Here is a 72,089-nt window from a genome sequence, read left to right as displayed (position 1 = left end):
GGCCTGGCCTGACCTAGTTACTCAACTCTGCTCAAAAGTTGGCAATATTTTGACTTGCTACCAAACTTTGACTTTGGTGTTACCAATGTGGGAATCTTATGATTTTCTTTCTCTGACAAAATTATGTTTGATCAAAAGTTATGAAGATCTTCAGTTTGTTGGCTTGCTTTCTCTGTAAGAGTATGCTGCCAGACTAGCTAGCCACTAGCCAGCCAAGTAGTTAGCTCTAACTATTGTTAGCAAAACATTGCTACTCTTTTCATCAACTACAATAGAAAATACAACATATCTCCCCCTGTGGTGAAGAACGCATGTTGCTTTGTATCCCCAGGTGTCACGTGCCGAACAAGCCAGCAGCAACATTTCTGCAGTAGCATTTCCACCGGCATCTCCACTGCGGCCCTTGTTCATTTTCTTTGCCTTGACGAACTTGTTGTAAACCCTACAAGTGGTTGCGTCGGACCCCAGCAACCTCAGTCCATGAATTGGCATTTACATGCTGGTTTTTATATAATGCATTGCAAGAATGGTAGTGGTGAAGGTACTTCTGTACATCCTCGGTCAATCGATGCTCGAAGTAGTCGTTTGCCATGTTGAATTCACACTGAGTGAAGAAACTTGTGTCACCCCTACAAATCAAATTTTATTTGTCACATACACATGGTTAGCAGATGTTAATGCGAGTGTAGCGAAATGCTTGTGCTTCTAGTTCCGACAATGCAGTAATAACCAACGAGTAATCTAACCTAACAATCCCACAACTACTACCTTATACACACAAGTGTAAAGGGATAAAGAATATGTACATAAAGATATATGAATGAGTGATGGTACAGAACGGCATAGGCAAGATGCAGTAGATGGTATCGAGTACAGTATATACATATGAGATGAGTAATGTAGGGTATGTAAACATAAAAGTGCATAGTTTAAAGTGGCTAGTGATACATGTATTACATAAAGATGGCAAGATGCAGTAGATGATATAGAGTACAGTATATACATATACATTATATTAAGTGGCATTGTTTAAAGTGGCTAGTGATACATTTATCAATTTCCATCGATTCCCATTATTAAAGTGAGCTGGAGTTGAGTCAGTATGTTGGCAGCAGCCACTCGATGTTAGTGATGGCTGTTTAACAGTCTGATGGCCTTGAGATAGAAGCTGTTTTTCAGTCTCTCGGTCCCTGCTTTGATGCACCTGTACTGACCTCGCCTTCTGGATGATAGCGGGGTGAACAGGCAGTGGCTCGGGTGGTTGTTGTCCTTGATGATCTTTATGGCCTTCCTGTGACATCGGGTGGTGTAGGTGTCCTGGAGGGCAGGTAGTTTGTCCCCGGTGATGCGCAGACCTCACTACCCTCTGGAGAGCCTTGCGGTTGTGGGCGGAGCAGTTGCCGTACCAGGCGGTGATACAGCCCGACAGGATGCTCTCGATTGTGCATCTGTAGAAGTTTGTGAGTGCTTTTGGTGACAAGCCAAATTTCTTAAGCCTCCTGAGGTTGAAGAGGCGCTGCTGCGCCTTCTTCACAACGCTGTGTGTGTGGGTGGACCAATTTAGTTTGTCCGTGATGTGTACGCCAAGGAACTTAAAACTTACTACCCTCTCCACTACTGTCCCGTCGATGTGGATAAGGGGGTGCTCCCTCTGCTGTTTCCTGAAGTCCACAATAATCTCCTTTGTTTTGTTGACGTTGAGTGTGAGGTTATTTTCCTGACACCACACTCCGAGGGCCCTCACCTCCCTGTAGGCCGTCTCGTCGTTGTTGGTAATCAAGCCTACCACTGTAGTGTCGTCTGCAAACTTGATGATTGAGTTGGAGGCGTGCATGGCCACGCAGTTGTGGGTGAACAGGGAGTACAGGAGAGGGCTCAGAACGCACCCTTGTGGGGCCCCAGTGTTGAGGATCAGCGGGGTGGAGATGTTGTTACCTACCCTCACCACCTGGGGGCGGCCCGTCAGGAAGTCCAGTACCCAGTTGCACAGGGCGGGGTCGAGACCCAGGGTCTCGAGCTTGATGACGAGTTTGGAGGGTACTATGGTGTTAAATGCTGAGCTGTAGTCGATGAACAGCATTCTCACATAGGTATTCCTCTTGTCCAGATGGGTTAGGGCAGTGTGCAGTGTGGTTGCGATTGCGCCGTCTGTGGACCTATTGGGGCGGTAAGCAAATTGGAGTGGGTCTAGGGTGTCAGGTAGGGTGGAGGTGATATGGTCCTTGACTAGTCCCTCAAAGCACTTCATGATGACGGAAGTGAGTGCTACGGGGCGGTAGTCATTTAGCTCAGTTACCTTAGCTTTCTTGGGAACAGGAACAATGGTGGCAATCTTGAAGCATGTGGGAACAGCAGACTGGGATAAGGATTGATTGAATATGTCCGTAAACACACCAGCCAGCTGGTCTGCGCATGCTCTGAAGACACGGCTGGGGATGCCGTCTGGGCCTGCAGCCCTGCGAGGGTTAACACGTTTAAATGTTTTACTCATGTCGGCTGCAGTGAAGGAGAGTCCGCAGGTTTTGGTAGCGGACCGTGTCAGTGGCAGTGTATTGTCCTCAAAGCGAGCAAAGAAGTTATTTAGTCTGTCTGGGAGCAAGACATCGTGGTCCGCGACGGGGCTGGTTTTCCTTTTGTAATCCGTGATTGACTGTAGACCCTGCCTCTTGTGTCTGAGCTGTTGAATTGCAACTCTACTTTACTCTATACTTACGCTTAGCTTGTTTGATTGCCTTGCGGAGGGAATAGCTACACTGTATTCGGTCATGTTTCCGGTCACCTTTCCCTGGTTAAAAGCAGTGGTTCGCTCTTTCAGTTTCGCGCGAATGCTGCCATCAATCCACGGTTTCTGGTTTGGGAATGTTTTAATAGTTGCTGTGGGTACGACATCGCCGATGCACTTTCTAATGAACTCGCTCACCGAATCAGCGTATTCGTCAATGTTGTTGTTGGACGCAATGCGGAACATATCACAATCTACGTGATCGAAGCAGTCTTGAAGCGTGGAATCAGATTGGTCGGACCAGCGTTGAACAGACCTGAGCGTGGGAGCTTCTTGTTTTAGTTTCTGTCTGTAGGCTGGAAGCAACAAAAATGGAGTCGTGGTCAGCTTTTCCGAAAGGAGGGTGGGGGAGGGCCTTATATGCGTGACCAATCACCGACGAAGGGGCAGACTTAGGCTCAGAACTTCACCTTGCCTCCAGAAAAAATGCTGTGTGCCCGAACAGCAGAAAAACCCCTAAATGAAATCCAAAACTAACAAAAACTTCACAAAATGTCATCATAATATATGCAAACTCCACCGAACTGTTTCGGTTGGGAAGCATGCGTACGCCTTAAACATCCCTTTTTTCCTGAGTTTATTCCCTACATAGCGGCTATGGGCCCTGGTCAAAAGTAGTGTGCTATACAGGGAATAGGGTGCCATTTGGGATGTAGACATTGTTTCACAAACTGGTTCCTCTTGTTACTGTGAGAAATTATGAACTGTTGGATACCTGATGGCGTATAGGCAAACTGTTTGAAATTATGAACAGAGAAGAATATGCAAGATATAGCCTGAAGAGAATAGATTCAAGTTTATCTACCTTTTTCAAAGACATTGTGCTAAACGTCCTCTCACTGTCAACTGCGTTTATTTTCAGCAAACTTAACATGTCTAAATATTTGTATGAACATATCAAGATTCAACAACTGAGAAAAACTGTACAAGTTCCACAGACATGTGACTAACAGAAATTGAATAATGTGTCCCTGAACAAAGGGGGGGATCAAAATCAAAAGTAACAGTCAGTATCTGGTGTGGCCACCAGCTGCATTAAGTACTGCAGTGCATTTCCTCCTCATGGACTGCACCAGATTTGCCTGTTCTTACTGTGAGATGTTACCCCACTCTTCCACCAAGGCACCTGCAAGTCCCTAGCCCTCACCCTCCGATCCAACAGGTCCCAGACGTGCTCAATGGGATTAAGATCCGAGCTCTTCGCTGACCATGGCAGAACAGGGACATTCCTGTCTTGCAGGAAATCAGGCACAGAACGAGCAGTATGGCTGGTGACATTGTCATGCTGGAGGGTCAAGATGAGCCTGCAGGAAGTGTACCACATGAGGGAGGAGGGTGTATTCCCTGTAGTGCACAGAGTTGAGATTTCCTGCAAGGACAACAAGCACAGTCCGATGATGCTGTGACACACCGCCCCAGACCATGATGGACCCTCCTCCTCCAAATCGATCCTGCTCCAGAGTGCAGGTCTCGGTGTAACACTCATTCCTTCATCGATAAACGTGAATCCGACCATCCCCCCTAGTGAGACAAAACCGCGACTCGTCAGTGAAGAGCACTTTTTGCCAGTCCTGTCTGGTCCAGCAACGGTGGGTTTGTGCCCATAGGCGACGTTGTTGCCGGTGATGTCTGGTGAGGAACTGCCTTACAACAGGCCTACAAGCCCTCAGTCCAGCCTCTCTAAGCCTATTGCGGACAGTCTGAGCACCGATGGAGGGATTGTGCGTTCCTGGTGTAACTCGGGCAGTTGTTGTTGCCATCCTGTACCTGTCCCACAGGTGTGATGTTCGGATGTACTGATCCTGTGCAGGTGTTGTTACACGTGGTCTGCCACTGTGGATGATCAGCTGTCTGTCCTGTCTCTTTGTAGCGCTGTCTTAGGCGTCTCACAGTACAGACATTGCAATGTATTGCCCTGGTCACAGCTGCAGTCCTCATGCCTTGGTGCAGTATGCCTAACGCACTGTTACGTACACCTCTAGGAAGAGTGAACGCAACACCCCGCTACAACTCAACTCCCCATGGAGTGAAAGATGTATGGGACTAAGTGCGCGTAAGGATGACTTAAGCAGAGAATTTACCGTTTACTGGGAATTTATTTATTCCTTCACACGGTAAATTTGGGGAAAAGGGCTGGACAGAACCAAAGCAAAGAAAGTAAATGTCAAAGCCCCCTCTCCTGCCTTACCTGCTTACCCACTACTTACCTAATTTAGCACCACCTGGTGCGCTAACCAAAATACAGGGGATGGTCGCCCAGGTCTTAACTAGTGTGCATAGACATAGTACATACTACGGGTATATGTATGCCCGCAGGCCTCTTGCCTAAGCACTCCCTAGGTGCCTTCCCCTTCCCACCTGGGAAAAAAATGAAACAGAATAATACAAACTACTTCCCAACAAAAACCTGAGAAAAAAACCTGAGGACATTAAAGAAGCTCTCTCTGAGCAACAAACTAACACAGAACATAACAATCAGCTCTCTCAGCAACAACTAACATAGTACATACCAAATCTCTTTCTGCGAAACAACCAACATATGATATAACCCTCAGCTCTCTTAACCACAACCAACACAGGACACACTAATCATCTCCCCTCTGAACAACAGAACACTGGCTTAAATAGCTGGAGAAGGAGTCTGTAATGGGATACAGCTGTATCCTGACGAGGGGGCGTGGTCAGCTCTCCAATTAGCAATGGGGCCAATCAGCTGCTTGGGGGAATTTCAGGTAGCCATCCTGAAACACACAAATACAAACAAAACAGAAACTGGGGTACGTAACAGGCACGTTCACACAGATGAGCAGGGACCCTGGGCATCTTTCTTTTGGTGTTTTTCAGAGTCAGTAGAAAGGCCTCTTTAGTGTCCTAAGTTGTCATAACTGTGACCTTAATTGCGTACCGTCTGTAAGCTGTAAGTGTCTTAATGACCGTTCCACAGGTACATGTTCATTAATTGTTTATGGTTCATTGAACAAGGATGGGAAACAGTGTTTAAACCCTTTACAATGAAGATCTGTGAAGTTATTTGGATTTTTACGAATGATCTTTGAAAGACAGGGTCCTGAAAAAGGGACGTATCTTTTTTTGCTAAGTTTATATAGAAAAGGAAAACCCGTACTCACTGAAACTCAACTTTCCGTTTGATTATGAAATATTGAGTTTAGCAAGCCAATTGTTGCTTTATAGAACTAAAAAGGGTTCAAAAGCTTGCTTTTTATGACCCTAAAAAGCACCCTTATTTTTAATAGTGTACTGTATTCGTAGGAGTGATTAGTGACTAGGAGTGATTAATTTCCCTGCCTGCCTGTACACAGCTACAGTAGACTCTGTTGATGGTCTATTAATTTTGCGTGAGAGAGTGTTAACATGAATCTAATCATATATTAAATCAAGTAACCAACTGGCCAGCACACGCAAGATTTGGTTCTGGGATCTGATATGATCACACACATGCACACACACATACACACCAGAGTGGAGCGTTGCAGTCATGGAGGTGTTCTCTGTCAGCACGCTGCATCTGATGCCAGTCTAGCAGTTCTGTAAAGACCTTGCCAGCTTGCCTTGAAAGCGAAAGGTGTGTATGTGGAGTGGATAGTGGGAGAAAAGAGAGATAGTGGTGGAAAGGGGGAAGAGAGAGAGGTGCTGGGGGACAGAGATGTCATGCCCATTGGGGGCACGTACCCCTTCAGATTTAATAATAATACTAGCCACCTAGCAATTTTATGAAGTTGGCTTTAGCTAGCCCAGATATGTTCCTTATCTGAAATCTGAAAACAAGCCTCCCTAAATTTTATCGAATGCGCGACCCCGGCTGGCAAAATCTGAATCATTGTTACTCTAACTTCCGCGACGCATACAAAGCTCTCCCTCGCCCTCCTTTTGGTTAATCTGACCATGACTCCATTTTGTTGCTCCCAGCCTATAGACAGAAACTAAAACGGGAAACGCCCGTGCTCAGGTCTGTTCAACGCTGGTCCGACCAATCTTATTCCACGCTTCAAGATTGCTTCGATCACGTGGACTGGGATATGTTCCGGATAGCGTCGAACAACAACATTGATGTATACTCTGATTCGGTGAGAGAGTTTATTAGCAAGTGCATCGGTGATGTTGTACCCATGGCGACAATTAAAACCTTCCCCAACCAGAAACAGTGGATTGATGGCAGCATTCGCGCAAAACTGAAAGCGCGAACCACTGCTTTTTAATCAGGTCAAGGCGACCAGAAACATGACAGAATACAAACAGTGTAGCTATTCCCTCCGCAAGGCAATCAAACAAGCTAAGCGTCAGTATAGAGACAAAGTAGAGTCGCAATTCAACAGCTGAGACACGAGAGGTATGTGGCAGGGTCTACAGTCAATCACGGACTACAAAAAGAAAACCAGCCCTGTCGCGAACCCCGATGTCTACCTCCCAGAGAAACTAAACCGCATCTTTGCTCACTTTGAGGACCATACAGTGCCACCGACACGGCCCGCTACCAAAACATGCGGGCTCTCCTTCACCGCAGCCAACGTGTGTAAAACATTTAAACGTGTTAACCCTCGCAAGGCTGCCGGCCCAGACGGCATCCCTAGCCGCGTCCTCAGAGCATGCGCAGACCAGCTGGCTGGTGTGTTTACGTGCATATTCAATCAATCCCTATCCCAGTCTGCTGTTCCCACATGCTTCAAGAGGGCCACCATTGTTCCTGTTCCCAAGACAGCTAAGGTAACTGAGCTAAACGACTATCGCCCCATAGCACTCACTTCCGTCATCATGAAGTGCTTTGAGAGACTAGTCAAGGATCATATCACCTCCACCCTACCTGACACCCTAGACCCACTCCAATTTGCTTACCGCCCCAATAGGTCCACAGACGACGCAATCGCAATCACACTGCCCGGACCCATCTGGACAAGAGGAATACCCATTGGGGGCGGTCAGCAAATTGTGTAAGAATGCTGTTCATCAACTACAGCTCAGCATTTAACACCATAGTACCCTCCAAACTCGTCATTAAGCTCGAGACCCTGGGTCTCGACCCCGCCTTGTGCAACTGGGTCCTGGACTTTGACGGGACACCCCCAGGTGGTGAGGGTAGGAAACAACATCTCCACCCCGCTGATCCTCAACACTGGGGCCCCACAAGCGTGTGTTCTCACCCCTCTCCTGTACTCCCTGATCACCCACGACTGCGTGGCCATGCACGCCTCCAACTCAATCATCAAGTTTGCAGACGACACTACAGTGGTAGGCTTGATTACCAACAACGATGAGACGGCCTACAGGGAGGAGGTAAGGGCCCTCGGAGTGTGGTGTCAAGAAAATAACCTCACACTCAACGTCAACAAAACAAAGGAGATGATCATGGACTTCAGGAAACAGCAGAGGGAGCACCCCCCGATCCACATCGACAGGACACTACTGGAGAAGGTGGAAAGTTTTAAGTTCCTCGGCGTACACATCACAGACAAACTGAAATGGTCCACCCACACAGACAGCGTGGTGAAGAAGGCGCAACAGCGCCTCTTCAACCTCAGGAGGCTTAAGAAATTTGGCTTGTCACCAAAAACACTCACAAACTTTTACAGATGCACAATCGAGAGCATCCTGTCGGGCTGTATCACTGCCTGGTACGGCAACTGCTCCGCCCACAACCGTAAGGCTCTCCAGAGGGTAGTGAGGTCTGCACAACGCATCACTGGGGGCAAACTACCTGCTCTCCATGACACCTACACCACCCGATGTCACAGGAAGGCCAAAAAAATCACCAAGGACAACAACCACTCGAGCCACTGCCTGTTCACCCCGCTATCATCCAGAAGGCGAGGTCAGTACAGGTGCATCAAAGCTGGGACCGAGAGACTGAAAAACAGCTTCTATCTCAAGGCCATCAGACCTTTAAACAGCCATCACTAACATTGAGTGGCTGCTGCCAACATACTGACTCAAATCTCTAGCCACTTAATAATACAAAAATGGATGTAATAAATGTATCACTAGTCACTTTAAAAAATGACACTTTATATAATGTTTACATACCCTACATTACTCATCTCATATGTGTATACTGTACTCTATACCATCTACTGCATCTTGCCTATGCCGTTCGGCCATCGCTCATCCATATATTTATATGTACATATTCATATCTTTACACTTGTGTGTATAAGGTAGTTGTTGTGAAATTGTTAGATTACTTGTTAGATATTACTGCATGGTCGGAACTAGAAGCATAAGCATTTTGCTACTCTCGCATTAACATCTGCTAATTATATGTATATGACCAATAACATTTGATTTGAATCTCCCAACCTCATAACTAGCTAACAGGAAGCCATTTCAGGCTATCAATCAAGTTACAGTAGCTAGCTTGTCTATCTTAGCTGGCATACCAGCTAGCAAGGTTGGTAGACTTTAGAAAAGCAAGCAACAACTAAATGAAACGAATAGGACTCACATTCCTTTCAATATTTTACACAGATTTTAGCAGAGATGCAGAAAAGCATAGCTGGTTTCTTTAAAAAAAAATAACCACCAGTCAGGAGGATAGAAACAGCTCAAGAGGTATGCAGAAAAATATACATAATATTTTTACATAGAATTAAGCGTAATGATTATTGCTCTAGATTGCAGGAAAAATCTGTTTTAGGTGTTAGAAAAATCCCTCCAAATGACCCCCAGCCATCCACATGTACTTAGTGCCCCCTCATATTTTTGGGGTGCATGACGCCCCTACTGGTGGACATGAGCTCACCATAATAATGTAGTTAGTAGGGTAGTGTACATAGCCTGCAGATGGAACATTAGAATGTGAACTCACCTGGTAAAATAGATACAGTATGTAATAGGCACATCAACTAGGTTGTTGGGGAACAGGTTGAGAGCTTCAAGTACCGGTGTGTCCGCATCACTAAGGAACTGTCATGGTTCAAACACATCAACACAGTCACGCAGAGGGCACGGCAATCCCTCTTCCCCCTCAGTTGGCTGAAAAGATTTGTCATGGTCCCTTAGATCCTCAAAAAGTTATACAGTTACACCATTGAGAGCATCTTGACTGGCTGCCATTGGTATGGCAACTGCTTGGCATCCAACAGCAAGGCACTACAGACAATATGCATACGGCTCAGTACATTACTGGGGCCGAGCTCCTTGCCATCCAGGACCTTTATACCAAGCGGTGTCGGAGGAAGGCCCTAAAAATTGTCAAAGATTCCAGCCATCCAAGTCAGACTGTTCCCTTTGACTCTGCATGGCAAACGGTAGCAATGCACCAAGTGTGGAACCAACAGGATCCTGAACAGCTTCTACCCCCAAGGTATAAAACTCCTAAATTGTTAATTACATAGTTAACCAATAGCTATCCAGAATATCTGCAATGACCCTTTTTGCACTAATCTCTTTTGTCAATCAATCAATCAATCAAATGTATTTACAGTTGAAGTCGGAAGTTTACATACACCTTAGCCAAATACATTTAAACTCAGTTTTTCACAATTCCTGACATTTAATCCTAGTAAAAATTCCCTGTCTTAGGTCAGTTAGGATCACCACTTTATTTGAATAATGTGAAATGCCAGAATAATAGTAGAGAGAATTATTTATTTCAGCTTTAATTTCTTTCATCACATTCCCAGTGGGTCAGAAGTTTACATACACTCAATTAGTGATTGGTAGCATTGCCTTTAAATTGTTTAACTTGGGTCAAACGTTTTGGGTAGCCTTCCACAAGCTTCCCACAATAAGTTGGGTGAAATTTGGCCCATTACTCCTGACAGAGCTGGTGTAACTGAGTCAGGTTTGTAGGCCTCCTTGCTCGCACATGCTTTTTCAGTTCTGCCCACAACTTTTCTATAGTATTGAGGTCAGGGCTTTGTGATGGCCACTCCAATACTTTGACTTTGTTGTCCTTAAGCCATTTTGCCACAACTTTGGAAGTATGCTTGGGGTCATTGTTCATTTGGAAGACCCATTTGCGACCAAGCTTTAACTTCCTGACTGATGTCTTGAGATGTTGCTTCAATATATCCACATAATTTTCCTACCTCATGATGCCATCTATTTTGTGAAGTGCACCAGTCCCTCCTGCAGCAAAGCACCCCCACAACATGATGCTGCCACCCCCGTGCTTCACGGTTGGGAGGGTGTTCTTCGGCTTGCAAGCGTTCCCCTTTATTCTCCAAACTTAACAATGGTCATTATGGCCAAACAGTTCTATTTTTGTTTCATCAGACCAGAGGACATTTCTCCAAAAAGTACGATCTTTGTCCCCATGTGCAGTTGCAAACCGTAGTCTGGCTTTTTAATGGAGGTTTTGGAGCAGTGGCTTCTTCCTTGCTGAGCAGCCTTTCAGGTTATGTCAATATAGGACTTGTTTTACTGTGGATATACTTTTGGTACTTTTGTACCTGATCCTCCAGCATCTTCACAAGGTCCTTTGCTGTTGTTCTGGGATTGATTTGCACTTTTCGCACCAAAGTACGTTAATCTCTAGGATACAGAACGCGTCTCCTTCTGACCCACTGGAATTGTGATACAGTGAATTATAAGTGAAATAATCTGTCTGTAAACAATTGTTGGAAAAATGACTTGTGTCATGCACAAAGTAGATGTTAACCGACTTGCCAAAACTATAGTTTGTTAACAAGAAATTTGTGGAGTGGTTGAAAAATGAGTTTTAATGACTCCATCCTAAGTGTATGTAAACTTCCGACTTCAACTGTGTAAAGCCTGTTTTACATCAGCAGATGTCACAACGTGCTTATACAGAAACCCAGCCTAAAACCTCAAACAGCAAGCGATGCAGATGTAGATGCTCGGTGGCTAGGAAAACTCCCTAGAAAGGCAGGAACCTAGTGAGGAACCAGGCTCTGAGGTGTGGTCAATCCTCTTCTGGCTGTGCCGTGTGGAGATTCTAAGACTACACTCTAAGAAAAAAAGGTGCTATCTATCTTCGGCTGTCCCCATTGGAGAACCCTTTGAAGAACACTTTTTGGTTCCAGGTAGAACTCCAGGTAGAACTTTGGACAGCCAAAGAACGCAGGCAGAAAAGTTGAAACTGGAGCAGCAGCATAACAAGTTTGACTGGGGACTGGGACAGTCAGGAGTCATCAGGCCAGGTAGTCCTGAGGCATGGTCCTAGGGCACAGGTCCTCTGGGAGGGGAGAGAGAGATATTGGAGAATTAGAGGGAGCATACTTAAGATCACACAGGACACCAGATAAGACAGGATCATTTCACCAGATAGGACAGACTGACCCTAGACCCCTGGCACATAGACTTTTGCAGCATAGATACTGGAGGCTGAGATAAGGTGGATCGGGGCCACTGTGGCCTTGTCTGACGATATCCTTCCTGGTTGGCCCTGTCCGGGGTATAACCCCACCCACTTTACCAAAGCACAGCTTCCACACCACCAGATGGATATCAACAGACCACCAACTTACTACCCTGAGACAAGGCTGAGTATAGCCATCGAAGATCTGCTCCAACGCACAAGTCTGAGGGGGCACAAGACCAGACAGGAAGATCACATCAGTGACTCAATCGACTCAAGTTAAGTATAGCAACAACAACAAAGAACTGTCACGACACACCCCTCCTAAGGACATCATGGAAGAGCACTAGTAAGCCAGTGACTCAGTTCACGTAATAGGGTCAGAGGCAGAGAATCCCAGTGGAGAGAGGGAAGCCAGGCAAGGCAAAGACAGCAAGGGTGGTTTTGTCTCATCACATACTCTGCTGTTACTGATATTATCTATCCCTACCGATATGTACCTATCTACCTCAATTACCTCATACCCCTGCACATCGACTCGGTACCTGTACCCCGTGTATATAGCCAAGTTATCGTTACTCATTGTGTACTTATTCCTTGTGTTATTATTTTTTACTATTTCTGTTTCGGTTTTCTGCATTGTTGGGAAGAGCCTGTAAGTAAGCATTTCACTGTTAGTCTACACCTGTTGTGACAAATTCAATTTTATTTGATCTATTTATTTTGAAAGAGAAAATATTCAGTCTAATAGGTTGTTAGCTTAGTAAAGAGAGGAAACATTACACAATACAGGATCTGGAAAGGAGCCTACTTGGCAACTGGCCTTTTATCCTTGTTCAAATGAAGGTTATAATATCAGACAGTTGGGGAGTGGAATGAGATTGTTTGGCGATTATGTGTGAAAGACACACACACACATACATGCAGCCTATAGGAAGAGGGATGTGACAGGCTACAGCCTACTAAAATAATAAAGTTGTCCCTGCCAATGTTAGTCATTCTCTTTGGGTAGGTTAACACTAACTAAAAAGTCAACCCCCCCCCCCATTTCAATTTCAGCAATAGCATCTAATTTTAGACAAAATGTGTGATTTCACTACGCCCTTGGCTTTCTCGTTGATCGTCTGTTATTTTCGACAACAATAGCTATAGCCAAAGAGGTGCTATAGACTAGCGCTCTACGCCCGAGTGTCTCTCTTTCAATGCGTTTCACCTGGGAAGAGATAAGAGAGGCACATTCTCTCCGCCGCCACATCATCCTCCTCTCAGCAGCAGCTCGACCCTTCTCCGTGAAAGTGAACTGAATAGACAGAGTAGGTTAGTATGGAAAGAGAGGCTATACAGGCACGCCTGGTGCTCACATGGATGACGTATGTCGCGCAGTGGAAAGTCGAGGGTGGATTCGGTTCAGTCAGTCAAGCTAGTTAATGCTGGCAACAGTAGCAGCATTGTGCAAGTTATAAAGGAAAGTGATGTTTATATCGATGGGGAAATAACTTGGGAGTATTGGTCACCATCTCTAATTTGTTCCATCCCACTTGATAGCAGCCTACACGATAAATTACTTGTAATAGGCTATTGATAGTAACCATCTGGATGTCACCGGGATAGTCTACTGGTCAATGCTAGGGAGAGTTTGTGCTGCAAGCCAACAGCACAGCAACATGGGTCACCGTGTCCTTAGCTCCCGCTTGCTGCAGTAAATAGAGGGAAGTACTGTAGCTATACTGAACAAAAACATTAATGCAACATGTAAAGTGTTGGTCCCATGTTTCATTGGTCGCAAAAAAATATCCCATAAATGTTCCATACGCACAAAAAGCTTATTTCTCTCAAATGTTGTGCACAAATGTGTTTACACCTCTGTTAGTGAGCCTGACAGGCGTGGCATATCAAGAAGCTGATTAAACGGCATGATCATTACATAGGTGCATCTTGTGCTAGGGACAATAAAAGGCCACTCTTAAAATATGAAGTTTTGTCACACAACAATGCCACAGATGTCTCAAATTTTGAGGGAGCCTGCAATTGTCATGCTGACTGCAGGAATGTCCACCAGAGCTGTTGCCAGAGAATTGAATGTTAATTTCTCTACCATAAACCACCTCCAATGTCGTTAATTTTTTTGGGGGGCCAGTATGTAAAACTGGCCTCACAACTCCCGACCATGTATAACCACGCCAGCCCAGGAACTTCACATCTGGCTTCTTCACCTGTGGGATCGTCTGAGACAGCCACCCGGACAGCTGATGAAACAGAAGTATTTCTGTCTGTAATAAAGCCCTTTTGTAGGGAAAATTTCATTGTGATTGTCTGGGCCTGGCTTCCAAGTGGGTGTGCCTATGCCCTCCCATGCCCAACCATGGCTGCACCCCTGCCCAGCCATGTGAAATCCATAGATGAGTGTTTAATGTGTTGCTGCCATGCTATGTTGTCATTTTAGGTCTCTCTTTATGTCGTGTTGTGTTGTCTCTCGTCATGATGTGTGTTTTGTCCTATATTTGTATTTATTTATTTTTATTTTTAATCCCAGCACCCATCCCCGCAGGAGGCCGTCATTGTAAATAATAATATGTTCTTAACTGACTTGTTTAGTTAAATAAAGGTTAAATAAAATTATAAATTCATTTCAATTTACTTATTTCCTTGTATGAACTGTAACTCAATAAAATCGTTAATTGTTGCATGGTGCGTCTATATTTTTGTTCAGTGTAGATAGTGTAGCCAATATCAATCAGGCCGGGGTGACAGCTAAAACATATTTATTCTAATGATTTTCACCGAAAATGTAGCCTACAAGTACCGCATTATTAACGTCTAACGTAGCTAGCTGGGAATGGCTCATCAGGAAGACAGATTGAACTGACTGAACCGAATCTGTTCGTCTCCACTCGACTCTCGCTGCAAGACAACGTCATCAATTTGGGCACCAGGCGTGTCCATATAGCTTTCCCAACAGACTGAGAGACGGAAAAAACGATTGTCATCATAAGCTTAGCTGTTGCTAAGGACAGCGCGTGTGAAAAGAAACTAGAAGACATTGTAACATTTGTGGCGTCTAGGCTATTCATTGTTTATGACAAGGATATCAACTTGTCGATTCAAGAACTCTTGGAAAATGCTACAATCTCTAACTAGTAATTCGTGTGTGCGATTGATCGAAAGTCACAAATCGACATGGTATTTTTTGTTTTTAGTCCTGGGCTATATTCTGTATCTTATATTCGGAGCTGTTGTCTTTTCCTCGGTGGAACTGCCTTATGAAGACCTTCTACGCCAGGAGCTCCGAACCATCAAAAAACAGTTCCTCCAAGATAACGAATGTCTGTCGGAAGAACGCCTCGAGGAGTTTTTGGAGAAAGCGCTCGAGGCCAGTAATTATGGAGTGTCCATTCTCAACAACGCATCGGCAAATTGGAATTGGGACTTCACCTCCTCGCTGTTTTTCGCCAGTACTGTATTGTCTACCACAGGTGAGTCAGTCAGTGTCCCATTTTAAGTGTAGACTACTGCTTTTCAGCCATCTATCGATGGAACGTTGAATGACATACGGGGCTTGAAGGAGGTGATGCAGCCTCCGCGTCAAAACGCGTTCTGCGTCGGCGCATCGCCCCCAGAAATGAATAGGTGCAATTCAGAAATGTTTATTTTAATAGCTCTATTTTCAGAAAAATAAGGGAGTTGCTTGCTTACGTAGTCATGTCTAGTGGTAATATAGTTGATTGTTGTCATACGCGTCTTGTAAGGTAGGTACACGACATTCCTGAAAGCAGGTTGCCTTTTTTTGTTGCCTGTGACACTGAAATGTACCCTTTCGTGACACAGTACACCCAAGTAACACCTGCCTACGTTACCCGAGCTCAGCATTCTGTCATGATAATATACAGTATGCCCTCAATGTCTGTCTGCCTGCTTGTCTGTGTTTATGCATTGAGCAAGGGCACGTTCTTTCTCACAAAGTGAACACATTTATCCTTTAAAAAAGCCTACAAGCCTGGGTCTGTAGTTTTGGACATTCCCACCAATGATTACCGACTTGAAAAGAAATCAACACTTTATGTCCTCAATTCCGTTTGAGCCTAACTTTTCAAGTTATAATATATGTAATTGTATGTAGGCCTAACATAAGTCATGTTTAGGGATGGGATACCAACATTACATGCTTCAGATCAGACAGCAAAGGCGTTTCTTTTAAATAGGTGTTACGTATAACAGCCTCCTTATCATATAGCCTATTGCGTAAAAGGCCTACATTAGTTTCATGTCTCTGTAGATCTTTGGTCCTAACCCAAGTGATATAAAGACGCTCAGAAGTTAAGCTATCTTTGACTGTGCTTCCAACATATAGGCCATTTTGAAATTGTTGTCTGAGTTGATGTTGCACCTTAAGTCCAAGGTGATACATAGGCTTAGTGTGTGGTCCCATGTAAATAGAACAGTGCCACAAGGATAGGCCTAACGCTGGGAAATATGGGTGTGCCGATTGCAGACAATCCGGTTTGACAAGATTAGGGACCCATTGTCATTTTGTACTTCCATGAAATGACTCAAGTCACCAACCACAGTTCCTTCTCAGTCACATTTTCCTCACACAGGAATCTGTAATTTTTTAATTGCAACAATGAAACACAAGAAAATATACAATAGTCACAATACAGCCAGAGAGATCCATGAAAAAGTAAAGTACAAGGGAAGCTATGGTGTCGAGGTATTCATTTCACAGGTGGTATAGAAGAACTCTCTCAGTTCTGGTCCTTACAATCCACCACATAGCTTCTTGACAAGAAGCTATGGTGGTAGTAGCCCATTACTGTAGTAAAGAGGTGGTTTAGACTAGCAATAACTTTCTTTTCTCAGAGGGGAACTTACTTTTTGGTGTCAGGTCAATCACACATGGTAATACTTTATATTCAATCTCTCAATTTTCCATCAGCTCTTCTTGTCCTAACCATTCATCACATTACTTGATAGAGATACTTTTACTGCAGGATAACATTCCTGACAACTTTTTTTTAATACGTTTTGACATAGTAAAGATATCAATGACAATGTATCATGGTAGGCCATCTCTGACAAAGTAGCTTAGTTGAGTTCCCAATCTGCATGGGTGTGTTGGAGGGCCATTGCATTTTAAACCACTCATGCTAGGAACACTTAACCAAAACATGCTACATTCTCTTTTCTTTTAATGTCACCTTCTCGTGTCCGTGCCATGAGCTACAGAACAGAGTGCTCATCCCCCTCTGCCGTCATGGCTATGCTGGTTTGCCTGTCTACATGAGATAATGTTGTGTTGCTCCTTCCTATTGTTGTGAACATCTCTAAAACCAGCAATAGACGATTGTCATGACTACTGCCTTGTAGATGTGGAAAAAGATGAGAATGTTGGAAGCATATAAGGCTTTACCAAAGACTTAAGCTACTGACAATAGATATCTTGTTTTGTGGTTCAGAAACCAATTAAACAAAAGGAAAGGGTGCAGCTCTTCCTTTTGTCTAATTAGTTTGCTGATAATCTGTGAAGTTCTCTCTTAAGGGGAGCACTTTCACTAATTGGGTGTGTGCAATGGGCATATTTTTGGCTTTGTTAAGAACCAAAAATCCTTTTAAATGTGAGTTTTCTATAGGCTACATTTCCATTGCTCATTATCTCAACTAACCTGTCCATGTCCCTTTGTTTCAACCAGGATATGGCCACACCGCTCCACTCTCCGATGGAGGCAAAGCCTTCTGTATCGTCTACTCTGTGATCGGCATCCCCTTCACCCTCCTCTTCCTCACCGCCGTGGTCCAACGCATCATGGTCTTCAGCACGCGCCGTCCAGTCATGTACGTGTCGACCCGCTGGGGCCTGTCCAAGCCTCTCGTAGCCGTGGTCCACGCCACACTCCTCGCCATCCTGGCTGCTTCCTGTTTCTTCCTCATCCCGGCGGCCATCTTCTCCTCCCTAGAGGAGAACTGGAACTTCCTGGAGAGCATCTACTTCTGTTTTATATCACTAAGTACCATCGGACTGGGAGATTACGTACCAGGGGAGTCCTTCAACCAGAGGTTCAGACAGCTCTATAAAGTCGGAATCACTGGTGAGTTTTTATTTAATTTATTTTTTTAAGAACAGAGGGGTGTACTACTAAGCATGATCAAGGAGTTAGCTAACTTTGATAAAGAACCAGAAATAACTGGATATTGTATGTTCAGCTGTTTGAAGCTGATGCGAAAGACGCAAAAACGAAACTTAATGTGAAGTATAGAAATAGCACAGATCTACCGCTTCTTAAACATGCTTTCAATGAGATAGATATGTGAATTTGGTCAGGTTGACCAAAAGGATACATATTTCAGCTTTAAGAAAGCTAAGCTTTAAAATGTGGTTTGAGTAAATTAGACCATGTCCATTTCAAGATCCTATTTTAAAAACATTTTACCATATTTAGGCAAGTTAGCTGGCTAACTTTTTGACCCTGCTTTGTAGTATACCCCTCTGTTTACTCCCTTGTTTGTAAACAATGTCTTGGTGCTGAAGCAATACATTGTTTGTTTACTATCATGTTGATCTCATGGACTGTTACACAGTCCTTACATCCATAGCTTAATCTACGAATTTGAGAGAGGTTACATTTCTCCAGCTGTGTCCCTCAGCTCTATAGTGAAAAAAGTGGTGGGGCTGCTGTTGAACAAATCTCAGATGGTGGCTTTAAAGTTTGATGAATGATACCATATTTGGTTGCCTCTGATTAAAGCAAACAAACATCCAGACAAATATAGAGAGCAACAACATCTTGAGGCTCTGAATTCTCTTGGACAGTTTCTCATTCTGTTTAGAAGCTTCAGGTTTGAAAGACATCTTGAGGCTAAGAATAGAGAAAAAGACTGATTTTAACTTAAAAGGGTGCCCTGTATATTTGATGTGAATTGCCTTCAGTACTTCTGGCATGTTTTTTAAGTTTGACTCTGAGAATCTTCACATATCTTTCCTTAAAATGATCTTTCTCGATCAGTATAGTTGGTCACATTGGAAACACAGGAAAGGCCTGGCAAAGCCTATTGTGTGTTCATGTAGTGCATCAACATTTCAGTTCAGTAATGATTATGATCAGTGAGGGGAAAACCAACCTTTACACTTCATGCTGCTAATTGTGATCAGCAGCTCTCTCTACCCCCTAGTGGTAAGATTAGGTCACAGCAATAGAAAAACAGATACTGTGAGGTTATGTTTTCCATGCTAGGAGCTACGAGTCATCACTGGCTCATTGAGAGTTAGAGAAGAGGAGGAACGGAGAACTGAAGATGGTCTATTCAGTAGTGGTTGTGTGGGGGATTGTGGGAGCAGGGGGCATTGCATTCCAGAATGTGTTTGTAGCAGACTGTTTTGCAGGAACTACTACTCCCTCCTGTCACTAGACAGACACCTCTCACTGACTAACTGTTTCTCTCTCTATATCATGCTGTATGACATACTGTTAATAATACTATACCCCTGGGCCCCACCCACTCACTTCTCTCCTACTCCCCTTAACATTTAATACATTTTTTAGGATCCCTATTAGCCGGCGCCAATGGCGACAGCTAGTCTTGCTGGGGTATGACGCAAAATGAAAAAGACATTAGACAGACTACAATTTACATGATTGTATTTAAGTGTGTGTGTGCATCCATTAGTTACACATACTGTACATGTCAGTACATACACACAACTAGGTCACAATGGGGAGAGGTGTCACTTTATTTGTTATTTGAAACCAGGTTTGCTGTTCACTTGCGCTACATAAGATGGAAGGGAGTTCCATGCACTCATGGCTCTGTATAATACTGTATGTTTCCTTGAATTTGTTCTGGACCTGGGGACTGTGAAAAGACCCCTCGTGGTATTTCTGATGTGGTAAGTGTGTGTGTCAGTGCTGTGTGTAAGCCGACTGCAAACAATTTGGAATTTCCAACACAGTCATTTTTCTTTCCTCAACTCTTAGCCAAGAGAGACTGGCATACATAGTATTAATATTAGCCATCTAATAACTATGATGATGCAAGACGTGCCCCTCTGTTCTGGGCCAGCTGCAGCTTAACTAGGTTTTTCTTTGCAGCACTTGAGCATATGACTGGACAATCATCTATATAAGATAAAACTAGAGCCTGCAGGACTTGCTTTGTGTGGTGTCAAAAAAGCAGAGCATCTCTTTATTACGGACAGACCTCTCCCCATCTTTACAATTGAATCTATATTTTTTGACCATGACAGTTTAAAATCCAAGGTAACGCCAAGTAATTTAGTCTCCTCAACTTGTTCAATACCCACACCATTCATTACCAGATTTAGCTGAGGTCTAGAACTTGTACCAAATACAATGCTCTTAGTTTGAGATGTTGACGACTAGTTTATTACTGGCTACCCATTTTAAAACAGACTGCAACTCTTAAGGGTTTCAGTGACTTCATTAGCTGTGGTTGCTAATGCATATATCGTTGAATCATCAGCATACATGGACACATGCTCTGTTTAATGCCCGTGGCAGGTCATTGGTAAAAATAGGAAATAGTAGAGGGCCTAGAGAGCTGCCCTGCAGTAGACCACACTTTACATGTTTGACATTAGAGAAGTTTCCATTTAACGAAAACCCTTCTGAGTTCTATTAGATAGCACTGAATCCACGATATGGCAGAGGTTGAAAAGCCATAACACATACAATACAAGTCAAAAGTTTGGACACATCTACTCCAGGGTTTTTCTTTACTTTGACTATTTTCTACATTGTAGAATAATAGTGAAGACATCAAAACTATTAAATAACATATGGAATCATGTAAACTGAGAAGAAAAAAATACAGCCCTTTTTCAGAACCATGTCTTTCAAAGATAACTCGTAAAAATCGAAATAACTTCACAGATCTTCATTGTAAAGGGTTTAACCTGTTTGGGAAAGCGTGCCGCTAGCGAGACACCTCGACAACATCCGGTGAAATTGCAGAGCGCGAAATTCAAATTACAGTATTATAAATATTTAACTTTCATAAAATCACAAGGGTAATACATCAAAATAAAGCTTAACTTCTTGTTAATCCAGCCAATGTGTCAGATTTCAAAAAGGCTTTACAGCGAAAGCAAACCATGTGATTATCTAAGGACAGCTCCCAGCACACACAACCATACAAACATTTTCCAGCCAAGTAGAGGAGTCAGAAATAGCGATTAAAATTAATCACTTACCTTTGATCTTCATATGGTTGCACGCACAAGACTCCATGTTACACAATACATGTTAGTTTTGTTCGATAAAGTCCCTCTGTCCAAAAACCTCCGTTTTGTTCAGTAATCCATTGGCTCAAAGGCGGTCACAACAGGCAGACGATAAATCCAAATAGTACCAGTAAAGTTTGTAGAAACATGTCAAATGATGTTTATAATCAATCCTCAGGTTGTTTTTTGTCAAAATAATCAATAATATTTCAACCGGACAATAGCGTTGTCAATATAAAGGTAAAACAACGAAAGGCGTGCTCTAGGTCGCGCGCACCAAAACAGCTCTGGGACTTTCCACTGACCACTCATTCAAAGTGGTCATTCTCCCTCATTTTTCAGAATAAAAGCCTGAAACAATGTCTAAAGACTGTTCACATCTAGTGGAAGCCATAGGGAATGCAATCTGGGTCATATCCCTTTATATGGTGGATAGGCTTTCAATGGGAAAACACCCATTTCAAAATAATGGCACTTCCTGGATGGATTTCTCAGGTTTTCATTTTTACATTTACATTTTAGTCATTTAGCAGACGCTCTTATCCAGAGCGACTTACAGTAGAGTGCATACATTTTTTTTTTTCGCCTGCCATATCAGTTCTGTTATACTCACAGACATTATTTTAACAGTTTTGGAAACTGTACAGTGTTTTCTATCCAAATCTACCAATTACATGCATATCCTAGCTTCTGGGCCTGAGTCACAGGCAGTTTACATTGGGAACCTCGTTTATCCAAACTACTCAATACTGCCCCTGGTCCCAGAAAGGTTAAACAATGATTCCCATGCTTGTTCAATGAACCATAAACAATTAATGAACATGCACCTGTGGAACGGTCATTAAGACACTTACAGCTTACAGACGTTAGGCAATTAAGGTCACAGTTATGACAACTTAGGACACTAAAGAGGCCTTTCTACTGACTCTGAAAAACACCAATAGAAAGATGCCCAGGGTCCCTGCTCATCTGTGTGAACGTGCCTTAGGCAAGCTGCAAGGAGGCATGAGGACTGCAGATGTGGCCAGGGCAATAAATTGCAATGTCCGTACTGTGAGACGCCTAAGACAGCGCTACAGGGAGACAGGACAGACAGCTGATCATCCTTGCAGTGGCAGACCACTTTTAACAACACCTGCACAGGATCAGTACATCCGAACATCACACCTGCGGGACAGGTACAGGATGGCAACAACAATTGCCTGAGTTACATCAGGAACGCACAATCATCAGTGCTCAGACTGTCTGCAATAGGCTGAGAGAGGCTGGACTGAGGGCTTGTAGGCCTGTTGTAAGGCAGGTCCTCACCAGACATCACCGGCAACAACGTCGCCTATGGGCACAAACCCACCATTGCTGGACCAGACAGGACTGGCAAAAAGTGTTCTTCACTGACGAGTTGCGGTTTTGTCTCACTAGGGGTGATGGTCGGATTTGCGTTTATCGTCGAAGGAATGAGTGTTACACCGAGGCCTGTACTCTGGAGCGGGATCAATTTTGAGGTGGAGGGTCCGTCATGATCTGGGGCGGTGTGTCACAGCATCATCGGACTGAGCTTGTTGTTCTTGCAGGAAATCTCAACTCTGTGCGTTACAGGGAATACACCCTCCTCCCTCATGTGGTACACTTCCTGCAGGCTCATCTTGACCCTCCAGCATGACAATGTCACCAGCCATACTGCTCGTTCTGTGCGTGATTTCCTGCAAGACAGGAATGTCAGTGTTCTGCCATGGCCAGCGACGAGCTCGGATCTCAATCCAATTTAGCACGTCTGGGACCTGTTGGATCGGAGGGTGAGGGCTAGGGACTTGCAGGTGCCTTGGTGGAAGAGTGGGGTAACATCTCACAGTAAGAACTGGCAAATCTGGAGCAGTCCATGAGGAGATACACTGCAGTACTTAATGCAGCTGGTGGCCACACCAGATACTGACTGTTGCTTTTGATTATGACCCCCCCCCCCCCCCCCCTTTGTTCAGGGACACATTATTAAATTTCTGTTAGTCACATGTCTGTGGAACTTGTTCATTTTCTCTCTGTTGTTGAATCTTATGTTCATACAAATATTTACACATGTTAAGTTTGTTGAAAATAAACGCAGTTGACAGTGAGAGGACGTTTCATTTTTTGCTGAGTTTAGTAATCAAAAAAGTGAAAAACAAATCAAAATATATTTGAGATCCTTCAATGTAACCACCCTTTGCCTTGATGACATCTTTGCACACTTGGCATTCTCTCAACCAGCTTCATGAGGTAGTCACCTGGAAAGCATTTCAATTAACTTCTTTGGGATAAGGGGCGATATTTTGATATCCGGATGAAAAGCGTGCCCAAAGTAAACTGCCTGCTACTCAGGCCCAGAAGCTAGGATATGCATATAATTGGTAGATTTGGATAGAGAACACTCAAGTTTCTAAAACTGTTAAAATAATGTCTGTGAGTATAACAGAACTGAAATGGCAGGCGAAACCCCGAGGACAAACCATCCCTAAAAAAAGAAAAATCCTCCTTCCACTGATTTCAATGGCTGGCACTTTTATATTAGGGTGGAATCGTGCCCGATTGTTGACATCTAGTGGAAGCCCTAGAAACTGCAGTCTTTAGAAAGAGTTTCAGGCTGGTTTTTGGAAAAATTAGCCAGAAATTGTAGTTTTTCTAGGTGGCTCCCATTTTGGCTGTAGTGTTTCCAAGCGCGTGAATGAGAGCGCGTTCTTTGGTATTTTTCTCCGGTAAATACTAACAATTCTCTGTCTTAAATTGTATTGTTTATTTGCTTATTAGGATACCTAAGGTTTGATTATAAACATTTATTGAGTTGTTTGGATAAGTTTATTGGTAATGTTTGGGATGCATTTTGAAGAAGGGAAACCGAGTGGATTATTGACTGAAGCGCGCCAGCTAAACTGAGTTTTTATGGATATAAAGAAGGACTTTATCAAACAAAAGGACCATTTGTAATGTAACTGGGACCTTTTGGAGTGCCAACAGAAGAAGATCTTCAAAGGTTAGGCATATATATTATATCGCTATTTCTGACTTTCGTGTCGCAACTCCCTGGTTGAAAATGATTTGTTATGCATTTGTGGGCTGGGCGCTGTCCTCAGATAATCACATGGTTTGCTTTCGCCAAAAAAGCCTTTTTGAAATCTGACACGGCATCTGGATTAACAAGTTAAGTTTTATTTTGATGTATTGCACTTGTGATTTCTTGAAAGTTTAATATTTATAGTAATTTGAATTTGGCGCTCTACAATTTCACCGGAAGTTGTGGAAATGGGACGCTAGCGTCCCACTGATCCGCAAGAAGTTTAACAGTTGTGCCTTGCTAAAAGTTCCGTTGTGGAATTTTCTTAACTTCTTAATGCATTTAATCCAATCAGTTGTGTTGTGACCAAGGTAGGGGTGGTATACAGAGTCCTATTTGGTAAAAGACCAAGTCCATATTATGGCAAGAAACGCTCAAAGAAGCAAAGAGAAACGACATTCCATCGTTACTTTAAGACATGGTCAGTCAATCCAGAACATTTCAAGAATTAAACATTTCTTCAAGTGCAGTCGCAAAAACCATCAAGCGCTATGATGAAACTGGTTCTCATGAGGACCGCAACAGGAAAGGAAGACCCAGAGTAACCTCTGCTGCAGAGGATAAGTTCATTAGAATTACCAGCCTCAGAAATCGGCAATTAACCTCACCTCAGTCTCTTGGGCACAGCTTTGATGCACCTGTACTGACTTCTGGATGATAGCAGGGTGAACAATCTGTGGCTCAGGTGGTTGATGTCCTTGATAATTGTTTTGGCCTTTCTGTGACATTGGGTGCTGTAGGTGTCCTGGAGGGCAGGTCGTGTGCCCCCTGTAATGCGTTGGGCAGACTGCACCACCCTCTGGAGAGCCCTGCGTTTGTGGGCGGTGCAGTTGCCGTACCCAGGCTGTGATACAGCCTGACAGGATGCTCTCAATTGTGCATCTGTACAAGTTTGTGATGGTCTTAGGGTCCAAGCCAAATTTCTTCAGCCTTCAAGCCAAATTTCTTCAGTCCACCCACACTGTCTGTGTGGGTAGCGATGGGTAACGATGCTTCGAGGGCGGCTGTTGTCGATGTGTTCCTGGTTCGAGCCCAGGTAGGGGCAAGGAGAGGGACGGAAGCTATACTGTTACACTGGCAATACTAAAGTTCCTATAAGAACATCCAATAGGCAAAGGTATATAAAATACAAATGGTATAATAGAGAGAAAAAGTCCTATAATTCCTATAATAACTACAACCTAAAACTTCTTACCTGGGAATATTGAAGACTCATGTTAAAAGAAACCACCAGCTTTCATATGTTCTGAGCAAGGAACTTAAACGTTAGCTTTTTTACATGGCACATATTGCACTTTTACTTTCTTCTCCAACACTTTGTTTTTGCATTATTTAAACCAAATTGAACATGTTTCATTATTTATTTGAGGCTAAATAGATTTTATTGATGTATTATATTAAGGTAAAAGAAAAGTGTTCATTCAGTATTGTTGTAATTGTCATTATTACAAATACATTTAAAAAAAAAAAATCAGATTTAATCGGCATCGGCTTTTTTAGGTCCTCCAATAATCGGTATCGGCGTTGAAAAAAATCATAGTCAGTCGATCTCTACTCTCAAAGAACTTCATGATGACAGAAGTGAGTGCTACGGACAATAGTCATTTAGTTCAGTCACCTTTGCTTTCTTGTGTACAGGAACAATGGTGGCCATCTTGAAGCATGTGGGGACAGCTGACTGGGATAGGGAGAGATTGAATATGTCCGTAAACACACCAGCCAGCTGGTCTGCGCATGCTCTGAAGACGCGGTTAGGGATGCCGTCTGGGCTGGTAGCCTTGCGAGGGTTAACACTCTTAAATGTCTTACTCACGTCGGCCACGGAGAACGAGAGCCCACAGTCAATGGGAGCGATGGCACTTCTCCTCAAAGTGGGCGACGGCGTTTAGCTTGTCCAGGAGCAAGAAGTCGGTGTCTGACTTGGCTGGTTTTACCTTTTGTAATCCGTGATTGTCTGTAGACCCTGCCACATACGTCTCGTGTCTGAGCCGTTGACTTGCGTCTCCACTTTGTCGCCGTACTGACGTTTTGCCTGTTTGATTGCTTTAGAGGGAATAACTACACTGTTTGTATTCGCCCATATTCCCTGTCACCTTGCCATAGTTAAATGCGGTGGTTTGCGCGAATGCTGCCATATATCCACGGTTTCTGGTTTGGGCAGGTGTACTTCCTGATTAACTCGGTCACCGTGTCCGTGTATACATCAATGTTATTCTCAGAGGCCACCCGGAACATATCCCAGCCTGCGTGATCAAAACAATCTTGAAGTATGGATTCCGATTGGTCAGACCAGCGTTGAATAGACCTTAGCACAGGTACTTTGTGTTTGAGTTTCTGCCTAATAGGAAAAGAGAAGCAAAATGGAGTCATAATCTGATTTGGCGAAGGGAGGGCAGACGAGGGGCCTTGTAGGCATCCCGGAAGAGAGAATAGCAGTGGTTGAGTTCTCAGCACAAGGACTACAGTCAATGTGTTGATAGAACATCGCTAGCGTTTTCCTCAAATTTGCTTTGTTAAAATCCCCAGCTACAATAGATGCGGCCTCAGAATATGTGGTTTCCAGTTTGCATAAAGTCCAGTGAATTTCTTTGAGGGCCGTCATGGTATTGGATTGAGGGGGAATATACACGGCTCTGGCGATAACCGAAGAGAATTCTCTTGGAAGGCAATACGGTTGGCATTTGATAGTGAGGTATTCTAGGTCGGGTGAACAGAAGGACTTGAGTTTCTGTATGTTATCACAATCGCACCATGAATGGTTAATCATGAAACATACACCCCCGCCTTTCTTCTTCAAGGAGAGTTCTTTATTCCTGTCTGCTCGATGTACTGAGAACCCAGATGGCTGTATGGACGGGGACAGTATATCCCGAGAGAGCCATGTTTCCGTGAAACAGAGTATGTTACAATCCCTGATGTTTCTCTGGAAGGAGATCCTCGCCTTGAGCTCATCTACTTTGTCCAGAGACTGAACATTAGCGAGTAATATACTGGGAAACAGTGGATGGTGTCCCCGCATCTTGAGTCGGACTAGAAGTCCACTCCGAATACCTCTTCTCCGCCGGCGGCTTCTTGGAGCAGCCTCTGGGATAAGATCAATTGCCCTGGGGGGTGCGAACAAAGGATCCAATTCGGGAAAGTTGTATTCCTAGTAGTAATGCTGGTGAGTTATCACCGCTCTGATATCCAGAAGTTATTTCCGGCTGCATGTAATAACACAAAAAAACGTTCGGGGCTAATAATGTAAGAAATAACACACAAAAAAAAAAAAACACTGCAAAGTTGCTTAGGAGCCAGAGCAGAGCTGCCATGTCTGTCGGGGACATCTTGCTAATTTGTACATGTAGATAGGGGTAAAGTGACAAGTAGCAACATTGTAAAAACAAAGGGTGGGGGTGTCAATGCAAATTGTCCGGGTGGCCATACTCCCGCCGTCTTTCATCTTTGTCATGGTAGCAGCATAGTTGTTACTCCTCGCAGTTCCAGACGGGGCCCAGGGAAGATTGACAACAAAAAAACATCAGGGATCTAGACAGCCACAATGTGCGGTCCCAGCTACAATGACTAACCGCATCGTGGGCTGCGTTCAAGCCCTCAAGAAAACCCTGCTAGCTTGATAGGCAGCTAGCTAGGCACCAAACAGCTCCTCAGACCCGGCCTTGGTTGGCTGGATCACTGGACAGTTAGTAGCACGTCGCAGGATCCAAACTCAAAAGGTAGCTTAGCTAGTAACTCAACTTTTTCAATCGACTTTCCAAAACCCCTAACCAAGCTCTCCCTCGTACCACCTTCAACAAGAAGTGACGTGCGCCAGAAAGGAAGTGACGAGGCTTCCTCTACTAATGTCACCTCCAGGATTGGTAACTACGAATGTATATTTCACCAGCCACATTGGCGGGTGGTCACACAGAGCATTTGGGGAACAGTTTATTTAAGTGTTTTAATCCATAGCCTACATGTAGAAGTTACAAGAAAGGCTACTAAAGTGTGACCTTGTCCTCATTTTTTTGGCCAGTTACATCGTGTTGTTTTTCAATATAAGTTTGCGTTTGCTGCACCTGTCTGCTGCTAGGAAGAAATCACTCAGATTTTTTCCGTCACAGGCAAGCAGTTACCACAGTAACGGACCATCCCTTCAAGAGCCAGCTGAAAATGTCTCACCTAATAATTGTGCTTGATTGAGCATGGATCACTCCCAAAATAATGTAGTTTTTTTGCTCACTTTTTTATTGAACACAATGGTGTATAGGTACTTTGTAGAAAATAAGTATGCAATTCTTATATAAACATATAAAAGAGCAGATAAATACAAAAAGACCCAGAGTACAAAATAGAATATACAGAACAAGGACAGGTAAACAGAAAGAAGAGGGCAGATGTCACACCCCCAAACACACACACACACACACTGCTCGGTGACGGGACTAGCACATGCTGCCCAAGGGTAGATTGCAAGATCACAAGTGAGAGTTAATTGATGTACAAATTCACAGCGCTGAATGGTTCAAATAAGAGATGTTCTGCCAGATTTGATCACATTTTGATCATTAACTCCGACTCAAAGGATATACTGCTCTCCGGAGACCAGGCCCAAATCCCTGTCCTTTGTGTGAAGAAAAGGCAGAGATAGAGAGGGAGAAGGTCGGGGTGCTGTGTTAGGATGTGAGTAAATTACCATCGGTTCTATTGGCCAACGTGCAATCACTGGAAAACACTCGCTATATGGTCGAGACTATCCTACCAACGGGACATTAAAAACGGTTAACCTTTCACGAGTATCAATCCCGGATCCGGGATCACCCCCCACCCCCCACACACTGATTAGCATAGCTAGCATAGCGTCACAATTAAATAGTAGCATCTAAATATCATTAAATCACAAGTCCAAGACACCAGATGAAAGATACAGATCTTGTGAATAACCCCATCATTTCTGTTTTTTAAAATGTTATACAGGGAAGACACAATATGTAAATCTATTAGCTAACCACGTTAGCAAAATACACCATTTTTCCTTTGTCCACCATTTTCTCTCTCCACCAGTAGCTATCACCAATTCGGCTAAACTAAGATATTGATAGCCACTAACCAAGAAAAAACCTCCTCAGATGACAGTCTGATAACATATTTATGGTATAGGATAGGTTTTGTTAGACAAATGTGCATATTTCAGGTAGAAATCACAGTTTACAATTGCACCCACAGTCACAACTGGACTAGAATTACTAGAGAGAGCAACGTGTATGACCAATTTACTCATCATAAAACATTTCATAAAAATAGACAAAGCATAGCAATGGAAAGACACAGATCTTGTGATTTCAGACAATATTTCAGATGTTCTAAGTGTTTTACAGCGAAAACACAATAAATCGATAAGTTAGCATACCACATATGCAAACAATACCAGAGCATCAATTCAAGCCAAATAGCGATAACGTAATCATCGCCAAAAGATATTAATTTTTTCACTAACCTTCTCAGAATTCTTCCGTTGACACTCCTGTAACATCATATTACAACATACATATATTGTTTGTTCGAAAATGTGCATATTTAGCCATAAAAAACCGTGGTTATACAATGAAGATGGTAGCAAAACCAGCATGGAAAAGTCGGTCGCCATCTTTCAGAGTGATCTAGTTTAATCAATAGCTAATCATATACTTGACTAAAAAATACAGGGTTGACAGGAATCGAAAGACAAATTAGTTCTTAATGCAATCGCTGATTTACATTTCTAAAATTATCCTTACTGTGCAATACAGGGTTCGCCAAGCGAAGGGATAGAAAACAAAATGGCGAAATATGCGTTTAAAATATTTCGACAGAACAACGATTTATCATATTAAATATTACTTACTATGAGGTGATTTTCCATCAGATTCTTGGGCAATGTATTCTTTCTTGGGTATAATCTTCTTTTGGTCGAAAGATGTCCTTTGTCCGTCTAAATGCCCGCTAACGTTCGACCGGGACCCCGAAATGTGCCCGGTGCTTCACATAGAAATGCATCAAAATCGCACTAAACGGATATAAATTGCTATAAAACGGTTTAAATTAACTACCTTATGATGTTTCTAAGTCCTATATCGAATTAAATTACAGACGGATACATTTCAAGTTGATAACCGAGCCTGTGAAAATGGCATCCGGAGGTCCCTTCCTGCGTAAGGGCGAGCGTCGAAAGGGGGGCTACTCTCACTCCTTGGTCTTTTATAACCTCTGAGAGCTACCTAGAAGGCCCATTCCACTTCTCATTGGTTACTGACATCCAGGGGAAGGCGGGTGCAGTTCGTGTCGTTCCATAGGATAGACAGAGACCTTAAAAACTGATCTGAAACCAGAGCTTCGCTCTCAGACCTTTCACTGTCTGTCATGGATTTCGCTGTAGAAAGAGTTCTGGGTCACCCACAGACATAATTTCAACGTTGTATGAAACTAGAAAGTGTTTTCTATCCAATAGAATTAATAATATGCATATTGTACGAGCAAGAATTGAGTACTAGGCAGTTTAATTTGGAGACGACAAAATGCTAATTCGGAACAGCACCCCCTGTAGTCGCAAGAAGTTAAGCCACCAAGCCGTGGGATAAAGACACAGATAATATAGAGCTGGCTGTGTTTTCCGTGCATCACCAGGACAGAGCAGCTACGTCTAAGACTAGAGGCGGGGGTGTGTGTCTTTGTCAATAACAGCTGGTGTGCATGAGTCTAATATTAAAGAAGTCTCAGTATTGCTCGTTTGAGGTAGTGTGGTCTACAGCTTATCATGAGGTACCCTATCTACCAGGAGTTCTCATCTATATTATTTGTAGCTGTCTATTTACCACCACAAACTGATGCTGGCATTAAGACTGTGCTCAACAAGCTGTATAAGGCCATAAGCACACAAGAAAATTCTCATCCAGAAGCAGCACTCCTAGTGGCCAGGTACTGACCATAATTCTATCCTCCTGATTCCTGCTTACAAGCAAAAACTAGAGCAGGAAGTACCAGTGACTTGCTCTATATGGAAGTGGTCAGATGACGCGGATACTACGCAACAGGACTGTTTTGCTAGCACAGACTGGAATATGTTCCATGATTCATCCAATAGAAGTATACCACCTAAGTCACCGGCTTCATCGATAAGTGCATTGACGAAGTCATCCCCACAGTGACAATGCGTACATCTCCCAAACAGAATCCATGGATTACAGGCAACATCTGCACCGAGCTAAAGGCTAGAGCTGCTGCTGTCAAGAAGCGAGACACCAATCCGGACGCTCATAAGAAGTCCCACTATGCCCTCAGACAAACCATCAAACAGGCAAAGAGGCAATACAGGACTAAGACTGAATCCTACTACACTAGCTCTGACGCTCGTCGGATGTGGCATGGCTTGCAAACTATTACGGACTACAAAGGGAAACCCAACCGCAAGCTGCCCAGTGACACGAGCCTACCAGATGAGATGAATGCCTTTTTTATGCTTGCTTCGAGGCAAGCAACACTGAAGCATGCATGAGAGCACCAGGTGTTCCGGTGACCACACTCTGTAGCCGATGTGAGGAAGACCTTTTTAAACAGGTCAACATTCACAAGGCCGTGGGGCCAGACGGATTACTAGGGTGTGTACTCAGAGCATGCGCGGACCTCTCCCTGACCGAGTCCGTAATACCTACATGTTTCAAGCAAACCACGATAGTCCCTGTGCCCAAGAATGTGAAGGTAACCTGCCTAAATGACTACCGCCCCGTAGCACTCATGACAGTAGCCATTAAGTGCTTTGAAAGGCTTGTCATGCCTCACATCAACCCCATCATCCCGGAAACCCTAGACCCACTCCAATTCGCATACCGCCCCAACAGACCCACAGATGACGCGATCTCAATCTCATGCCACACTGCCCTTCCCACCTGGACAAAAACAACACCTATATGAGAATGCTGTTCATTGACTACAGCTCAGCGTTCACCACCATAGTGCCCACGAAGGTCATCACTAAGCTAAGGACCCTGGGACTAAACCCCTCCATCTGCAACTGGATCCTGGACTTCCTGACAGGTCGACCGCAGGTGGTAAGGGTAGGCAACACACCTAACACGCTGATCCTCAACACCGGGGCCCTTCAGTGGTGCGTGCTTAGTCCCCTCCTGTTCGTCAATGACTGCGTGGCCAAGCACGACTCCAACACTGTCATTAAGTTTGCTGACGGCACAATGAAACGATGAGACGGTCTATAGGGACGAGGTCAGAGACCCGGCAGTGTGATGCCTCTCCCTCAATGTGAGCAAGACAAAGGAGCTGATCGTGGACTACAGGAAAAGGAGGGCCGAACAGGCCCCCATTAACATCGACAGGGCTGTAGTGGAGCAGGTTGAGAGTTTCAAGCTCCTTGGTGTCCACATCACCAACAAACTGCCATGGTCCAAACACACCAAGACAAGTCGTGAAGAGGGCACGACAACACCTTTTTCCAGAGTGCCAAGTCTAGGTCCAAGAGGCTCCTTAACAGCTTCTACACCCAAGCTATAAGACTGCTGAATAATGAATAAAATGGCCATCCAGACTATTTACTTTTTATTTTTTACTTTAGTTTATTTTCTTAACTCTATTCATTGAATTGCATTGTTGGTTAAGGGCTTCTAAGTAAGTGTGAAAAACATGTGAAAAACAATTTTATTTTTACTGGTTGGTTAATCTGTTCAGGGTTTCTGACACTCCCAGGTTGATCAGAAGCTGGTCTGGGTCAACTAGTCTCCAGAACTAAAGAGGATCCCAAAAATTCCGCACCAATAACCATGCAAGTTAGAACGTAGGGCAAAGCAGTGGAGTAGTGTTAACTCACATAGGGGAGGTATCAGGAAATATGCTATGCAGCTTAGTTTTGGAATAGTCTAATGTCTTGATTTGTATGAGACGATGTCTGTAGTTAATTGAGCAGGTGTAGATATGCTCCAAGCTCTCTTCCCAGTCTGCTACAGAAATGTCAGTGCCTAGCTCTTCCTCCCATTTTGCCTTAATGGCATCTGTAGAAGGTGTGCTAATAGATTGAAAAGCGTCATATAGATTATATCTGTTTGCCTGAGGTGGGACAACTTTTTATGCATCTGTCAAACATGGAAGGTTTAGCATTTCCAAATGTAGGAACATGTTTTCTAACAGTCTCATCTGTAGGTATCTGAAAAAGTTACTTCTGGGAAGATTGTATGTTTCCCTCAACAAATCAGAGGCAAAGCTCCCTTCTATATATAGATCCCCTATGTTATTGATCCCTAGCTCTCCCCATTGCTCAAATGTGTTATCAAGGTTAGAGGGGGCAAAGGAGGGATTCCTCGCAATAGGGAGCAGGAATGATTTTGGTTAAAATGGACCTTAATTTGCTTCCAGATACGAACTGTGTTATGTATAATAGGATTGTTACAATAACGTGACATCTCCAAATTGACGAGACAAAATCACGGCGCAAATAGAGCCCAAAACTTTTATTCATGAACTTTTAGTCATTGTTCTCCGATTTTTTTTATTTCTTTGTGTGCTTCTACATTTCTACTCCTTTCAAAATGTTTCAGAGTAGATCCCTGCCCTATTAAAAATAAGTTCAGCATTTTGTGGCAGGGCAGGCACTTTGTTGATGTTCAGTTGTAGAACTGTTTTTATTATTGGTTCTAAATGATCTATTTTAACATTGCTGCGGGGACTTGCTTCCATTTAGTGAGGTCGGGCACTGATGTTGGGCGATTAGGCTTGGCTCACAGTCGGCATTCCAATTAATACCGAAGGTGTTTGATGGGGTTGAGGTTAGGGCTCTGTGCAGGCCAGTCAAGTTCTTCCACACCGATGTTGACAAACCATTTCTCTCTGGACCTCGCTTAATGCTCGGGGGGGCATTGTCATGCTGAAACAGGAAAGGGCCTTCCCCAAACTGTTGCCACAAAGTTGGAAGCACCGAATCATCTAGAATGCCATTAGTATGCTGTTGCGTTAAGATTTCCCTTCACTAGAACTAAGGGGCCTAGCCCGAACCATGAAAAACGGCAATAAACCATGTATTGCTTCTCCATCAAACTTAACATTTGGCACTGCATTGGGGCAGATTCAGCCGTCAGACTGCCAGATGGCGAAGCGTGATTAATCACTCCATAGAATGCGTTTACACTGCTCCAGAGTCCAATGGCGGCGAGCTTTATACCACTCCAGCCGACGCTTGGCATTGCGCATGGGGATCTTAGGCTTGTGTGCGGCTGCTCAGCCATGGAAACCCATTTCATGAAGCTCCAGATGAACAGTTCTTGTGCTGATGTTGTTTCCAGGGGCAGTTTGGAACTCGGTAGTGAGTGTTGCAACCGAGGACAGACAATCTGTATGCGCTTCAGCACTCAGTGGTCCCGTTCTAGTGAGCTTGTGTGGCCTACCACTACGCGGCCGAGCCGTTGTTGCTCCTAGACATTTACGCCTCACAATAACAGCAGTTACAGTTGACCGGGGCAGCTCTAGCAGGGCATACATTTAACAAACTGACTTGTTAGAAAGGTGGTGTCCTATGACGGTGTCACGTTGAAAGTCACTGAGCTCTTCAGTATGTGCAAATATGCTGCCAGTGTTTAGCTATGGAGATTGCATGGCTGTGTGCTCGTTTTTTATTTATTTTTATTTATTTATACACCTGTCAGTGTGTAGCTGAAATAGAGGAATCCACTAATTTGAAGGGGTGTTCACATACTTTTGTCCATATAGTATACATTGGTTAAAAAACGCAGGTCACAAAAACTAAATGAAATTAAGCTAGATACCCCATTACTTAATAGAAATACACTTAGTTGTTTTTGAAACATTTAGAAAGCATACTCTTTTGTGTAATTATGGAGAAAATAATATTTTGTCTCTGAGAAAATCTGATCACCTCTCACCTAGTGTTGCTTCCTCTTCTAAGTTCAGCGGCTGCCGTGTCAGCAGAGGTCTCGTCGCCAAACTAAGACCGTCGCCAAACCGAAGACTGTTCAGCAGAGTTGTTCGAGGAAGGAAAGAGAGGAAGGCGCCACAACTCTCACTTGAGTGTTTTTACCTACTTATTTTCTGATTTAAAAAATATATATAATTTAGCTCTTTTGTAGCTTGTGTGTGTGTGTGTTCTATCCCAGTTCGCTATTCTCCCTGTAAACTTTACAGATGCTTCCCACCCGCTTGACACCTTGATAACCTCATTTTCTGATGATGGCTCACCACTCTTCGTACTTGGCGACTTCAACCTCCGGACGTCTGCTTTAGATTAAATTCTTTCCAACTCTCTTTCCCCTCCTTGCCTCTTTTGAACTCACCCTTTCCCAGTCCCCTCCCACTCACAAGGCAGGCAATATGCTCAACCTCATCTTTACTAGAGGCTGTTCGCCTACTAATCTCACTGCAGCACTCCTCCAGGTCTCTGATCACTACTTTGTTTCCTTTTCTGTCTCCCTTTCCTCCAACCCTAGCCACTCAACCCCTACCCAGATGGTCAAAAGCCGTCGCAATCTATGCTCTCCTCTCTCCATTCTGCTAAATCCTTCTCCCTCATGTCTCCTACAAGCATTTCGCTACACTCGCATTAACATCTGCTAACCATGTGTATGTGACAAATAAAATTTGATTTGATTCCTTCTGCCTTTTCAACCCTACTCTTCCCTTTCCGCATCCTATGACTCATACTATCCCCTTTCTGGCTGGCCTGTTCCGCCTCCCCCCTTGCTCTGTGGCTGAGTGATTCATTGCGAACTTACAGAACAGTTCTGCTGGCAGCTGAGCGAAAATGGTGGAAAACACAATTTCTGGAGGACCTATCATCCTTCCACTCCTCTCTACCTTCCTCTATCTCCTGCTAAAGTCTCACTTTCTATCACTTTACATTTCAAGCTTCTGCCTCTAACCCTAGTAAACACTTTTCCACCTTCTCCTCCCTCAATCCTCCACCCCTCCCTCTCTGCAGATGACTTTGTCAACCACTTTGAAAAGAACGACATCCGCTTCTAATTCACTCAGCCTATTGAGACCACTGGTCCCACTTGCACAGAACTACCCTACACCTTGACATCTTTCTTTCCTGTCTCCAGATGAAATCCTTAGACTAGTGAGGTCCGGCCGCCTGACAACATGCCCGCTCGACCCCATCCCCATCCCCTCCTCCCTTCTCCAGACTATATCTAGAGACCTTCTCACTTCCCTCATCAACTCATCCCTGACCACTGGCTGCGTCCCCTCAGACTTCAAAATGCCCCAAGTCGCTCCACTCCTCAGGAAACCAACACTTGACTCTGATGTCAAACTGCAGACCGGTATCCCTTCTTTTCTTTCAGAAACATTTGAGCGTGCTTTCTATGACTAACTCTCTCAGAACGATATTAGTGACGATAACCAGTCTGAATTCAAGACTGGTCACTCAACTGAGACTCCTCTTCTTCACGGAGGCTCTCCGCACTGCTTCTGTTCTCATCCTCTTAGATCTATCTGCTGCCTTCGACACAGAGAACCATCATTTCTTCCTCTCCACCCTCTCAGGGCTGGTCATCTCAGGCACCGCACACTCTGATTACAGGCTGCTCCTACCAGGTGAATTGGAGAGGATCTGTCTGCACCACGTACTCTCATGACTGGTGTCTCCCAGGGCTCGGTTCTAGGCCCTCTTGGCTCCGTCATATCCTCACATGGTTTCTCCTATCATTGCTATGCGGATGACACTTAACTACTTTTCTCCTTCCACCTTCTGACACCCACATGGCAACACGCATGCCTGGCAGATATCTCCGCTTGAATGTTGGCCCACCTCCTCAGCCTCGACAAGACTGAGCTGCTCTTCCTCCTGGGAAGGCCTGCCCGCTCAAAGACCTCTCCATCATGGTTGACAACTCCATGGTGGCCCCATCCCAGAGTGATAAGAACCTTGCCATGACCTTGGACAACACCCTGTCATTCTCTGCAGATATCAAAGCAGTTCATGCTCTACAACATCTGTAGAGTATGACCCTACCTCACATAGGAAGCGGGCGCAGGTCCTAATCCAGGCATTGTCATCTCCCATCTGGACTACTGCGACTTGCTGTTTCCTGGGCTCCCCGCTTGTGCCAACAAACCCTTGCAACTTATCCAGAGCGCTGCAGCCTGCCTGGTTTTCAACATTCCCAAGGAAGCTCACATCCACTACAAGACCATGGTACTTGCTTACCGAGCAGCAAGAGGAACTGCCACTCCCTACCTTCAGGCTATCAAATCAAATTTATTTATATAGCCCTTCTTACATCAGCTGATATCTCAAAGTGCTGTACAGAAACCCAGCCTAAAACCCCAAACGGCAAGCAATGCAGGTGTCGAAGCATGGTGGCTAAGAAAAACTCCCTAGAAAGGCCAAAACCTAGGAAGAAACCTAGAGAGGAACCAGGCTATGAGGGGTGGCCAGTCCTCTTCTGGCTGGGTCGGGTGGAGATTATAACAGAACATGGCCAAGATGTTCAGATGTTGATAAATGACCAGCATGGTCAAATAATAATAATCACAGTGGTTGTCTTGGGTGCAGCAAGTCAGCACCCCAGGAGTAAATGTCAGTTGGCTTTTCATAGCCGATCATTAAGAGTATCTATACCGCTCCTGCGGTCTCTAGAGAGTTGAAAACAGCAGGTCTGGGACAGGTAGCACGTCCGGTGAACAGGTCAGGGTTCCATAGCCATAGGCAGAACAGTTGAAACTGGAGCAGCAGCACGGCCAGGTGGACTGGGGACAGCAAGGAGTCATCATGCCAGGTAGTCCTGAGGCATGGTCCTAGGGCTCAGGTCCTCCGAAAGAGAGAATTAGAGAGAGCATATTTAAATTCACACAGGACACCGGATAAGACGGGAGAAGTACTCCAGATATAACAAACTGACCCTAGCCCCCCGACACACAAACTACTGCAGCATAAATACTGGAGGCTGAGACAGGAGGGGTCAGGAGACACTGTGGCCCCATCCGATGATACCCCCGGACAGGGCCAAACAGGAAGGATATAACCCCACCCACTTTGCCAAAGCACAGCCCCCACACCACTAGAGGGATATCTTCAACCACCAACTTACCATCCTGAGACAAGGCCGAGTATAGCACACAAAGATCTCCGCCACGGCACAACCCAAGGGGGGGCGCCAACCCAGACAGGAAGATCACATCAGTGACTCAACCCACTCAAGTGACGCACCCCTCCTAGGGACGGCATGAAAGGGCACCAGTAAGCCAGTGACTCAGCCCCTGTAATAGGGTTAGAGGCAGAGAATCCCAGTGGAGAGAGGGGAACCGGGCAGGCAGAGACAGCAAGGGAGGTTCATTGCTCCAGAGCCTTTCCGTTCACCTTCACACTCCTGGGCCAGACTACACTCAATCATATGACCCACTGAAGAGATGAGTCTTCAGTAAAGACTTAAAGGTTATGCTCAAAACATACAGCCCAACCTTAGCACTCCATTCTACCACCTCTGGTCTCTTGGCCCTCGCAACCCTACCTGGAGGGCAGCTCCCGCTCAGCACAGTCCAAGCTCTTCTCTGTCCTGGCACCCCAATGAGTCCCTGCCCATCTTCTGAAAACATTTGAAACGCTACCTCGTTAAAGAGAATCTTAAAAAATCCTACAGCATCCCCCCATTTGTGAACTAACACGCACATTTTGTTTTCTCTTACTAGCTTTGACTTTGCTGAGAGCTACTTTGAGGAAAAATGTACTTACTGTGATATGTGGTTGTCCCACCTAGCTATCTTAAGATGAATGTACTAACTGTAAGTCACTTTGGATAAGAGCATCTGGTAAGGTCACCTCTCACCTAGTGTTGCTTCCACTACTAAGGTCACATCCTTTCTCCGGCTCAGCTAGTGTTGGTTTAACTCATCTCTCCCTCTCAATTCAATGAGCATCATTGGCATGAAATCCCATGAGTAAATATTGCTAAAGATTTTATTTTTATGAAATGCAACATCACTCTCTCCGTCTCTGCCGCCCCCCCCTCAGTCTACCTGTTGCTCGGTCTGATTGTGATGCTGGTGGTCCTGGAGACCTTCTGTGATTGATAATGGTTCCTCTAGTAACCCCTTGTCTGTATTATTCCTTTTCTCTCTCCAGTCTACCTCCTTCTGGGCCTGGTTGTGATGCTGGTGGTCCTGGAGACGTTCTGTGAGCTGCAGCAGCTGAAGACCCTGAGGAAGATGTTCTATCTGAAGAAGGAGAAACCACAGGACCGCCTGGCAATACTGGAGCACGACCATCTGGCCTTCACCTCTGTGTCCCACCAGACCAACTCCACCTCGCTCAGGGAGGACAAGACTAAGAACGTACCCTTCGTTAGTGTCCCCGTGCTGGCCTCGCCTGGTGGAGATGACCCCATGATCGACTAGAAGGGGGAAATAGTTAAAATGTTGCGGTGAAATAGGCAGGAAACTAGGGAAGGACAAGGAGAGTACTGAAGGGGGGGGATGGTGAAACCAAGTTTGCATCCCATTTCACTATCCTTCTTTTGAAGTGTGCACTGCCTATCATGAATTCTCTAGGTGAAACTTTAACGTTAGCTGAAACTCTCCCCAGTGAACGCTTACACCAATTCAATGCTTTTTAATGAAAAGGGTAGAGAATTGGGATGCAACCTATGGGGGGGTGATAGAGGACTCTCGTAGAAGGATATTTGTGACTACATAACTTAAGCTTCAGCACAAGGATGCATTTTAAAAACAAAAGCTCAACTTCAAACCATTGTTGGTAATGTTGAAATTGACCGATTGTCTTTTAGCCCTTTATCATCCATGAGAAATTTAACTATCACTCTCTTAATGATGAAAAATGAACATATTGTGCTATACTGCATAAACAAGATCTGTATTCACTGACATAGGAAAAACTTAATATAGCCTTCATATGTATAGCTGATATGTACGCTGTCTAACTTAATGATAAGGGAAACGCCTGCTATAGCTTCGTGCATTGTCAAAATCCTCGCTCAGAACAGACATGCTATCAGCTGTTCTCATGGATGGAATAACATTAAGCACATACTGTATCTATAATGCATTATGAACTCGCTCAGAGCAAGTTATAAGGCAGTCGTAATACAAAAGCACAGATATGGGCTTCATAGAACTGACTTGACTATAGCACATTAGGGAACATTTAATAGGACATCCACCTTGTAAAATGTAACTGTCACATTGTGCCGTAATGTGTCTGTATACATATACCTTAAGTACTATTTTACAGGAGTTTAATGGAACACATGTATTCAGGTTAACTGTATCAGGTATACAACAGTAGCACATTTCATTGTTGTAAATGCTCTGTGTATTAATTACAGTAAGACATTTGTTTGATGCTAGTTTAAAGTACAACTTGTAATGTTATTTTAAGGTAGTTAAATGTTTCATGTCTTGGGCTGTACTGTGTGTATTTATCATGTTGATTCGTCTAAAAGAAAGGGATTTACTGTGCCTAATATGTGGTTTATTGAATGTTAAAGTGACAATTATAAAAGCTTTTAAACTTTATTTTTAAGGGGGAAAAGAAAGGCAGAACCCAAGCAGTGTACGCTGCTAGAAGAAATGCTGCTATTTAAAATGAAAAAGGGTCAGTTGCTCATAAAATAACATGGCCCTCAAAAAAGATTATATATAGAACCACAAAGCACCTTTCATTTTTTTTGCAGTGTATTTTCATCAATTATTTGAACACAGCAGGTTACTGTATATCTTGTGACACCACTCTGAAATGGGAAATTACTGGGTTGAACATTTTGTACCAAAATAATTGGTTCTGGAAAGTACAAAAGTAATTTCCCGTACCTCAGATTGAAAGCTGCAATATGTAACTTTTTTGGCGACCTGACCAAATTCACATATAAATACGTTCTAGATCTTTCATTGAAAGCAAGTCTAAGAAGTGGGAGATTTGTTCTATGTGTGCTATTTCTATGCTTCCCGTAAAGTTTAGTTTTACTTTTAGGTTTGTACACCAGCTGCTTATAGCTGAAAATAAACATTTTGGTTATGGAAATGATACATAATTTCACAGTGGTTTAGATGGTACAATGATTCTCAACACTATACTTGCTTGTTTTGTCACCATATAAACTGAAATTAGGTGTACTATCTGAATTTTGCCAACCAAGAAATGGGGGATCGATTTCTGCATAGTGCTACTTTAAGTGAGAGGACAAAGTAGGGCAACAACTGAATTCATAAGAAGTAATGTTAGTAGGCTGTTTGTATAAAACTTCAGGACTGCTCTGTGACACAAGACATTATTTGATACTGGAAATCTCTATTTAAAGATGAGAATATAAACTGTTTTTGAACCAAATTTAGAAAGAGCCTAGTATTTTTGGAGGATGTAAAGTGTAGTGTTTACAAATGTGTATTTGTGATTTATGCAGATGATTTAAAGTGAAGGTACTCCATGAGAGCGTGATTGTGAGAGAAACTTGAAGATAGGAAACACTGATTGACAGACAGGACTGCTTTACAGTGCAATGCAGTCAAAACATTTCCCTTGACAACTCAACTCATTATGTTGCTATTGAAAATCAGTTTCTGACATATTGTCCAAAGATCTACAAAAAATGTACTACATTAACATTTAAGTTAAGATGTACATCAAGGAACATTAATTGATTTGCTTGTACATATTTCTCCTGACTTGATGTCATCCTGTATTTGGAAGTCATTTGTTTGTAGCCTACAGTACAAGCTGGTTTGCTTGTGTACATACTGGTAATATTATTTCTACAGATTTAGGATCTTAATTTGATTACCCTTTTGTTTCAGAGAATTTGAAGATGAGCTTTGTGATTTACATAAATTCAGTGAAAACCCACACTAACACATGGTTATATTAACAGTATTGCACTTTTTATGTAGCCTACTTTTGTCCAGCTAATAGCTTAACCACTGATTATTTTGCTGTGACAATCTAGATCAAATTAAGATCCTACATCTATAGGACAGACTAGCCTATATCATACACTACTCAATCATACTATATGAGTACATTTTTCAGATGGGACAGACTTTTATAGCACCAGACCCTACCTGATTGTATTGTACCAGACAGGAAACTGCTGTCCATTCTTGAGAATGTAGACGTTTCATTTTCAACATATGTTTGTGTTGTGCAGAATTATGTTTTATAGATCATCTAAGAATGTTTCAGGGTTTTTGTTTTAACTGTAGTTCTTTCCACAAAACTCTTCTACATCGCACAATGACAGAATGAGTAGAAGCCTTTAACATTGTCAAGAATGTTTTCTTTTGAATACCAGTTTAGTAAACAGAGGAGTTGTATGTAATCGTGTTGGTACTTTTGTTAATTGGCCAAACGGGAGAATGACAATCTCCCCCTGGCTAAGGGGACTTGACAGTTGCAGTGATATTTTTACTGTTATAAATATTTTGTCTGAAATGCATTGTTCTATTCTTTAAATTATTTATAGATATGCCACATTGGTCTTATAGCACACAAAACTGTCGAAGTCCTTGTCAATCCTTGTCAGTGTTATTGTGTGGTGCATGCGCTATTTCAGTCGCCTGTGTATCTGCAACAACAACACCTGTATATTATTGTGCTCTGTCTAGTTTCTCATAGAAATAAATGCAGATTTAGACTCCCATAATGCAGCGTGGGAATTTACTGTTAAATTGTTTGAAAGCTATTGCTCTATTTTCAAACCATTACATATGCCGCATTGGTATTATTGCACACAAAGACTGTAAATGTGGGAATATAATGTAGAGAAACACCAACATGCTCTCGTCGTGACTTCTTTATCATCGGGCTACGATGATTGTCATTGCGCTCCAATCTGACATCTACATAAGTGATAATGCCGGTGTTTGGAGGATATATTGGCACGGGTGGTGTTAGGCCCGAGACTAAGTCAAGGGCCGGCAAATCTCGCCTATATATCCTCCAAACACCGGCTTCTCGGGCATTATCACTTTTATACAACATATTCAAATATTGATTGACATTTTCATAAAAATGTTATTTTGATTAATTTATTCATTCTATTTCATCTTTCCACAAGATATCGTCCCAACCCAAATCTAGCGTTGCTACCTAAGCCGGCTGGTCGTTCGTTTCACCGGTTCGGTTGCCAGAGACGCGACCCAGTCGTTCAGTCTTTTTGTTCTGAATCTATGGACGCCACCCAGTCGTTCGATCTAAATGTTCCATTGCCATACTGGCTGACAATTTTCTTATCCCTTGCTTGCTAGCTAGCCAACCATGACTAACTTACAATCACGTCAAAGAGTGCAGCCAGAATAACAGCAAAGTAGGTGCTTTTGCATAAACTGATTTTTAGTGACATTTATTTGGATACATACATAATGATATAATGAGCCGTGATTTCACCTGGCAAAGAAAATGTGCTCACTCATCAGGACACTGTTGTTCAGAGGAGCTAGCCAAAAACACAGCTAACACAATCTTCAAACTGAAGCTGGAAAGACTGCGAACTAGCTGCACTTCGTTTCGTTTTTTACCTTTTTTCAATTTACAGTTCTTTGTGTATATATATTATATCCATAAAAATGATGCCAGCTGATTCATGATTGACTGGCTAAGAAACGCTGCCTGCCTGTGTCTCGTCCCGACACGTTCATTACTATGGTACAGCTGGAGATCGAATTTTAATATTGAAACGATGTTGCAAATGTCGGAGATATCAAGGTTTATACAAGTCTTTGCTGTTGAAAACAATGTTAGGTAATGTCTAGATGCTTTTTATAGTGGAGATTGCTTAGATTGCTTGGCTGGGCTAATGAGACAGTGGATTCCGCAGTCAGATGGAACAGCGTAAATAGGCAATTTTAACTGTCTGGAATGCGGTTTTAACCAGTCCGTATAATTAAGTAAGCTCTGTTAGTCAGACTCAGACAAGCATATTCTATTTAAGAGCTACCATTTGTTAGCCTGGGTGCCTAGAATGGCACCCAGGCTAAGCCTCTGTTTTAAAGAAGGTTATACAATCTGAAATATAGCTGCAAGCAGCAATGAACCGGGTTCACAGGATGAAAGAAAGGACATGATCTTTTGGATAAAGCAAGCACTATAATGTAGGAAAGAGTTTCAAGTTGATAAGTCATTGTGAAGTAGATTTAAATGGACATGTAAAACCGGATTGACTGATTTCTCAATAACAGCCATCTCTTAACCCAGTGCTTCCCAAACTTTTTTGGGTACTGTACCCCTAAAACACTTTGACCTGCCTGAAAAACTCCCTCATACACCTGCAACCGGCGTGATTCCTACATTAGGTGTACTTTAGACAAAAATGTGGTTTGGCAGACTTGTTTTGAATGTCAGGGATCTAGGAGTTGAACTCACTGTTGAGTTTGGATAAATGTGATCTTACTATTTGCACCATAGGATCTCTGTCAACGTCACCTGTAAAAAGGTAGGTGTCAAGTTGCTGGAAACAACTTATATCCCCATCATCACATTTCCTCTACCAGAGTTTGTACTTCATGAATCCACACATTTTGTCATACATGTTTAGAATGTGTGTCTTGACCTTGCACAGTTAGATTCTGGTTGTTCAGTTTGCTGAACACATCAGCAAGATAGGCAAGGTGGGCTCCCCAGTCTGTGTCCTTGAACACAGCCACAAGGGGGTGTGAGTGCTCAGACAGAAAATCACTTGGGCATGCAGCTCAAAAAGCCTCTAGCATTTTCCCTCTGGTGTGAAGCTGTAGCTGCTGGTGCTCTTTCCAACTGTCATCACAGAGCCTTTCAAACAGTTGTGATTCAGAGGTCTGGATTTATGATGATAAAGTTAATAACTTTCACTGCATCATTCAAAACAATGTAACTCAGGACTCATTCTCTTGCTGGCTAATGCCTCTCTGTGAATTATACAGTGGGATTTACTTTCTTTATGTGGACAATTAATCATTTCACTCTCCCAGGCATTGATGCAGCTCCATCCATGCACACATGAACACAGAATTTCCAATCCAAACACATCCTCACCTGTAGTTCTCCCCGTTAGCTTCTAGCAGAACAGAATGTGCTCATTAATTGCCGAAATGTCTCTATCGCACAAACGCAATCAACTGGGCTTCCCCACTGACTTCAGTCGATTTGTCCAACTGCAGAGAAAATGGACAGAAATTATAATTTTTCAACAATATCAACGCCCATGTCGTCGATCCTATGGTACAACATGTTATTTGACAATGATACAGTCTTCAGCGCATCAGCTGCTGTCTTATCAGTCATAGTTTCAGTGAGGATAACAGCATCAGGCACTCTGGCGCGAGGAGCAAAGGATCACGGACACTTGGCACGAGCAGAGGATCAAACTTTGTGCCAACGGGCGGGCAGAGACCAGGTAGACAGAGTAATGTGCACACACACAAACTAAAGTAAAAAAGTGGGTCTATAAATATAAAATAACTAGAGATTTCACACCAGTGACCAAAAATGTTTTCCTGCCTGTTAACATTTTAATAACTTGAATATATTTTTTGGGGTCATATTTTTCCCAATATTTTTTTTCTTCACATTTTGGAAAAATGTCCCACTTACCCTCTGGGGTCTGTACAGGTACCCCCGGTTGGGAAACGCTGTCTTAACTTAAGGATCCGCCCCTTTTTATTTTATTTTAGCCTAAAATGGCATTCCCAAATCTAACTGCCTGTAGCTCAGGACCTGAAGCAAGGATATGCATATTCTTGATACCATTTGAAAGGAACAATGTTGAACTTTGTGGAAATGTGAAATGAATGTAGGAGGATAACACATTAGATCTGGTAAAAGATAATACAAAGAAAAAACCATGTGTTTAACAAAAAATGTTGTACCGTCATCTTTGAAATGCAAGAGAAAGGCCATAATATATTATTTCATCTCAGGCGCAATTTAGATTTTGGCCACTAGATGGCAGCAGTGTATGTACAAAGTTTTAGACTGATCCAATGAACCATTGTATTTCTGTTCAAAATGTTCTATCAAGACTGCCCAAATGTGCCTAATTGGTTTATCAATAACTTTTCAAGTTCACTCCTCAAACAATAGCATGGTATTCTTTCACTGTAATAGCTACTGTAAATTGGACAATGCAGTTAGATTAACAAGAATTTATGCTCTCTGCCATTATCAGATATGTCTATGTCCTGGAAAATGCTCTTATTACTTACAACCTCATGTTAATCACATTAGCCTAAGTTAGCTCAACCGTCCCATGGGGGCCCCACCGATCCTGTAGAGGTTTTCATTGATAAGGGAATTTATATGCTTAAAGGTAATGACTTAACAATTCCACCCTGAAATGTAATTATGACATTATGTAACAGATATAATGAATAATTAGACAAACGTAACTATTAGTAATCATTCGATTCTGTAACATGTATAATGAATTAGAATGGTAAACTTCAGTGTGACTAAGAAGAGACCGAGAACCATTAAACTGTGTATGACCTGACCTGGCTAGAACTCTGAGAAACTTACGACAGGACAGGGAGTCCTTTCAAGGTTCCAGGGAGTCCTTTCAAAGTTCCTCTAATCTCGGGGGAATGGAACTGCCGGCTTGGTAGTGATAAACAGTGGATACAACTCACCTACTGTTTGTGTGTATGTATGTGCGTAGGATATCTACTGTTTGTGTGGAGGTATGTGCGTAAGTAGGGAGTGAGTTATAAAATGGATATCTTTGTATTATGGACTTCAGAACGTTCTCGTGAATAAACTGTACGAACATTTTGTATAAGCTGAGTCTTTGCCTAATTATTATTAAACCCAGGGTTTTACAAACCTCGGGGATTGGTCAAAGCTTATTGATTTTTAGTTATTATCATTGGGATTGAAAATTCTCGTGACGTTAATCAGGCTAAAATTATCTGGGAGCCTCGTTCCAAGCCTATAGGAATATTGGGAGGTCATCTGAATATTCGTAGCATTATTTCCAAGAGTGAACAGGTAGAACATGTATTGAATGATTCTAATCTTAATTTTTTCTTTTTCTCTGAGACATAGCTGAAGAAATCTTCTCCTATTTCTGCCTTTAATGTCCCTGGATATTCCATATTCAGAAGGGACAGGGGAGAGGGTAGAGGGGGTGGATTGCTCATGTACATGAAATATAGCTTTAAATGCAATCATATCATATGGATACATGCCAATGACCTTGAATGTATGGGACTGAATGTCTTCCTCTCCCCTCATATGTCTCTCACTATTATTGGATTATATCGACCACCAACATCTTTAAGCCATGCTTAAAAAATGTGATCATAAGAAGGAGATCATCTTCATGGGCGATTTCAATATAAACTGGTAAAACAAAACTTGCAGGAAAAAACTAAAAGAGATCACAGACTATTTCAACCTGACTCAAATAATACAAGGTCCAAGCAGAGTAACACAGTCATCCCAGACTCAAATTGATCTGGTCTATACTAACAGACCTGATCGAAGAAATCTCACTAAAAAGAGATTTAAGAACCATATTAATGTGTCACAGTACGATAAAAAAATCCTAGAGAGTAACTACAATGCAGCTATAAGTCAAATTGACTGGGTCTGATCTGTTAAGCAATGAAGACCCAGAGTCTGGATACAGAACATTTCTGTCAGCTACTGACAAAGTGGATACCTCTTTTACTAGGAAATTTCAACGTAAGCCAAGACGGAAAACCTCTCTACCATGACTCAACGAGGACCTCTGGATGCAGATGAGAGAACGGGATCTTTCCTTGAAAAAAAGCACTAAAGTCTGGTCAGAATGATGACAGAAGTATATTTACAGCACTGAGAAATAAGGTGGTAAGCAATATATAAAAAACAAAAGCAGAGTTCTTTCTTAGAGTGATCAATGAAGCAAAAGGAAATTGCAAAGTGATTTGGGAAAATCTCAACAAACTAACAGGGAGAAGAGCTCATCATGAATTAAAGGTTAATGGGATTCTAATTTAAGACTGATTTCAAGTCCACCACCTTTAATCATTTTTTTGTTGACTGTCAGGGAACTGGCTCTAAGATTTTCAACCAAAACCACACTCCCATAGATAATGATAAACCAATATTCAGAATTCCTGAAATCTCATCGTCAGCAGTGGACAGTATTATTAGCTTCTTCAGGACTCTAGAACAACATATGTATTTGGTCTAGACACTGTGTTCCTGAAGAGACACAAATATTCTCTGATTGTCTCTATTGTACATCTAGTTAATCTGTCCATCAAATATGGGTTCTTCACCAATGCTTGGAAGTCTGCTGCAGTGATACCTGTTTTAAAATCTGGTGACCCAACACTGGTGGAAAATTACCAACCTATAAGCATTCTTCCAATGCTATCAAAAGTAGCTGAAAGATGGGTGGCTGATCATCTGACTGATCACCTCATTCAGGGCAACTCAATACATCAAATGCCATTTGGATTCAGAACTAACAATTCTACCAAAACAGCCAATTGCTATTTTCTGAAGTGCATTAAATCTAATCTGGACCTAGGTGGTGAAGTCAGTCTTTTTTGGATCTTAAAAAAGCTTTTGATACTGTGAATCATTAGGTCCTCGTATCCAAACTATCTTCCCTTACTGTGTCCACTGAAGTCATTAGTTGGATGTATACTTTTCTGGCAAACAGAAGTCAAAGGGTTTGTTTGGGGGACACTCAGTCAGACTCTCTTTACTATAACATTGCGGTCCCACAAGGGTCAATATTAGGCCCCCTTCTGTTTACCATTATATATAAATGATCTCCCACAAGTTAACATGCAGATGAATGCAGACGATACAGTTCTTTCTGTATGTACACAAAAAATAGACAACTAGCTGTTAACTGAAGCTATGGTACATGTTTCTAAATGGATGACTAATTCTTGCCTTCACTTAAATATCAACAAGACTGTTTGTATGTACTTCTCCAAGAAATCCATTGATTCTTCCCAGCGAGCTGTTCTTGTTAATGGGGAGAATCTGAAAGTTGTGTCTAACTTCAGGTATCTTGGTGTAATTTTGGACTCCAACTGGACATTTAAGAAACATGTGAAGAAGGTGATTAAAACGATATATGCATGCTATGATCTTTTCACATCTGAGATATTGCCTCACATGCTGGTCACAAGCAGGAGCTACTATTCTGAAACCAATTGAATCCCTCTACAAACGAACACCTAAAATTTTTGATAACAAACCAAGCCGTTACCACCATTGTCATATAATTTACAAGCATTATTTATTTAGTCTGGATAGCTTTAAGCAGCATGTAGATGCAAGCCTTGACTTAAGATCCTGCATGGTCTTGCCCCTCCACCTCTATGCCGGCATATCATGCTCAAGGAAAGCACCCCCAAGGGCAGTAACTAGAGGGGATTGCGTTGTCCCTTTTCAACATAGTAAAATCGGTCAATCAGCCTTCTCTGTTAGAATTACAATATACTGGAATGCAACGCCCATGGACTTGAGAAGCTGCACTGATTATTGTACTTTTAAATTGAATTTGAAAACATGGCTCAAATCTATCCAAACCTGTACACATGAGTTATCTGTGGTTCCTCATATGTAAGAGAATGATAGATGATGATAGTGTTGCTGTTGTTAGAATGATATATTATTGGATGTAATGTACTGGTATGTTGTATTGTTTTAGTGAGTATGTGTATTGTGGCTGTGTAATTGTCCTTAGCTGCCCTGAGACTACGAGTGCAAATTGGCTTTTGGCTAACCCCAGCACATTTACATGGATGTTGCATTATTGTAATATTGATGTTGATTAATGTGAATTGTCCCCTATAAATAAATATATATTAAAAAAAAATACTAAATGCTGATTTTTCCTTTGATAGAGATAGTGCCCATCTCTCAGTCTCACTCTCTCTCTCTCTCTCTCTCTCTCGTCTTTGTAGAGAAGTACACCTCAGGCAGTGATATCTTACTGTACAGTTAGTCATCTAAATCTAGCCATTATTTCCATCTTGTCAATTGTGCTTTTCATGTCAATTTTCTTTATTCCTAGTTACGTAACGTACAGTTATGAATATAATAACTGTTCCTTGAAGGAAACGAGGTATAACATACCATGGGGATTCAACAATCAATCATATTCACCTAAAGAAAACTGAAATCACACCCAAAGGTCCAATAAATCCCGAGCGCGCCCTCGGAAGCCTCGTTTCCTGGCTATAATACCGGGACGAGCAATCATTTCCTCAATTCTGTATCGCTCTTTAACGATCCCAAATCCCCTGATGGTGTAGGTACAAAATATGTTATACCTCATTCCCTCCTTCAGGGAACAGTGGTTATATTCATAACTGTACTTTCCCTTTCAGTTTATCATTCGGTATAACATACTATTGGGACAAACAATCACACCCCAAGCCAGGTCAGAGTGTACCAAACTAGCAGGCCCGCGGCAGCCCAGGCACGCACAGGTTCCACTGGCTCCAAAAAGGGATTTCAGAAGCCACCTTTTTCCCCAAAATGTACCCGAGAAGCATGAACTGTCAGAGCTTCATGAGGCCTGAACTGTCAGAGCCCCATATAGGGAACAAGAACCTGTTGCAACTGGCTATGCGCACTGACAAGCTGCCACTGCAACCCAAGTCCATAAACCCCACGCTTCCAAGAACAATACTTACATTGCGAGCCTGACATGTCAGAACTTGTACAAGGAACTGCAAGCCCAAAACAATAGAACACCTGTCGTGACTTGGTAAAGTGCACATGCGTGCTGCATAGCATCGACCAGAGTCAATGAACTACAGCAGCACAAGGCTCAAACCCACAGGAAACTGTGGTAACCCTTATAATGAGCACTTTACATGCTGTTGAAGTCCAAGCCTCAAACCCACAGGGAATAGTGGTAACCCGGATAAATATGCAACCTGCCCGCTGCCTGAAACAGTGTGGCTCAAGAACATTATGAGCCACACTGGGAAACAGTTATTTCCTAGCGATAAAACCTCACAAAGCTATGTCGGGAACCCGAACTCGCTGCAGCACAGATATCACCAATATATCAACAAGCAGCTGCCACACCTCTAGTGGAGTGAGCACGCACACTGCTAGGCAACCCTTGTCCTTCGCTGTCATACACCAGGGAGATAGACGCTGTTTTTGAAAGTGCCCTACCCCTAGCTGAATTAGCGAAACAGACAAAAAGCTGGTCACAAATGTGGATATCCTTGGTCCTATACATATACACTGAACAAAAATATAAATGCAACAATTTAAAAGATTTTACCGACTTATATAAGGAAATCAGTCAATTGAAATACATTCATTCGGCCCTAATCGATGGATTTCACATGACTGTGAATACAGATACCTTAAAAAGAAGGTAGGGGCGTGGATTAGAAAACCAGTCAGTATCTGGTGTGACAACTGTTTGCCTCATGCAGCGCGACATACTGTATCTCCTTCACATAGAGTTGATCAGGCTGTTGATTGTGGCCTGTGGAATGTTGTTCCACTCCTCTTCAACGGCTGTGCGAAGTTGCTGTATATTGGCGGGAACTGGAACATGCTGTCGCACATGTCGATCCAGAGCATCACAAACATGCTCAATGGGTGACATGTTTGGTGAGTATGTAGGCCATGGAAGAACTGGGACATTTTCAGTTTCCAGGAATTGTGTACAGATCCTTGCTACTTGGGGCCATGCATTATCGTGCTTAAACATGAGGTGATGACGACGGATGAATGGCACGACAATAGGCCTCAGGATCTTGTCATGGTATCTCTGTGTTTTCAAATTGTAATTTATAAAATGCAATTGTGTTTGTTGCTTATGCCTGTCCATACCATAACCCCATGGGCACTCTGTTCACAACGTTGACATCAGCAAACCGCTTGGCCACATGACGCCATACACGCTGTCTGACATTTTTTTATTTTACCTTTATTTAATTAGGCAAGTCAGTTAAGAACAAATTCTTATTTTCAATGACGGCCTACGAATAGCCTTGTTAAGGGACAGAACGACAGATTCTTACCTTGTCAGCTCGGGGATTCAATCTTGCAACCTTTCGGTTACTAGTCCAACGCTCTAACCACTAGGCTACTTGCCGCATAATCTGCCCAGTACAGTTGAAAACAGGATTCATGCCTGAAGAGCACACTTCTCCAGCTTGCCAGTGGCCATCGAAGGTGAGCATTTGTCCACTAAAGTCGGTTACGATGCCAAACTACAGTCAGGTCAAGACCCTGGTGAAGACGACGAGCACGCAGATGAACGTCCCTGAGACGGTTTCTGACAGTTTTTGCAGATATTCTTCGGTTGTGCTAACCCACAGTTTCATCAGCTGTCCGAGTGGCTGGTCTCAGATGATCCTGCAGGTAAAGAAGTTGGATGTGGAGGCCATGGGCTGGTGTGGTTACATGTGGTCTGCTGTTGTGAGGCTGGTTGGATGTACTGCCAAATTCTCTAAAACGATGTTGAAGGCAGCTTATAGTAGAGAAATTAACATTCCATTTTCTGGAAACAGCTCTAGTGGACATTCCTGCAGTCAGCATGTCAAATGCACGCTCCCTCAAAACGTGAGACTATCACATTTCAGGTATAACCCAGATGCAGACAGTGTCGAAGAAACAAACATTTATTTCTAATACAGGGGCAGACAAATGACAGGTGCAAAGGGTCCAGAACGGCAGGCAGGCTTAGGGTCAGGGCAGGCAGAATGGTCAAAACTGGGAAGGATTAGAAAACAGGAGCAAGAAACAGGCAGGAGCAGGGGAACAAACGCTGGTAGGTTTCACGAACAAAACGAACTGGCAACAGACAGAGAACACAGGTATAAATACACAGGGGATAATGGGGAAGATGGTCGACACCTGGAGGGGGGTGGAGACAAGCACAAAGACAGGTGAAACAGATCAAGGTGTGACAGGGACATTTTAGAGTGACCTTTTATGGGATCTTTTATTTCAGCTCATGAAACATGGCACCAACACGCTGATTTTTGTTCAGTGTACTTGTGTAAAGCATGCACCGGACACAGGTCATTCAACCTCTGTTGTTCACTGGAAGCAAATGGAGGAGGTGAGAAGGGGAACAGCTCGAATACCAGGCACCTGTAAGACATAGGCAAAACCTTGGGAGTACAAGCTGCATAAGCAGGTAACATCACTTTGGAGTAACCAGGCGTGAACTCCAAACAGAAAGGGTGTACTGATCGCACGTAAAGATCCCCAACGTGCTTGGCCGACACCAAGGCCATGAGCAGGGCAGTCTTGCAGAAAAGGACCTTCAGATCCACAGACTCCAATGGTTCAGACGGAGGCTCACACAGAGCGTTCAGGACCAAAGCCAGGTCGGTACCATAAACTTAGATACTGGTCTTAGTCGATGCACGCCTTTCAGGAACTGTACCACCAGAGGATGACACCCGGGGTAGAGTCATCAATCCCTTCATTACACGCTGAGATGTCTGCTATATAAACCTTCAATGTGGAAAAAGAAATGCTCTGCTCAAAAAATCCATGCAAGAACATCAAAATGTCCACCAAATAGCTCTGAAAAGGAGAAGCTCCTGTAACCTGACACCAACTGTATAGTCACAATCACATTCAAGAGTAAACCCCTAGCTGTCAAATTCAACCTTCAGGGGCCAAACCCACAGATCCCATGTCTGCGGTTGTCGATGCCAAACTCTCCTGTGCGCCTGGGACAATAGATCCTGACGACTGTCAGAATGGCAGGCTAAGCCTAGTTTTCTGTGACATTTTTTGTGGCATAAAGCATGGACAGGAAGTGCTGACAGGAAGGCCCCACTCACACACCCACACACAGAGCACAAAGGAGAATTAAGATTGAGAGAAACTGACATTGACCATAGAAAATAAGAAAAATAAATGAATTGGAAACTAGAATCAATAAAAATTATAATGAAATGTTGAATATGTTAAATGTTGGAAATATTGGGGAATGTTAAAGGGTGACTGAAGTAATATAGTAAAATGGTTTAGGATGAGATGTTTGCTTGTTTTAGGGTACATTTGGACTATGTCTATCGGGCTTGTAGGAGATTGATAGTGAAATGTTATAATGAAATAACAGGATGATGGGATGTTGAATGTTAAAGATGTAACTGGAGTAATAAATTAGATTAGAATTGAGTGAAATTATAATATTAAAGCTTGATTTGAAGGGAATAAGAAGTGTTAATGTTTAAAACTAGTAGTGATGATGATGTTTAGTTAGAGGTATATTAAAGATGCAATATGCAGAAATCGCTACACCATTTCCTGGTTGATAAAATTCTAGTAGTTTGTCTAATTTCAGGTTGTGACTAAACAAGCAATTATAGTGTAGATAATCATTGTACCATCTTAACCGCTGTGAAATATATTTTACACAACCAAAAATGTTGCATTTTCAGCTGTTTGAAGCTGGTGTACAAACCCAAAGTAAAAGTTGCAAGAATGATGCTTTAAGACGGGGAAGCATAGAAATAGTGCACATAGAACAGATCTACTGCTTCTTAGGCTTGCTTTCTATGAGAATGACAGATCAATGAAAATTGCATATCTATAACTCACATTTATATGTGAACTTTGTCAGGTCGCCCAAAAAGTTACATATTGCAGCTTTAACTTCTCTGCGCTACGGATCCCTTTTACGGGATCATTTTCCTAAACAACCGCTAGAATTGCAGGGCGCCAAATGCAAAAATATTACTAAAAATATTTATAATCATGCAATCACAAGTGAAATATACCAAAACACAGCTTAGCTTGTTGTTAATCCACCTATCGTGTCAGATTTTGAAAATATACTTTACAGCGAAATAAATCCAAGCTTTTGTGAGTGTAGCAATCAATGCTACAACAGTTAGCCTTATATTAGCTTGGTTAGCTTGGTCACGAAAGTCAGAAAAGCAATAAAATGAATCGCTTACCTTAGATAATCTTCGGATGTTTGCACTCACGAGACTCCCAGTTACACAACAAATGTTCTTTTTGTTCGATAAATATTACTTTTATCACAAAAAAACACCATTTGGGTTGCGCGTTATGTTCAGAAAACCAAAGCCTTGTTCCGTTCGACAAATTCCAAAAAGTATCCGTAATGGTCGTAGAAACATGTCAAATGTTTTTTATAATCAATTCTCAGGTTGTTTTTAACAAACATAATCGATAATATTTCAACCGGACCATAACCTATTCATTAAGAGACAAACGGAAAATGGAGAGCTCCTCTCGCGCGCGCAGGAACTATTCGGAGGACACCTGACTAGTTTTGAAAAATCTCGTTCATTTTTCAAAATAAAAGCCTGAAACTATGTCTAAAGCCTGGTCACAGCCTGAGGAAAACATTGGAAAATGAAGCTGGTTGATACCCCTTTAAATGGAAGAAAGACGGTCCAGGAAACACAGATTACATTTATTTTTTTAGCACTTCCGGGTTATATTTTCTTATGTTTTCGTCTGCAGAATACGTTTTGTTATACTCACAGACAATATTTTGACAGTTTGGGAAACTTTGGAGTGTTTTCTATCCTAATCTGTAAATTATATGCATATTCTACGATCTGGGCCAGAGAAAATGTCTGTTTACCTTGGGAACGATATTTTAAGAAAAAATAAAATTCTGACCCCTAGCGCTAAGTTAAGGGTGCTAGCTTGACCTAGAATAACCCCATGTCAGACTAGTTAGGAGAGACCTAAAAGGAGGGGTCAGGAAATCCTGGTCATATGGGGCTCGGATCATTATGAGATGAGGCTTGTATCATTTGGTATTGGAGCCTGCATCATTCTTGGTGGGTTAGGGGTTACTTGAATCACAGCTCGCTAGAGCCTGGTTTTAGAGAGCATAGGGTAAGCATAGGTGTGGTTAGTGGTTGGCTGACAAAGCCGCTTTAAGGGTCAGGAGCGAGTTTGCAGGTGCAAGATTTTGTAGAGGCGTCAGCAAAACCACAAGGGTTTTTAGGTGAGGAGTAATGACCACAGGTAGGCCATTAGGGCAGCTGGTGTTTACCATAAATGCATCATTAGGACAAGCATTAGGATATAAAAGATGCAGGAATTGTTTGCTGGGAAGAGTCTATTTTGGCTTGCTAGAAGAACCCATTGTCTGCTGAATAAGAATTTAGCTGTAGCTTTTTAGCTTATATATATTTAGATTTTTATTATAGTTTAAAATGTTAAAGTACAGTTCTAGAAGGAATCCTTAAGGTTACCTTATTGATAGAAGTTTTAAGTAGCTATTAGAGTTTTGAATCACCAACTGAGATACTGATCATCCTTAGGGGGGCGACAAAATACTCTTTATAGTTGTAGAAGTTAAGAGACCATTTTTCTTGTTATTAAATGCTGTCTTCTCATAAAATTGTATGAGACAAAAAATATTGCATTGGCAGCCTAATAGGGGATTAGATAAGGGCACTGGAGGTATCTAATCCATGGTTCATTTTTGCTTATCATAATTGCTTGTGTGATTATTGATTTGTGATATTTATTTATTGATTGATTGAGCTGGGACCTTTTATGACGGTTTCTGGAATTTTGAATAAACCTTGTGTCATAAATTAGTCATACAAGTGCATGTCGTTTTACTCTAGGTTTCTGAAATTGACTTGATTGAGGATTTAGCTTGACACGACACGGAACCCTCCATGGGTCCCCGCTCAACAGGAGGATGATCTCTGCAAACCAGGGTTGTCTGGGCCAATGGGAAGCCACCAGAATCAACAACAGACCCTCCTAATGGACCCTCTCCATGGTGGCATGAATCAGGAAACGCATAGAGCGACAGGAAATGCTCACTGCTTCAACAAGCAGGGCCAGGTTTAGGAGAGAGAGTGTCACACCCTGATCTGTTTCACCTGTCTTGTGCTTGTCTCCACCCCCCACCAGGTGTCTCCCATTTATCCCCATTGTCCCTTGTGTATTTATACCTGTGTTTTCTGTTTGTCTGTTGCCAGTTCGTCTTGTCTCGTCAAGCCTACCAGCGTGTTTTTTTGTACTCCTGTTTTCCTTGTCCCTGTTTTCTAGTCCTCCAGGTTCCGACCATTGCTGCCTGCCCTGACCTCGAGCCTGCCTGCCGTCCTGTACCAATCTGACTCTGTCCCGGTTTACGAACTTCTGCCTGTCCTCGACCTGCCTCTTGCCTGCCCCTTGTCTATTAATAAATATCAGAGACTTGAACCATCTGCTTCCTTTGTCTGCATCTGGGTCTCACCCTGTGTCGTTATAGAGAGAGACCCCCCCCCCCCCGCCTGTTGATGTACGCCATCGTTGTCCTGTTGTCGTACCTTACCAACACATGCTGGCCCCCCAACATCAGAAGGAAACGCCTCTGCTCTAGCAAAACAGTCAGTAGCTCATGCTGTCCCTCCAACATCAGAAGGAAACGCCTCTGCTCTAGCAAAACAGTCAGTAGCTCTAGGTAATTGATATGCAGTGACCTTTGCGCTGTTGACCAAATCCCTCTTTCCGAGTAGCCCACACACAGTGTCCCCGTCCCAGTAAGGATGCATCTGTTGTGATCACCCTGTGGAACAATACCCGACCCATGAGAACCCCCTGCAACAGCAGTCACGGGTCCTTCCAAGGAGTCAACACCCTTAGGCATGACAGGGAAACCTTGAGCAACCGATAGTAGTGGTGAGATGCATCCAGAAGCGTTGCAATCACCCAGCGCTGAAACAGAAGTCCCAAAGGCACCACTGCTATCATATAGGCCATCAGACCCAATAACCACAGGCACCACTGTAAAGGCACCAAGTGCCCCAGCTGAAACTGTACCAGACAGAGCCGGAATGTGACTCTCCTCCGTTGGGACAAAAACGCATGATTCAGAACCGAGTCCAGAACGAGACCCAGAAACTGAATGCGCTGAGCCGGATTCAAACAACTTTTCTTGTGATTCACTGTGAACTTCAAAGACAGAATATGGGAAACCAGCGTAGAAGTTTGGAGCTCAACCTTTCCCTCAACTCCACTATGACCAGCCAATGGTCCAGATAGGCCAATACTCTGACCCCCTGGCACTGCCCCGGAGCCAAAGCGCCTCCACCACCATATACAAGGTATGGGGTGAAAGGGAGTGCCACACCTTCCTTCCTGTGGGGAAGATGTACAGCCAAATGAAAATATGCATCATTCAGATCTATGTATGTGAACCAATCGTTAGGACGTACCGATTGCAATAGCCGGCGAAGGGTGAGCATTGAGGTGCTTTTAGAAACTAAGAAGTACCGGCTGTACCAACCGCTTTGTAATTCTGACGGGGGCCACCCGAATAGATTGCAGACCGTACCCCGTCAACACCTATGGTGAAACTGCCAGTCTCCCATACATTATAGCAGAACGCCACAGTGAGGACTGGGATACATTTTTTTTGTCATGGTTGTTTTCATATCCACCACTCTTGACAACTGTGTGTATAAATGTGGGGAAGGAAATGTATTTATTATGCCCACACCTGGACGATACCGCACTCTCGATACCCCTGAACACAGAAGAACCTTGGGTAGAAACTATACTTTTGTGGTACCCCCGTTCTGATACCCGGCCCACACCGGCTTCAGGGACTTCGGCAACCAGTAACGTGCCCCCATTGAACGAGCCACTTGGGAGCACATTTGCCACAGAAAATGCATTGGGAGGAGGGCCCCCGAGAACATGCCTCCAGCTAGGGTCACGAGGACTGCTTATTCCCCCATGCTGCAGAAAAATCAGCTTTCACACAGCTCTCCTTCGACCCAGCACACTGTCTGTGCGAAGACGTCCGCCGCTGCCCAGAAGCAACAAGACGGTCAAAAACTGACCTCTGGCCTGGACACTTTCCTTCACGTCGGGGGAACTGCCAAACCACCCCTGGCACGGCCACATAGCCCTGGAGCTATATGACAAGACCAGATGAGCTAAATGACTTCTATGCATGCTTCGAGGCAAGCAACACTGCATGAGAGCACCAGCTGTTCCGGACGACTGTGGGATCACTCTCGCCGTAGCTGATGTGAGCAAGACCTTTAGACAGGTCAACATTCACAAGGCCGCAGGGCCAGACAGATTACCAGGACGTGTACTCTGAGCATGTGCTGCCCAACTGGCAAGTGTCTTCATTGACATTTTCAACCTGTCCCTGGCTGTGTCTGTAATACCTACATGTTTCAAGCAGACCACCATAGTCCCTGTGCCCAAGAGCACCAAGGTAACCTGCCTAAATGACTATTGGTTCATATCACTCATGTCTATAGCCATGAAGTGCTTTGAAAGGCTGGTCATAGCCAACATCAACATTACCATTCCAGAAACCCTAGACCCACTCCAATGTGCATACCGCCCCAACAGATCCACAGATGATGCAGTCTCTATTGCACCCCACACTGCCCTTTGTCATGACGTTGGCCTGTTGGGGGAGGTTTATGACCCCCATAAATACCTTCCCCCCCGTTTCTCTCTCTCTACTCTATAGAGTTGACTTTTGAAAAGCCTTTGTTGACATAGAGATTCAGTGAACATCAAAAGGTGGGAAACGGAACCATATTTCGGTAATCCAACCAGTTGAATATATGCGTTGGTACTTAATGAATATGATGTGAGATCAGTTGGCATCTGAGACATGATTACTGATGATAGGACGACATAAACTGTATCTTGAAACATCTACACATTCTAGTTATCAGATTCACATGAAATTGTTGTGCAATTTAAATGTTTAAATATGAAACTATTTGTGAAAAGATTAAATGTAATTTTTAGCTTCTTAATGAGAGAACGGTTTGTCATAAGAACACCACTCTGCTCACTCAGAGGCCCCGCCTAAGTGAACAGACATGGGTTGTAAACTATGAAACACCCCCTTCTTTCACCACTATATAAACCCGTTGACGAAAATGTAACTTCCTGTTCCAAGGATGCGCGGACTTGAGGTCCCCACGTTGAAAGGACAAAGACCACCTACAGAACTAAGCCAACCTCAGCAAGAACCTAATGAAATTAGCATTGAATTTCAATATGAAGGTGACGACCTACACGCCGGAAGGATGCATTTCGACTATACCAGCCAGAATATAGCATGAGCTTAAAGTATGGCAACTTGGTATGAACTTTGAACTCTTATTCACTAACAGCAACAGTAGACATGGGCTAGGAGAGGACGGACAGAGTATCTGTTCTACCACACAATGACGGTACTACCAAGTACCCGTTCTACCACCAGTCATTCTTCAAAGGACAACCCGGCCTACTATCTATGACCAATCTACCGAAGTGCAGCTCAGAGTAAATATTTATTGCGTTTTCCTTTTTCAAATGGGCGGTAATTTAGAATGCACAAGATACTTTATTTACGATAGCATAGCTTCTCCCTTTGTACTCAGTCTTCCCGCTCTTTCATTCAAAACCCAACCCCCTTTCTTTGTGTAACCAGCCGTCATATCTGTTCCGTCCGCTAGGGACGTTTTCCTTTATGGCATAATAAATCCCGGGAACCCGGACTCTGAACACTGCCAGAGAAACAGGAAAGAGCCTCACTTGACTGGGAGGACACCCCTATCAACTCTAACCACCACTGCTGCACTCACTCGGCCTCAGACAAATCAAATCAAATGTATTTATAAAGCCCTTCTTACATCAGCTGATGTCACAAAGTGCTGTACAGAAACCCAGCCTAAAACCCCAAACAGCAAGCAATGCAGGTGTAGAAGCACAGTGGCTAGGAAAAACTCCCTAGAAAGGCCAGAACCTAGGAAGAAACCTAGAGAGGAACCTGGCTATGAGGGGTGGCCAGTCCTCTTCTGGCTGTGTCAGGTGGAGATTATAACAGAACATGGCCAAGATGTTCAAATGTTCATAGATGACCAGCAGGGTCAAATAATAATAATCATAGTGGTTGTCGAGGGTGCAACAGGTCAGCACCTCAGGAGTAAATGTCAGTTGGCTTTTCATAGCCGATCATTCAGATTATCTCTACCACTCCTGCTGTCTCCAGGGAGTTGAAAACAGCAGGTCTGGGACAGGTAGCACGTCCGGTGAAGAGGTCAGGGTTCCATAGCCGCAGGCAGAACAGTTGAAACTGGAGCAGCAGCATGGCCAAGTGGACTGGGGGCAGCAAGGAGTCATCAGGCCAGGTAGTCCTGAGGCATGGTCCTAGGGCTCAGGTCCTCTGAGAGAGAGAAATAAAGAAAAAAAGAAAGAGAGAGAGAAAAAAGAGAGAAAGAGAAAGAGAATTAGCGAGAGCATACTTAAATTCACACAGGACATGGGATAAGACAGGAGAAATACTCCAGATATAACTGACTGACCCTAGCCCCCGATACAAACTACTGCAGCATAAATACTGGAGGCTGAGACAAGATGGGTCAGGAGAAACTGTGGCCCCGTCCGACGATACCCCCGGACAGGGCCAAACAGGCAGGATATAACCCCACCCACTTTTCCAAAGCACAGCCCCCACACCATTAGAGGGATATCTGCAACCACCAACTTACCATCCTGAGACAAGGCCGAGTATGGCCCACAAAGATCTCCGCCACGGCACAACCCAAGGGGGGAGCGCCAACCCGGACAAGAAGATCATGTCAGTGAGTCAACCCACTCAAGTGACGCACCCCTCCTGGGGACGGCATGGAAGAGCACCAGTAAGCCAGTGACTCAGCCCCTGTAATAGAGTTAGAGGCAGAGAATCCCAGTGGAGAGAGGGGAACCGGCCAGGCAGAGACAGCAAGGGCGGTTCGTTGCTCCAGTGCCTTTCCGTTCACCACACTCCTGGGCCAAACTACACTCAATCATAGAACCTACTAAAGAGATGAGTCTTCAATAAAGACTTAAAGATTGAGACCGAGTCTGCGTCTCTGACATGGGTAGGCAGACCATTCCATAAAAATGGAGCTCTATAGGAGAAAGCCCTGCCTCCAGCTGTTTGCTTATAAATTCTAGGGACAGTAAGGAGACCTGCGTCTTGTGACCATAGCATACGTGTAGGTATGTACAGCAGGACCAAATCGGGAAAGATAGGTAGGAGCAAGCCACATCTAATGCTTTGTAGGTTAGCAGTAAAACCTTGAAATCAGCCCTTGCCTTAACAGGAAGCCAGTGTAGAGAGGCTAATATGATAATTTTTTTTGGTTCTAGTCAAGATTCTAGCAGCCGTGTTTAGCACTAACTGAAGTTTATTTAGTGCTTTATCCGGAAAGTAGAGCATTGCAGTAGTCTAACCTAGAAGTGACAAAAGCATGGATTAATTCCTCAGCTAGCCTGAAGGAAGAACGATTCACGCAATTTACAAACTTTTCAAGCACACAAAGACTTTGAGATTCGGCTCCGACTTAGGTGTCTGTTAGTGGGGAGAGAGTATTCGTCCCTCTAGATGTTTTGGATCTTGGTAATAACAGGCACCTGACAACCCCAGGTGCCTGTTATTACCAACCCCACTCCCGAGGTCGCTTCACCGGAAGACCCTTCGCCAGCAGCCACAATCTTTCTCACAAAGTCAGCCTGACGCCCAATGGAGGTTGAACCCAGACAATGGTCACATGAGCTGGTCCGAGCCAAAACCTCCTGAGCATGTTTCCACCCCAGGCAAACAGGACAGCCCTCGTGAGTATCTTTAATTTTCATTGTGAAAACACATACCCTAGGGCACGGTCGGAGGTTCAAACTCAGCTGGTTAACCTTTTTGAACTTACTCTTACCACTGGCCATCTTAATCAAGCAAGGAAGTACTGGCTACACAAGCAGAGCAGAATGTGGTGGGTTTTAAGCAAACACAAAAACCGATACCAAGATCCAAAACATCTAGAGCACATATGTCAGAGTCAAGGCCCGCGGGCCACATCCGGCCCGCGAGAAGGTTTTTTACGGCCCCTGGGATGATCTTGATTTATTATTAGAACCGGCCCGCAGACCGCAGCAAGCCGGCAGCCCGCAGATCTTTTACACGCACCAATACTACATTTCCCACAATGCAACGGTGACGCACCGAGCAGTAGGCTGCTTCATTTCAATATTTATTGGCACAGCAGTCGTCAGCATCACAGTAAAATTAACTTTCAGATACCCATCAAAAATGGCAAAACGGAAGGTGGACACTGAGAACCGGGGGTTTCAAACAAGGTGGGAGTCGGAGTATATGTTCACGGAGGTAGCTGGAAAACCTGTGTGTCTTCTGTGTGGAGAAAGTGTGGCGGTACTGAAAGAGTATAATCTGAGACGACATTATGAAACGAAACACGCGGACAAAAACAAGAATATGGACATGGAACAAAGGCTACAAAAGGCAGAGGAATTAAAACGAGGCCTCAAATCTCGACAGGCTCTGTTCAAAAAAGCCAAATCACAAGGCCAGGCTGCTGTCAAGGCCATATTCCTTGGCTGTGGATGAGAGCACCGACATTTCTGACATTGCCCAGTTGTCAATTTTCATCCGCGGAGTGGACTCCAGCCTAAGCGTGACAGAGGAGTTTTTGGCTTTACGTCCTATGCATGGCACAACTACGGGGCATGATTTGTATGAAGAGGTGTCAAGATGTGTAAATGAGATGGAGCTGCCTTGGGAAAAACTCGTGGGTTTGACAACCGACGGAGCACCTGCGATGTGTGGACACAGGAGCGGACTGGTGGCGAAGATACGGGAAAAGATGCAAGAGGAAAACGCGACAGGTGAGCTGACAGCTTATCATTGTATCATACACCAGGAAGCGTTGTGCGGTAAAGCCTTGAAAATGGAGCATGTAATGAGCATCATCACGCGCACAGTTAACTTTATCAGAGCCAAAGGTTTGAATCACCGCCAGTTCAAGGCATTTCTGACGGAGTTAGAAACGGAGCATGGTGATTTGCCTTATCACACAGAGGTGCGATGGCTAAGCCAGGGAAAGGTGCTTCAAAGATGTTTCGAGCTTCGTGAGGAGATTTGTCTGTTCTTGGACAGCAAAGGGAAAGACACAACACAACTCCGAGACGAAATGTTTCTGTGTGAAATGGCTTTTCTGTGTGACATTACGAGTCATCTGAATGCAATGAACTTGCAGCTGCAGGGTCGGGATCATGTCATCTCTGATATGTACAGTACAGTGAAGGCATTTAAAACCAAACTGACTCTGTGGGAGACGCAGATGCGGAAAGAAAATTTGAGCCACTTTCCCAGCTGCCAGACCATGAAAGAGAAGCTCTCTACCAGTGCGTTCCCGAGCGCACAGTTGGCTGATAAAATAGGTATGCTTGCCGCTGACTTTCGACGCCGATTTGCTGACTTTGAAGCACAAAAAAGCAGGTTGGAACTGCTCGGTAACCCATTTGCTGTTGACGTGGAAAGCTCACCACCAAACCTCCAAATGGAGTTGATTGACCTCCAATGCAATGATGCACTGAGGGCAAAATATGCGGCAGTGGGTGCTGCGGAGTTCGCCCGTTTCCTCCCCGACACAATGCCCCAGCTGCGCATCCAGGCTGCTCAAACGTTGTCTATGTTTGGCAGCACATACCTGTGTGAACAACTGTTTTCTTTGATGAACCTGAACAAAACATCACACAGAAGTCGACTTACTGCTGAACACCTCCACTCAATTCTGAGGATTTCCTCAGCTCAGAGCCTTACCCCGAACATTGATGAACTTGTGGAAAAGATGGGACACCACCAAGTATCACCCTCAACCTCAAACAAGTGAACATTACTGTGCAATCACATATTTAGAGTTTTTACTCAGTTCAAGTTTAAAAGTTAAAGTTTAATATTTGTTTTCACTGCATGTTACTTCTCCTTAAACAAAGTGTTGTTTTTGATTAATAGATTTTTGCACTTTATTTTATTGTATTTCAATCCAATTATATTTTAAAAATATTTCAGTTGAGTGGATGATAGAAAATTGCTATTATTGTTTTTTTCTTTGAAGTAAATTTAGCCCACTTTTGCTAAAATAGAAAATATAGGCTACTGATGGTGCCTTGAATACCGGTTTCTTTCATTTAATGTTCATGTTATGGGGATTTTTATATAAAGGAAATTTGTCTTTTGTGTCTGTTGAAAATTAAAGATTACTGACAGAGCCATAAGAAAATATTGCTTTATTTATCTGATCATATTGGAATATATTTGTTAGGTTTTCAGTAGGTTCAATTAGGTTCACTAGACTATATGCGTCATTTAAAAATTTTTCAATGAACATTCGAACAGTCCGGCCCTCGGCTTGTAGCTAAATTTTTTATTTGGCCCTCCGTCCATTTGACTTTGACACCCCTGATCTAGAGGGACGAGTACTCTCTCCCCACTAACAGACACCTAAGTCGGAGCCAAATCTCGTAGTCTTTGTGTGCTTGAAAAGTTTGTAAATTGCGTGACACGTTCTTCCTTCAGGCTAGCTAAAGAGCGAAGAATTGAGGAAATTAATGCGAGCCCCAGTATTATAGCCAGAAAGGCAGGACTTCTGAGGCATTCATTGGCCCATTGGGCGTGATTTCAGTTTTCAGGTAAACATGATTGTTCGTTGACTCCCCATAGTATATTATACCAAGTGACCGACTGGAAGGGAACTCAGTCTCTCTCTCTATCTGTGCATGGGACAGGTGACTGTTATTACCATGAATTACAGGTAATGCAACTGGTTCACCCACTACCGGAATCTTCAGTAACTTTGGTAATTAACAAATCATCTATGGTAACTTTGGTAATTTTTGCTAAAATAACTTTTTAAAAATGTATTCAGTTAATGCTGTATATCTGTGTCTATATTGTCCATGATACCTGCATTGTTCATTTAATTTACTTTGCCGTCATTATTATGTATTCTAACCATGTTATCATTAATACCGTTGTTTTATGAAAACCATGAGGACTACTTTTGCAGCTTATCCTTTGCCTCCTGCCTGCCTGTCCATGAGACATGTCTATCTTTACGCAGAACCCTACTGACGTTCCTCCAACTACACAGACCAAAGTCAGGATTTTTTTTAGCCTTAAATTATTATTTTAACACAAAGCTTTGGGTAGAAGTTGCCTTGGCCTTACCAGAGGGCGTATTAGGAGAAACTCATATAATAACATGTAGAGGATGTAGGGAACTCGGAGAAGTACTCTGGTTCCACCTAGTGACGACAACCTCGTCCTACTTCAACAGGGAAGTCTAACTGACTGTCCAGCAGATGGTAGCAGATACCAACTCCAGACCAAAGATGAGCGCTGACAAAAGAAGATGAGGTTGCACCAAAGATTGTGGATCGATGGGGAGGGGAGGGTGAATGACTGAATGAACCCGAACGAATTAAGGGATTAATAAATTATATATATATTCAATATCTCCCAAAGACACTGCAATTCAATTCAGTAGCCTATTCAGTAGCCTATTCATTAGCCTATTGCACAGCTTTGATATAAATCACCAAACGGTAACACTGCAAATAATTCAACACAATTCAGTACTGCACATTGTGGATTAAAAACTGCTGTTGTATGTATTCAAAGGCATACATCATGGTGGTATTATGTTCTCTCCCGTAAATCGTAGGTCAAAGTTCCACCTGATTCAGGGTTAGTTACAGGGTCAGAGTTTTCATCTCTCTAATGGTTAGGATTAAGGTTAAGTAAGAATTGTGTGAACCAAAATGACTCATGGGGTATCTAGCATCTCCTGTTTCTGTGGCGTGACACAGTTTGATGTAGAAGTATACCCCTGGACAGGACATTAGGTTAGGATTAGGGGTAATCCCAGATTTGTGATTAGGGGAAACGTTGTGCATTATATTATTAAAGTACCGTATGATATCATGGCAGTACAATTTTGCATCCTAAATCCTCGGCACCCTTTTCCCTATATAATGCACACATTTTGACCAGGACCCATAAGGCTCTCGTCAAAGTAGTGGACTATATAGAGAATGGGGTGGCATTTGGGGCACCTATGATCCAAACGAGAGCCAGGTAGAGCTGAGACCCGGTACCTTTGCTTATGGGAATTATCTAATGAAAACTTGTCCACTTTTAATTTAAGGGCCAAAAACACGAGTAAGTAACAGCAAAATCAGACAACACCATAGCAGAATAGTTTACCAATTCAATTATTCAGCCTGTCGTATTCTAGGCGGGAAAGGGATACGAGGAGCATTCAAAATGTGAGCATGGCACAGGGAGAGAAATATGCATGCTGAGTCATTGTAGGGAAGACCGGGGGTTTATTTAACAGGCAGGGCTACATTATATTTACAGTACATGATCCATGGTTGGCTGAGTGCCAGTGGAAAGTTTTTTTTGGGGGGGGGGGGGCATTCAAGTCATCAATATGTTTCTAACCAGCAACAAGATGGCCTCATGTTTACACTTAAGAGTTTGTGATCTAGCTAATGATTAGCCCAATGGGGTAAATACAGATGGGCAACCCTCAGCCTATTTATTTATAGCCACTATGCTGCATCAGATGGGCTACATAAGGTGATAATGACTATTGTTAAATAGCACACTGATAATATGGACCAATATGTTAGTGGGCTCATTTCTGGATGGGAATATTATTTTTGCACTATGCAGAAACAGCTCCACCATTTCCTGGTTGCAAAAAAATTGAATAGTTCGCCTAATTAGTTTATGTGACAAAACTAGCAAGTATAGTGTAGAAAATCATTGTACAATCTAAACCGCTGTGAAATGTTTTTTCCATAACCAAAAATATTGTATATTCAGATGTTTGAAGCTGGTGTACAAAACCGAAAGTAAATTACGCAAAAAAATCAACTGAAAAAATGGAAAGCATAGAAATAACAGACAGAACAGATCTACCGCTTCTTAGACTTGCTTTCAATGAAGAATGACAGATCTATAAGTCACATTTCTTCATATAAGTTTTTATTTTTTTCATTCATTTTGGAGTAGAAAGAGTGTCTGCTAAGAGGAATGTATTATTACCACAACAGTATCATGTGGTCTTGTGTGGATCAGTTTGTAAGAACACGGGGTCAGCAGCATTATGGGGTCAGATCCTATAAGGAACACAGACACATGCTAGAAATGTAGGATATGCACTCACTGTAATGTAAGTCACTTTGATAAACAGTGTCTGCTCAGAGGCATCCCACTGGGCACAGACGTCAGTTCAATGTCTAGTTTTGATTTACATTTGGTTGAGTTGTTAGTTAACATGAATTCAATGTGAAATCAACAAAAAAAGCCACCATGTAATTGGATTTAGGTTGCAAGATGGCTGAAGAAAATACAAAAATCCCTTATGTTGATGACTTTTTGAAATCCAAACAGTTTTCCACATTGATTCAATGTCATCACATTGTTGTTTTATTGGTTGAAATGACATGGAAACATTGTTTATTCAACCAGTTTTTGCTCAGTGGGATGTGTTATTATATTATCATGACAGTATGTGGTCCTATGTGGCTAAAATGGATTAAATAAAAAATGTTCCTCATCAATCTACACACAATAGCCCACGCTCACTCACCATTAAAAATGTGTAGTTTTATTAGACCAGTTTAAGATGGGGAAAACCTTCCAGAAGGACAACCATCTCTGTAGCACTCTACCAATCAGGCCTTTATGGTAGAGTGGCCATAAAGCCACTTCTCATTAAAAGGCACAAGACAGCCCGCTTTGAGTTTGCCAAAAGGCCCCTAAAATACTCTCAGACCATGAGAAACAAGATTCTGTGGTCTGATAAAACAAAGATTGAACTATTTGGCCTGAATGCCAAGCGTCCCCTCTGGAGGAAACCTGGCAGCATCCCTACGGTGAAGCATTGTAGTGGCAGCATCGTGCTGTGGGGATGTTATTCAGCGGCAGGGACTGGGAGACTAGCAAGGATAGAGGAAAAGAGGAATGGAGCAAAGTACAGAGAGATCCTTGATTAAAACCTGCTCCAGAGCGCCCAGGACCTCAGACTGGGGTGAAGGTTCACCTTCCAACAGGACAATGACCCTTAGCACACAGCCAAGACAATGCAGGAGTGGCTTCGGGATAAGTCTCTGAATGTCTTTGAGTGGCACAGCCAGAGCCCGGACTTGAACCCGATCGAACATCTCTGGAGAGACCTGAAAATAGCTGTGCAGCGACACTCCCCATCCAACCTAACAGAGCTTGAGAGGATCTGCAGAGAATAATGAGAGAAACTCCCCAAATACAGGTGTGCCAAGCTTGTAGCGTCATAACCAAAAAGACTTGAGGCTGTAATTGCTGCCAAAGGTGCTTCAACAAAGTACTGAGTAAAGGGTCTGAATACTTATATAAATGTGATATTTCATTTTTTTTTATGCATTTGCAAAAATGTCTAAAAACCTGTTTTTGCTTTGTCATTATGGGGTATTGTGTGTAGATTGATGAGGAAAAAAACAGGTTGGGTTGGGGCCTGGATACTTTCCCGAATGCACTGTAAATGTAGTTCACTACTCCCCAACACTGATCATGTTTAATGCTACTGTAGATCGTGGCACAAACCAGGACAGACTTAACTCTGCTTGACTTCTCAAACTGTACTGCTGTAACTCAACTTTACAATCAGTTGCTAAAAAAAGAGGTCAGGGGTCACATACGGTCTCAAATGAAACGTGCTAGCACAGTACTAGGTGGCTGATATAGGGTTGGAACTATTTACAGTATGTAATTTGAACTTTCTTGTACATAATGCATATTCATTTTAAAGAGAGACTTGGTTGGACATTGGCAGTACACCATATCAGTTACAAAATATATCAAATAGCTTTTAATTAAATTACAAATGTATTCATTTTAACGGGTTATATATTACTTTCAGGGTGGAAGCTCAGGCTGTAAATTTCATTTCAAAATTAAAGTGCTGAGGGGCTGGTTGTTGACAAATGCATGATTAATTAGGGCCGATTTCAAGTTTTCATAACAATCGGTAATCGACATTTTTGGACGCCGATTTTGGCTGTTCACATTGCACCCCGTGGAGACTGCGTGGCAGGCTGACCACCTATTATGCGAGTGCAGCAAGGAGCCAAGGTAAGTTGCTAGCTAGCATTAAACTTATCTTATAAAAAACAATCAATCTTAACATAATCACTAGTTAACTACACATGGTTGATGATATTACTGTTTTATCTAGCTTGTTCTGCGTTGTATATAATCAATGTGGTGCCTGTTCATTTATCATCGAATCACAGCCTACTTCACCAAACGGGTGATGATTTAACAAGCGCATTTGCGAAAAAAGCACTGTTGTTGCACCAATGTACCTAACCATAAACGTCAATGCCTTTCTTAAAATCAATACTCAAGTACATTTTTTAAAACCTGCATACTTAATTAATATTGCTTGCTAACATGAATTTCTTTTAACTAGGGAAATTGTGTCTACTCTTGAGTTCTGTGCAAGCAGAGCCAGGGTATATGCAGCAGTTTGGGCCGCCTGGCTCGTTGCAAACAATGTGAAGACCATTTCTTCCTAACAAAGACCGTAATTAATTTGCCAGAATTGTACATAATTGTGACATACCATTGAATGTTGTGCAATGTAACAGCAATATTTAGACTTAGGGTTGCCGCCCGTTCGATAAAATACGGAACGGTTCCGTATTTCACTGAAAGAATTAACGTTTTGTTTTCGAAATTATAGTTTCTGGATTTTACCATATTAATGACCTAAGGCTCGTATTTCTGTGTGTTTATTATATTATAATTAAGTCTATGATTTGAGCAGTCTGACTGAGCGGTGGTAGGCAGCAGCAGGCTCGTAAGCATTCATTCAAACAGCACTTTCCTGCGTTTGCAAGCAGCTCTTCGCTGTGCTTCAAGCATTGCGCTGTTTATGACTTCAAGCCTATCAACTCCCGAGATTAGGCTGGCAATACTAAAGTACCTATTAGAACATCCTGTCACGATCGTCTTCTTGATAAAGAGAGGACCAAGGCGCAGCGCGTGAAAAATACATCTTCTCTTTATTTAGAAGAAGAACAAACGAAACAAAACAACAAAATGACGAACGTGAAGCTATAAATGACTAAGTGCAAACATGCAACATAGACTAGACATAGACAATTACCCACAAACACCTAAAGCCTATGGCTGCCTTAAATATGGCTCCCAATCAGAGACAACAATAAACAGCTGTCTCTGATTGAGAACCAAATCAGGCAACCATAGACTTTCCTAAACACCTACACTGAACACTACCCCATACATACTAAAAACCCCTTAAACAATACACACACCCTAAACTAGACAAAACACACAAAGACAACCCACCCCAACTCACGCCCTGACCAACTAAATAAATAAAAGAAAAAGGAACAATAGGTCAGGAACGTGACATAACCCCCCCCCTTAAGGTGCGAACTCCGGGCGCACCAGCATAAAGTCTAGGGGAGGGTCTGGGTGGGCGTCTGTCCACGGTGGCGGCTCTGGCACTGGTCGTGGTCCCCACCCCACCATAGTCACTACCCGCTTTCGTAGCCTCCTCCAAATGGCCACCCTCCACATTAACCCCACTGGATTAAGGGGCAGCACCGGACTAAGGGGCAGCACCGGACTGAGGGGCAGCACCGGACTGAGGGGCAGCACCGGACTGAGGGGCAGCACCGGACTGAGGGGCAGCACCGGACTGGATGGCGGATCCTGGCTGGCTGGCTCTGGCGGATCCTGGCTGGCTGGCGGATCCTGGCTGGCTGGCGAATCCTGGCTGGATGGCTCTGGCGGATCCTGGCTGGACGGCTCTGGCGGATCCTGGCTGGACGGCTCTGGCGGATCCTGGCTGGACGGCTCTGGCGGATCCTGGCTGGACGGCTCTGGCGGATCCTGGCTGGACGGCTCATGGCTGGCTGACGGATCCTGGCTGGACGGCTCATGGCTGGCTGACG

The 72,089-nt window shown here is 43.3% G+C and overlaps 1 protein-coding gene across 2 annotated transcripts; it reads left to right on the top strand.

Moving 5' to 3' along the window:
- Positions 1 to 15,007: 15,007 nt before the first annotated feature.
- On the top strand, positions 15,008 to 42,791 carry LOC120029786 (potassium channel subfamily K member 1-like). Of its 2 annotated transcripts, none has more exons than XM_038975056.1 (3): positions 15,008 to 15,529; positions 17,744 to 18,139; positions 39,465 to 42,791. In XM_038975056.1, the coding sequence occupies exons 1-3, from the start codon at positions 15,133 to 15,135 to the stop codon at positions 39,734 to 39,736; spliced, it is 1,065 nt and encodes a 354-aa protein (XP_038830984.1). In that variant the 5' UTR covers positions 15,008 to 15,132; the 3' UTR covers positions 39,737 to 42,791. The 2 variants fall into 2 exon arrangements, with proteins under 2 accessions (XP_038830984.1, XP_038830985.1); XM_038975057.1 differs by lacking the exon at positions 39,465 to 42,791 and adding an exon at positions 35,289 to 35,692.
- Positions 42,792 to 72,089: the final 29,298 nt, after the last annotated feature.

Source organism: Salvelinus namaycush, chromosome 35 (assembly GCF_016432855.1).
Source record: "Salvelinus namaycush isolate Seneca chromosome 35, SaNama_1.0, whole genome shotgun sequence".
Classification (NCBI taxonomy): Eukaryota; Metazoa; Chordata; class Actinopteri; order Salmoniformes; family Salmonidae; genus Salvelinus; species Salvelinus namaycush.
Note: the sequence above shows the minus strand (reverse complement) of the source record. Positions and strands in the feature narration are given on the sequence as shown.

Coding starts and splice junctions, on each gene's coding strand:
- LOC120029786 (XM_038975056.1), top strand. CDS start 15,133: ATGACAAGGATATCAACTTGTCGATTCAAGAACTCTTGGAAAATGCTA. Junction 15,530..17,743: donor TACTGTATTGTCTACCACAG/GTGAGTCAGTCA, acceptor TGTTTCAACCAG/GATATGGCCACACCGCTCCA. Junction 18,140..39,464: donor CTATAAAGTCGGAATCACTG/GTGAGTTTTTAT, acceptor TTCTCTCTCCAG/TCTACCTCCTTCTGGGCCTG.